This window comes from Triticum aestivum, chromosome 5D (assembly GCF_018294505.1).
Source record: "Triticum aestivum cultivar Chinese Spring chromosome 5D, IWGSC CS RefSeq v2.1, whole genome shotgun sequence".
NCBI lineage: Eukaryota > Viridiplantae > Streptophyta > Magnoliopsida > Poales > Poaceae > Triticum > Triticum aestivum.
This window is the reverse complement of record NC_057808.1, coordinates 472292882-472364560: the sequence shown is the minus strand read 5'-3', so window position 1 is coordinate 472364560 and position 71679 is coordinate 472292882. Positions and strand designations below refer to the sequence as shown.

Sequence of the window (71679 nt, the reverse complement as noted above, 5' to 3'; positions counted from 1 at the left end):
CCTGCTACTGTGAAACTAATGGTGGCTGTCCTCGTGCTCTTTTCGCATCATGGCAACGTCCTACATGATCGGTCCTCCTCGATTTGGTCATCGACGTGTTCCGAAACTGCCGCCGGAGATCCTGCCCAAGATATCTGGATGTGATAGTATTCGGTCATGCACGCCATATCAGCCTACGAGGTTCCATGACGGCGTGGCGCGAAGCTCTATTGTTTGTTGACACCACGGGACATGCCGACTTCTCGAATTCTATGGTGTAGACAGATGTGGAGAAGGTCATGGTGACTGAGATCGGAGGATCAGTTAGACGGATGGAGCCTTCGAGCCGATGAAGTCAGCCAGGTGTTTGGTAACTCTCAGGAGCAACAATATCAAGTGGGGACGGCAGCACTGGAGGAATTCATTTTTGGTGGTGCTCCTCGGGTACCGAGCCATGACTTTCAGGGTGAAAACCTAAGTTCTTGCCTTCATTGGTTGTGCCTGGTAATTGCCTTGCTGAAGGAATTGTCTTGAGAGTTTGGACTTCTCCAGGGTAAAAACTTAAGATCTTGGATCGGGCAACGATGGTGCTTTTGCACTGTTTCCTTCTTGGAGGCGTTGCTTTTGGAGACCTTTTATGTTTTCCGAGTTTTGTATTTGGTGGTGGAGAAGCCGATCGCTGTGGTAGGACCTTTGTTTTTTCCTTTCCCTTCTATTTTTTCTTTGGTTGTCTGCATCTTAGATGTCATTGCGACATCTTGTAGGTGCAGAGGTTGAGTGTAATTGATATCTGCGTGATATTAATATATACCCCTTTAAATAAAAGAATCTGATAGTGGTGCCAGTGGTATCAGGATAACAGTTGTCTCTCCAAGACACCGCCTAGCATTGAAAGCCAAAGTTTGCTTCTACCCCCTTCTTAAGCACTTCTGTAAACTAATGTCAATAAATAAGCGCTTGCCTCTTTGATGAGACTACCCATAATGGGAGTAACATAGATGACACCTAAGAAAAAAAGATGATGTGGCAGCTAATTAATAAGGTGAGAGACAAATTGAATAACATAACTAGTTACTCACACTATAAGTAACATCCCACATGTCAAGACAAGATGAGTCTACAACGTAATAAATAAAGTGTTGCGTGCATGACACCACATATATGGGTAGTCTGATGCTTATTTCGTGGGAAATTTGGTCCAAGCGCAACTCTAGGGTCTTTCTTTGAACCGCCGCCCCTTCGATGACCATTATTGCCAAGATCAAAGAGGAGATCTCCCTTTGGGGTTTGGACGGGGCCCTTTGGACGGTACCAAGCATTTGAGTGTTGTTATGCCGTGAGAGTAGACTCCTATTTACCCGCTTTGCGAGTTTTGTCTGAACTTCTCCTTAATCACTGGGATGATAAACCTTTCTCTTATTATTAAAAAATGTCATAAATAAAACCGTTTTTTTTTTCTTTTCTTGAGGCACCTGCGTTAGCAGGAGTATATATTGTACATGGCCTTAGTGAAGCCCGTATAGATGTCCAACTGGTGGTATGGTGAATTATATACTCCTATAATTTTATCGTTTTCAAACTTGTAAGAGGAATTGGCGTGGAGTAAATATATGTGCTACTGCTGAAACTATTGCTGGTACTACTACAACAACAGTAGATTACCCCCTTTGTATCTAAATAGACAGCGTATGAATTTAGTAAAAATAAGCCAATGCTCTTTAAGTTTGACCAAATTCAAAGAAGAAAATATCAATAACTAAATATTGAAAAAAAATAGATGATGGAAATATATCTAATGGTGGATATAACGATATTGCTTTGACATTGTTTATTTTTATATTTTTTGTATATATACTTGATCAAACTTAGAAAGCATTGACTTTTTTGATTGAATTTATGCGCCATCTATTAGGGACGGAGGTAGTAGTAACTAACCATAATCTAAATTCCAAGAATATTTCGCGCATCAAAGTGCACCAATATCATGATTCCATCGCAGGTGGGCAATGGCGACACTGGTAGAGGCCAGGAACATTTTCATATCTCTACTCCTATAAAAGACTCAGTTGGTGATGATGGTGTGTCTGCCATCCGTCATTTCTGACCATCAGATCTGCATCTAACGATTGTGATGTAAGCTGTGGCATTCTTGCAACAAGACCCCCAGTTCTTGCTCCAATTTGCGGAAACTCCTTAGTATCTTGAAACCAACCACATCCCTCCCCCACCTCATGAAAACAGCCACGAGAAATATATTTTGAGTGAAACCAAATACGAGTATATTTTTAGTGATATATATATACTAAAACTAGAGTGTTTTTCTTTCAAATTTATGAACATGTATTATTCTACTTCGGATCCGTTGCAACGCACGGACACATTGCTAGTTGAGTAAAATACTTTGTTGTTGGGTGCTAGTAACTTCCTCCGGCATGGATATTTACCCAGTTGGTTCGGGGATAGCATCGGCTAGCTAGCCCCCATCGATGATTGGTGCAATCCCATTGGTTGTCACATGAAATTTTACCATGCCATCCAGCAATTTTGAGTAATTCATTGAGTAAGTACTTGCTCTCTCGCTCTCTCTGTCACCGGTGGCCACCGTCAAGTCGTCTGTCACCCACCCACCAAGACGTTACCGACGGAGACCGAGACCGTGAGAAAGTTCCAAAAATCCGTTCCTTATCGACGCGTCTGCTCCGCTCCGCTCCGCACCGCACCAAAAATGACGCGCGACCCCCAGTCCTACTCTCCCCAGTTGTTACTCCCAGCCAGCAGCACCGTCCAGGGCCCGGCCGCACGCTACAACTAGAACCAACCCCAGCCCCGGTGCAGTGCACAGCCAGTGTAGCTACTCTCTCTCTCGCAGCGAGAGCAGGACGACGCAGGACGGCTAGCTAGCTTTGATCGCCGCCGGATCGGAGTACTCGTGGTGTCGGGGGCCATGGCCGGCGCCGCGGGCGACGGGCCGGAGGGGGTGGGCGGAGGCGGGGACTGGCCGCCGTTCGCTGGCGACGCCTTCGCGAAGTACTCGTCGTCGGTGTTCGCCGACCTCGGCGGCTGGCCGGACGGCCTCGGCGCGGGCGCCGGGGACCTGCCGCCGCTGGATCTGCCGGCGCCGAGCCCGTCCGCGCAGGTCCAGCTGGCGCCGTCGGACGAGATCATGCCGGCCGCGTCAGGCGAGCCCGCCGGCGCCGCGTCCTCCTGCTCCAGCGGCGACGGCGCCGCAGCGGCCGCCGAGAACGCCGACAAGCCGCAGTCCGCCGCCGACGCAGCGTGAGTCAAGCGGCCCGTCCACCTCTCATCTTTGCTTGCGCCATGGTTACGCGGATCGCGCGTCCGCGAGGGGCAATTCCGGCAGCGCGCGCGGGCCGCGACGTGTCCACGCGGATCCGCCGTGATTCGCGTGCGTACAACGTAGTAGATCGTTCCCGGTCTCACTCACTCTCACGCGGTTTCTCTTTTAATTTTTCTTCTCTCTCCACACTCTCTACTCTACACCTGCCTCTTGGGTTCCTTGTTTATTCTTCGTCCCCTTTCCTCACGTATTGGTACGCCATTCGTATACGCGTACACATGTATTACTATTACCGCGCGTGCGTACTATACATGCGCACTATACATCATCACTTCTAGATCTGATCGTTTGATCATACTACTACATGTTAATTTCGAAATATACATGTTGAGCTAAGCATGCTAGCTAGCGAGCAATTCCGGTAGTTCTTTACGGAGGGAGTACTAGCTAGCTAACCATCTTGAAGAATTCAGCCCGAAAAATCAAGCGTTGATATGTATGTGTGCGCGCAGGAGCATGAAGCCGACGGCGGCGGTGAAGAAGGGGCAGAAGCGGGCGCGGCAGCAGCGGTTCGCCTTCGTGACCAAGAGCGAAGTTGATCACCTCGAGGATGGGTACAGATGGAGGAAGTATGGGCAGAAAGCCGTCAAGAACAGCCCTTTCCCAAGGTACATGATCCACATCTATCCATCACTTCACTTGTGTTGCTTATAATGTTCTAATAGTATTTGTTATTTGCACGCATGGGCGCTTTTGGTTTCTTATTTCGGCGTTCTGCCTTTTTCTCTCAAAGAAAACTACAAGCGTTTTCTAAGAGAAAATCATGCGCAAGCAGTTTATAACGATCGACCTTGACCAAACGTATGGATCATGGTATTGCTGTTTGATCAGATGCGGTTGGCGATTAATTTGGACTTTTTGTCTCTGATCAGTTATTTATATAAGATTTTCAGTTAATTACCGTACTGGAAAGAGGTCTCTATTGGAAATGATTGCCCAACCCATGTAGCAGCTATGGAATTCTTTTTTTTTTCCCCAACTGAGCTTTACCCCATGTAGCTCTACAATCCGCAGGGCAGAGAGCTTACCCAATGTAGCTACAGAATCTGAAGAGTGGATACTTGAGATATACTCCCTCTGTTCCTAAATACTTGTCTTTCTAGGCATTTCAACAAGTGACTATATACGGAGTAAAATGAGTGAATCTACACTCTAAAATATGTCTACATACATCCGTATGTGATAGTCATTTAAAATGCCTAGAAAGACAAGTATTTAGGAACGGAGGGAGTAGAAAGCATGCAATCATTTTCATCTTGTGGAGTGAGGATATTTGAGATGAGGCATAGAAAGCATGCAATCTTCTTGTGGTGGTTCATTTTCATCTTTTCTCTTGGGGGTATATATGCATACGTTCTCACCAAACTGGCTTTCGATCTTGAGCAGGAGCTACTACCGGTGCACCAACAGCAAGTGCACTGTGAAGAAGCGGGTGGAGCGGTCGTCGGAGGACCCCTCTGTGGTGATCACCACCTACGAGGGCCAGCACTGCCACCACCAGACCTCCTTCCAGCGCGGCGGCATGCACTTCCACGGCGGCGCTACCGTCGCGCTCGCGGAGCAGATGTCGTTCGTGTCAACTCAGCAGCTGTACAACCTGCCGCCCCTGCGCCGACAACAGATGAATCCTGCATCGTCGGAGTCCGTCGTTAGCTCCGTGCCCCCGTCTTTGCAGCAGCTCAATGGCGGCGACGAACTACGAAGGTCGACTAGCTATAGCCCCATGCCGTCCGCGGCGCAGACATCATCGTCATCGTTGGTTCCTCCGGATGTTTCGTTTGACATGGGACTGCTTGGCGACATCGTGCCTCCAGGAGTAAGAAATGGATGACGATCTATAATGGTAATTATTTTAAGATAATAGGTTTATAAGCTTTGTAAATATTTGGACCATCCAAACATATTTCCCCCACCTAAAGATATAGCAATTTCAGTTTCGTTAAAATCTTGCACTTTGAGCACTGCAATTTTAGGCCAAATAATTAGTACACAATTTTACAAGACTGAGATTTAAGAAAAATCCAGGAAGCCGATAATGGATACTCCGAAATAACTTTGAAAAATGTGCAACCTTGTGAGATAGTTTATGTATATAAGCACATGTTTTGATTTATTTTTTCCATGGTGGAGGCTTTAAAATATTTATTGTCACATACTTCAGTTGAGTTAACACATGAATGATTAGTTGGCTATTTCCCTCAATTTGACTTCCTGATATGCTAATTGTTTGCCCAGATTTTGCTAGTCACTTCATCTTCATGCATGTCTTCTATTGCACAAAATTTACAGTGATGTTTCACACTGAAAACCAAATATTCCCATCCAACAGCTAAATTATGCAATAGGGCTTTGTTACGTGTCATGAATGGATATATAAAAGTAGTTGGTTGGATATAGAATTATACATTTGTTTTATATATACTAGGCTTTAATTCCTTGCGGTTGCATATATCACGAGTACTACTGTACTCCAGTATCTAGCTAGCTGGGACCAGCTATGTACATATTGTCAGATCAATATGTCATGCCATGTATTTATGGATGATACGTATATATGCATACAGCTGCAACCAATTTACACGGAGATCTTCAATATGTATAGTACATGTGAATTAATCGATTGGACGAATAAGTTCGTATAATGTCTAGTGTACTACATATATATATGCATGTACTATCCATTCCATGCACTAGGTAGTATATAGTTGTTGTACCGTGTACTAAAGCACGGCATATCCTGTCCCAAGTTTTCACCAATGTTTTTCTGGTGTTTAATTACATCCTTTTTATAGATCTGTTTGTCGACTCTCTCTCTCTCTCTCTCTCTCTCTCTCTCTCTCTCTCTCAGACATGCATATCATGCACATATGCATGTTTCTATGGTGTAATTAACCTACTCTGATTTCATTTTTACCCCCTTTTATGCAGAATTATCTCCCTACTGGCTATATCTGAACTCTGAAGTCATGACATGTCTCAGATCAGGGAAGGCGGATAACCAAGCAGCTACCCATAGCTAGGGTTTCCAGCTGATTGATCGATGCTCTCCTGCAGAATCCCTTGAGACCGAGCTGGATCTTGAGCCTATTACAGACGGGTATTGATCAAAGACGATGCATGGAGTACAACCCTTTCTCCTGATGACAGGATTTGCTATTGATTTTGCACTGCGCCTCATTATTGGACAGGCCCGTGCAATTCTCGATCTCATGGCAAAATTTTATGCCCACCTAATTAACTTCAGCCTATCTGTTTGATCTACTTGACCCTTGGCATGTAGCAATTTGATAGTAGTAGTAGTATGTGGTCTTCTCGCACAATAGTATTGGATTAACCTAAACTTTTATGACTTTCTAGCTAGCTAGCAGCCTAGCAGGGTTAATTTGTTGTGGATGTATATAGTATATGTTTGAGATTCTGCATATGCAGTGCAGTATCGGGGTGATCATACAGCTAGCTCATTCGACTCTTTGTTCTTTATTACTCCCATCAACTTCGAATCTGATTTTTTACTGGGTCTCAACATTCTAGATAAAATTTGCTAGCACTAGTATAGAACTATAGATAACTTTTTTCAGGGAAAGAACTATAGGTACCTTAATCGTGCAAGGGCAAAAGCACTAATTAATTTTACACAGGTATCGGGCCAGTCACTATGGGAGTGATGCTTATGCGCACGGCCCAGCAAAACAGGGTCGGTCCTTGTGTGATATGCCTTCATCGCACGGCTGGTCGTGGCCCATGTGAGATGCTAACAGGTTTGACCCACTTGCCGGGGTAATTGTCTACCCCTCCCCACACGGGCGCATCTTTGCTTGACACCTTACTGGACACCAACCATTCTAGAATGTTCACAGTGCACCGCCATGTCTACCAATATGCTTCATGCCAAAATTCGTGCATTGTACACTCGAAAACTTCCGCAGAGATTGCATCGCCATCCACCATCGCCGCAATTCATGAAATCGAGGTACGCCATTCTTGCAGATAAGGAATGCGCTGGGATCGCCCCAACCTTCCTTTTGTCCAACATCTATCTCTATCTCTATCTATCTATCTATCTATCTATCTATCTATCTATCTATTTATCTATCTATATCTCTACATTGCCATCCACAGCGAGTCCTTGCCGTCACCTCCATTGAAAGCGGTCGGGAGATAGTCATTTGAATCGATGAATTGATCTTCGTCTTCCCCTTTCTATCCATTGGCCGCCATCATCCAATTCCTCTTTGTTAGCATCTATTAACACCCTCCCACCCCCACCTTTCTATATAGGTTAAATGATACTTTACAAATGGGATGGGTTTGTGCCAAATTTGCATACATGCCGAAATGGGCTTGGGCGATGTCACCAGCTGTCCGTGTGCAATAACTGAAAAGAATAGTGCCATTGCTTTCCGACGGAGCAAATCAATATTCATGATTAAATTAGGTTCTTGGGATTTGACATGGGGACTTTTTTCAATTAATTGCACTGTGATGTGAGCATAATTAAATATCAACACATTTTTCCTAATTCCGATTCACTTTTCACTTTTTAATATTGAAATTGCCTTCTTTTTACCCCCAAAGTCAACATACTCCTAATATTTTTGGGGTGGTACTCCATCTTATTTGTGTTGGAGCAAATCGATACCATTCAATATCATCCATTGAATTGACAAAAATAGAAGGCCCATATTAACTTCGTGGCACCATAAAAGAGCCCTATATGTAATACTCCCTCCTTTCCATAATGTAGTGCTTATAGATTTTTCTGGGAAGTCAAACTTTGCAAACTCTAAGCAAGTTTATAGATAAAACTATTTATATCTACAATACTAAATATGTACAATACGGAAGTACGTCTTGTGATGTATCTAATGGTATGTATTTGGTATTCTAGATATATATGTTTTTCACCACAAACTTGATCAAAGTTTGTAAAGTTTGATTTTTGAAAGAAATCTATATGCACTACATTGTGGAACAGGGAGTACCATGTGCTCTTAAATTGCTTTCTACCATGTGTGCATCTGGTACAAGGAATTAGGAATGTACTGTGCTCCTTTTAGAAAAATGCTGCTAGCTTGCTAAAGTAAAATTGATGCCTGCACCACCTGCTTTCTAGTGTGCGGCTATCAACTTTTGGTTAAATTTGGTGTGGATGGAATGTTCCCTTCGGTTCGAGCATACCATATGCCTCCACATCCGATCGTTTTCAGTGTTCACATGCAGAGAGCAATGTGCACTGTGCAGGCCAGAGCCAGATCCCTTTTAATGGCGACCTGACCTACGAAGGGTTGATGTGCATGCATCTCCAATGCTCCGATCTGTGCCTGTCAGGCTCAGTTAGTTGAGAAGGACCGAACGAAGCATTTAGCCTTTCCGCGCTTTGTTCATGTCTAGCGTGTGTGAAAATGAACAAATCTAGCATATTTTCTTTAACTTTAGCATAAAATGACTAGTATCCAAGAAAGAAAACACAAAATGACCCATCTGCACAACACCCAGGGCAGGGGCGTCATGCTAGATAGCACGACGCCCTTGGTAGAGGTAGACCGGACATCATGCTATCTAGCATGGCGCCCTGACCTGGGGCTTCATGCAAATGGATTTATTTGTAATTTGCTTTTGGATCTGGTCCATTCTATGCTAAAGTTTCAAAAAAGGACTAGATTTGTACATTTACACGTCTAGCGTCGCTATCATTTTCTATTATTCTACTCTCTCTATACCAAAATATAAGACGTTTTTGTAGGCTGAACTAGCCTAAAAAAACATCTTATATTTTGATACAGAGGTGGTATATTTTATTGGGAGCTGAATCATTTCATTTAACTTTTTTATGAGAACGTTATCATGGCTTGCTTTATTGATCAACGCAAAACGGTTACAAAAACGGAGATTCAAGAATAAAAGAGGGAGAATCATCTACCCAATTACACGAAATATGACTCTCGTAACATTGTTTATCTTTCTCATGTGTGCAATTACACCATTGGCTTCCCGGGTGCAATGCTTGAAATGGGCATTGCCTATCTTCGTCGCAAGATGATGCAATGGGAAAACAATGTCGCCCCTTCGGTCGACCGTTTAGTCATTCCCCCATAAATCTCAATAACTTCAAAGTACTCAGATACACCATTGGCTTCCCGGGTGCAATGCTCGAAACAGGCATTACCTATCTTCATCGCAAGATGATGCAATGGGAAAACAATGTTGCCCCTTCGGTCGACCGTTTAGTCATTCCCCCATAAATCTCAATAACTTCAAAGTACTCGGGTTAGCAATAATTTGATGATACCCAGGGACGCCACTAGAGAAAGTCCCTTTTTTATTGCAAGTGCCTGCATCACATAAGCTTCCGATGCATAAGGAATAAAAGAGCAAGATGCAACCACTAATTTTCCATGATTATCTCGGATCATGGCACCAGCCGATCTGGTCTTTCCTCTGTGTGAAAAGAAGCATCAATATTGAAACTTCTAGACCATTTGATATTCTCCATCTGTTAGATTTCGGAACAGTCTATGCAAAGTTGGTGCACATAGCTCATATAAATAGTTTCCAGTTTCCTACTGGAGGGGTGCCATCTTCATGCGTGACCATTCTTTTAATCCACCACAGGTACCATACAGAAACAACAGTAACTTCCAATAATCTCACTAGTGACAAACTTGGATAATGACCAGACACCGAGGCCTCCAAAATAGCCGACCCCGATCTAACGAACCTCAAGGCGGTAGCATTGAGTGGTTCAAGCTCGAGGAGTTTCCGCAGTTCATGTGCCGGACTGCAACCGCAGAACAAGTGTACATATGGAACAATCGGCAGATCGAACACTGGCGTCATTATCGATTTGTTGGTTAATTAGGATGGGTTTCACTGGAACCGCGTCATGCAATGCTCTCCATACAAAGATCTTGATACGCCGGGCTGTACATAGTTGTATCTTTCTATGTTCAAAACTGGCCCTTTTTGTTTTCAATAAATTTACATTTCAATCCTTAGCAATCTATCCAGCGAATGCGTCATGTAAAAACGAGATTTACGAAAAACCAAGGGGCCGTAAGTAGAAAAATGCAACTTGCCTAATCGCGGACCTTGTTAAATATATTTTTAGCTTTGTCCCTTTTAGCAAAAAAAAAGGGTGTGATTTTGATTGATTCTTAGTGATTTGGACTACAAGGTTAGCATTGTTTTTCCTAAAAAAAGGTTAGCATGTTTTTCAATCGGTTTATCACGTTTTGCAAGTTTGTGTGCTCAAAATATTTTCACTTTGTACCCGCAAAAGAAAAACCATTTCACTTTTGTAAGTTTGTGTGTTAAAAATATTTTCGCCACACAAGTTCGTGTGTACGGCCGGTATAATTAGCTCTTTTCTTTTCACAGAAATGAGCGTGTTTACGAGTGTGAACCAGAGCTGGAGAAAGGTGTCGCGCACACAAACACGTGGTAACGTGGGTGTCGGTGGGAAAGTGGGACGAACGGCGATCCACCCACCTACGCGACGCGGTCCAGGTGAGGTCTGGTCGTCGACGCGGTCCAGGTGAGGTCTGGTCGTCGACGCGGTCCAGGCTGCAACCTGGAACTGAACGACGTGTGGAGTAGGCCGGTAGAGATGCGCGCCGACCCGGCGGCGAGATGGGCCTGCTGCAGGCTGCTCGCCCCACGCATCACCGGGCCGCGTCGATGCCGGTTGTCTCGCCATGTGTACGCCGCGTGGCCTCTCTGTCTGCTCCCTGCAACATATTCCGCGACACAAAGGAAACCGAACTCCATTCCTGGGTCCTCCGATTCAGTGACGAAGATGTGAGTACCATTACGCTACAGGCCAACAAGCTCGGAGTGAAGCAAAACACATGAGCAAATGAGGAGCAACTAGTCGAGCCAGCAGACTTGTCGAAAAAACACATTGATTCTGTAATGATTTCAGCAAAACAGGCTACAAAGTTCGTCCATGGGATACAAAGGAAAACCTCCTCAGGCAGCACAGGGGCCCGAGGATTTGACTTGATTATAAGTAAGATCTACAGACGCAAACATGTATCGGGAACTTAACAAGACATGAAGGTTTACTAAATTCTTATGGCCGAGAGAGAAAATGTGGATGCTTCTCCTGCAAAATGCAAACTATAAAGAATGAATCACGGTCAAACCACTTCTTGCTCTTCCTTCCTTGCTTCCTTCCCCTGCAGCTCCGGCCCGGCGGACCGGCCGACGAGGGAGGGAGAGGAATTAGGCCACGGCGGGCATGTCCTTGAGCCACCCGTCGAGCGGCTTGCCGATGGAGTAGACGATGAAGCCGATCTCCCTGAGCTTCTCGGCGTCGACCACGTTGCGGCCGTCGAACACGAAGGCCGGCTTCTGCATGTTGTCGAAGATCTTCTGGTAGTCGAGCTTCTTGAACTCGTCCCACTCGGTGAGGATGCACACGCCGTGGGCGCCCTTGGCGGCCTCGTACGCGTCCCACACCACGCTCACCTGCTTCACCGCCGTGGGGCTGGTCGGCTGCAGGTGCATCGGGTGGTCCCAGTCGAACTTGTTCATGGCCAGGTCCCGCTGGATCTGCTCCTCCGTCACCTGCGGGTCGTAGATGCTCACCTGGGCCTTGTCGCCCACCAGGCCCTTGCACACGTCGATCGCCGGCGTCTCCCGGGTGTCGCCCGTGTCCTTCTTGAACGCGAACCCGAGCACCGCGATCTTCTTGCCGGACACCGTGTTGAACATGGACGACACCACCCGGTTCACGAACCGGCTCTTCTGGTAGTCGTTGATCTTGATCACCTGCTTCCAGTAGTTGGCCACCTCCGGCAGGCCGTTGCACTCGCAGATGTACACCAGGTTCAGGATGTCCTTCTGGAAGCACGACCCGCCGAACCCCACGCTGGCGTTCAGGAACTTGGGCCCGATCCTCGAGTCCTTGCCGATGGCGTACGACACCTCCGACACGTTGGCGCCGGTGGCCTCGCACAGCGCCGACATGGCGTTCACCGACGAGATCCTCTGCGCCAGGAACGCGTTGGCGGCCAGCTTGGAGAGCTCCGCGGACCACAGGTTGGTGGTGATGATGTTCTCCTCGGGCACCCAGTGGGCGTACACCTCCTTGAGGGCCTGGACGGCCTTCTGGCCCCCGGGGGTCTCCCGGCCACCGATGAGCACTCTGTCGGGCTTGAAGAGGTCCTCGATGGCGGTGCCCTCGGCGAGGAACTCCGGGTTGGACAGGATCTGGTAGTTGATGCCCTTGCTGTTGTGGGTGAGGATCTTCTCAATGGCCTCGGCGGTCTTGACAGGGACGGTGGACTTCTCGACGACGATCTTGTCCGACTTGGACACGTCGGCGATCATCCGGGCGGCGCTCTCCCAGTAGGTGAGGTCGGCAGCCTTGCCGGCTCCCAGACCGCGGGTCTTGGTGGGGGTGTTCACTGAGACGAAGATGATGTCGGCCTCGGCGACATGCTTCTCAACATCAGTGCTGAAGAAGAGGTTCTTTCCCCTGCAGGCCTTGACAACGTCATCGAGGCCGGGCTCGTAGATCGGGAGGGTGTCGCTGTTCCAGGCGTCAATGCGGGGCTTGGAGATGTCGACGACCACCACCTCGATCGCCGGGCACTTGATGGCAATGACGGCCATGGTTGGGCCGCCGACGTAGCCAGCTCCGATGCAGCAGATCTTCACCATCTTGGTTGCTTACAACCTGTGATGACAGCAAAGATTAATGGTTTTCAGAGGATTGCAAAACAGGGCACGACAGCTCTTACTGCACATCTTCTTGTAAGCAGAAGCAATCGAGATTCAGATCTTAAAAACAGAGTTTTTTTGAAGCTGATCTTAAAAACAGAGTAAGTGACAGAAATGTAGAGCTGAAGCTACAGAAATGTTCTAAGAAATCTTCTACCCAATTAATCCAGCAAACAAGCATGAAAAATTCTAAGTAATCAGATGCTGGCAGCTTCGCAGCATGATCTAATTTGAGGATAAAAAAACGCTGTGCCTACTTCTGCAGGCTGCATACAAGGAGCATGACAGACTGAACGGAGATCACACCAATCATCCGATCCACCGGCAGCGGCAGCAGACAGCAGGCCAAACGAAAATTCACAGCACGGAGCACTACTATCCAAACCACTAACTAAATCAAGACAATGAATCTCAGACCAACCCTCGGCCAGATCTGAAGACGGCAAGCATCTTCAGAGAACCCGAGAAAAGAACAGCATCCACAGCATGGAAACCACTCTCCTCGCAAAGATCAGGCGCCAAACTATACATACCAAACCAAAGGAGATCAGGGAAAAGGCTCTCACCAGATCTCAGGAACTCGGAGAAGATCTGGAGAGGAGGGGCGCGCACTGCTGGAGGAAAGCAACGGAGGGGACTTCTTGGTGGATGCAGAGAAGAAGCTGCTGCCCACGGTTTGTATGCAGAGAGGAGGCTGCAACTCCTTATATACCCCTTTGCCCGAAGCCACCAGGTTGGATCTACCCCTCCCCTCCCCGCTCTGGAAAATTAACCGTGTGAAGACCGGTCAGAATTCAGAAACCGGAATAAATTGAGTAGGTGTGGGTTGGTCTTGCAAGGCAAAGTGCCGCTCTCATGCCACCCATGAGCCCACCAAACTTGCGTTGATAGAAAAGGTTTCAGATGAGTCCATGACACTCCACCAACCTCCTCACTCTAACCAATCAGAAAAAAATAGGAAAAATACCGCGCTGTTATGGAATAATTAAATAGTGTGTGATCAGATCTGAATGTTCCGGACCCTTTTTTTCCCTTCTACTTATCTCTGAAGTTCAGTGTATGCATACAAAATAAATACAGAGGAAGTGGCTGTGTACTCGTATCCCATGAACCAAGGACATGAATGGCGTGGAAGAATAATTGGGGGCAAGCACATGGACTATTTTAATCGATGGTCAACTATAACTGCAGCGAGCGAATTAATTTTGGGTCAAAACGGTACTGCAAAATAACCTAGGATGCTGAAGTTACAGTGTTCGATCGAGATGTAAGAAATGCCTTGCTGTGTCCAACCAATGGGAGCATGCAATGGAAACCTTCAAAGCCCAGACACGGTCAAAATCAGGAACCTGATGTTGATGCCGTTGCTTGCCCCAACGATACTCTACTCCCAAATCTCACCAATCACCATTAACCGCTTGCAGTTTTTTACTGATTGAAATGCAGTTGCTGAACCTTCCACAGGAAAGCTCCAGCATACATGATACTAGTACTAAGATTTGAGCTCTGAACATATATCTTATTTCAAGAGAAAAAAGAGTGCAACCACGAGAAATACAGAATTCTCTATGGTCCTACTCTTAAGTCACTGTCATTTGATTTTTCTTTTGCAACAAGTCACTGTCATCTGATTAGTGCAACTAATAGACTAAGAAAGACCCCTCATCTTTCTTCTCTGTTTAAGGCATCGTTTAGGAAAGATACTGACTGGTAGGGCACTTGTTTACACAGTCCAAGGTCATGGGTTGTCAGACGTCCTAGCTAACAAGTCAACAAAAACCAGAACTTCATTTTCCTATATGACAAATTTCTCAAGTACCATAATGCATTATTTATACACATCACATGAAAGAAACTCCCCTAAAGAAAAAACACAAACAAACCATATGCACTCTTATACCAGAAAGAAAATCATACTAGCATTATGTCAGTTTCTTCAAGATTAAGAGAGTCATAAGAAAAGCATAAGGAAACAAATCAAGCAAACCATGATTAAAAGAATATGCACTACCAACATGAGCAGGCAGCAGCAATCGCCAACAACAAAATAAAGAGAAGCTCACTCAGAGACATTTTAACAAACACCGGATCTGCATCTCAAACCACCCCCAGTCTCAACCATAATCTAAGCAGCAGATCCACCGACATCGAGTCCCCCCACCCGATTCGGTTGGAGCCGCTAGCTACGTACGGGAGCAACTAACGGGAAGAAAAAGCTGGGCCTTTGAGTGAGGCTCAAGCGAGCAATGCAAGGGAGCGCAATAAACCCCCTACTGACTTGTGTACCGCCAAAGCACCGGAAAATTAGCGATCCGAGCGTCCCGAGCACGCAAAGACGACAGCGACGAGTGCGAGCCGGAGCAGAGAGGAGGGGAGGGAGCTAGCGGTTGTCTTGCATTACCTTCAACCTCGGGCTGCTTTGCTTTGCTTGATGCGACGGAGAACGACGCTCGGTTTACCCTCGTCTCTTCTTGGATCTGGTTTGCTTGGAGGTTTTTTTTCTTCTTTTGTTTGTGATAACGAATATACCAAACGGTTACAGAATCTACCGCAGTAGTAATACGCTTTTTTTTAGGGAAGCGTGTTTAATTACGTAATGCGCTTTTATTCGTCGTTTAATTACGCGGATTCTTTCCGGGGAAGGGTATGATTTGTTGCTGAAAATGCAGTGCCGGTTATTTTCAGCCTCCGAATTTGAGGAGGTCGCAATCCGCTCTCTGGACCTGAACGCGGACCTGCGTACAGTGCGTACGCGTCCAAACTCTGAAAAATAGCAACTCGTACCGAACTGCGACTGCATCGAGAGACTCCATGCGAACTGACAATGCCTAATGTTTGACCCCCGGCTCCGACGCGATTGGGGCCGAGAATGGCTGCAGCAGGCCGGGGCCATCTCGTCAAGGTTTGGGAGACACACGCAGCTGTCGCGTGGTTTCAGCAAGTCAATCGCGCTTGGACTGGATGGACTCGTGATGGTTTGGTTCGGCAGAGTTAGGAGGGATGACGACGACGACGACGACGACTAGGCTGGAAATAACAGTTTGGTTAGGCCAGGATGCATGCCATTGCCATGGTGGATGGATGCATGCAAAGCAGAGGTGAATGGCATGCACCAACAGATTCGCTGCTCGTTCACTCATTTCTTCTCCCTCCCTTTTAGTTTATCTCGTGGGGATGATTATCCCCGACGCACCCTGTTTCAAAAATGGCCATCAGCATGGCCTGCGTCCGCTTTTGTGCACCCGACTAGTACTACGTGCGAGCATGTGGGCAGCCGTGCTCACCTAACAGTTGGGGTAGTGAGAAAATCATTGTTGGCGCCAAAAGCGTAGGTTCTTTCTTCTTCTTTTTTTTCTCCTCGTGCTCCATCGCAGCGGCAACGGCAATTAGTTGCACCGACAGAGATGTCGCCCTTCACATATTTTGCTACTAGTATTTCATCAACGTTTTCTTACACGCTTCCGCTGTGTCAGTTCGGGCATTTGTTTTGCATCAGCCCAGCTGAAGACAAAGCATTACCCAATCTTTTGTACCCACACTGCTTGTCCCGACACTGGCAGTGGTAGCGACGGCAATCAGTTGGGCGATCCGCGTACGCGTACGTGTGCGGTGCGAGACGGGTGGAACGCGATATCGGCACGAGTTTTTCGTTCGCAGCAGAGGCCGACGCACCACGTACAGACAGACGGATAGGCCAGCGCGCACCGGGAAAACTCCAGCCCACCGGTCGCCCCCGGCCAGCCAGACGTGCGTGCGTGCGCGCCCATGCGGCGCCGATGACCCGATCACACACACCGGAGGCCCCCGGCTCGATCAGGACGCGTCGACGGCGTATCTCCCCTTGTTCGTCTCTTTCTCCCGTGAGGGGAGGAGAGGCGCGCGGGGACAAAAGCGGTCGACCTGTCCGGTTGGTTCGGTTCTCCAGTGAGCTGGAGGCGATGGTGGCAGCGGTAACATGGGGCGGGGCGGGCTGCGGGAATCTTCCCGTGCCCAACGGGATTTGACTTTTTCCGACGTGCGTGCCTGCTGGGTTACCAGCGACTCCACACGTCTTCCTTGCCGTTCGGTATGTACGCGGTTGCGTTGCACCTTCCCTCACTCGCGTGGGGGGTGCGCACCGACTGGCCGACACCACCGACGACTGCGCGACCATGCGTGCCGATGCTGGAATCGGGACAGCCGCATCGCCCGGCAGCCCGGCACCATGTTTCCAATTGTTCAATCAGCTCTAGTTAGGCAGGGGGGAAGAGTGTAGACTCGAGTTGGCAAACTATATTTTTCCAATGAAAACAATTCCATTTTAACTTTTTTTCGTTTTATAAATCAGATAGCCCTTTCTTTCTTCTCTTCTTATCATTCAAAATAAACATGTCGAAATACTAGAGCATCTCTAGCCAAAGCCTTAAAAGGACTCAAGGGCATCTCCAAAGCGGGCTCTCAAACCACCCGCAATCGTTCGGACTACACGGTTCGGACGTGTTGAGCCATGCATCCAACGTGGGTCCGTATCGGTCCGCCGAGCGATTCAGATGTACATTTTTCAGCAAACACGAGACGGGGTCCGGACAGCGCCCACGTAGGACTCCGACACCCCCGGCCCACCCAAAACCCTTCCCGGACCCCGCGCGTCCATCCTCACACTTTCTCTCCTTCCGTCTTTCTTTTTGCCTTCGCCGCTACTCCACACCTCTCCTCTGGTCGCTGCGCAGGTACCATCGACTCCTACCATGCTCACCATGCCCGGCAACTGCTGAGTGAATTGCCCAAGCCAAATACTTTTGTCCCTTCTTCTTTGAAGCAATGGATTCGGATATGGAATACATATACGGGCACTATGTTGAGTTGTCTGACCGCTCCTCCGACGAGGAGGACTACACGGTGAGACGGCGATGAGGCATCCGGTCCTTTGATGACTACTTCATCTTGAAGAAAGACGTTGTGGGAAGGATTGGGTTCTCTGGTTACCAGAAGTGCACGGCCGCACTACGGGTGCTTGCATGCGGCATGATACGTCTCCAACGTATCTATAATTTTTTATTGTTCCGTGCTATTATATTATCCATCTAGGATGTTTTATATGCATTTATATGCTATTGTATATGATTTTTGGGACTAACCTATTAACCTAGAGCCCAGTGCCAGTTTCTGTTTTTTCCTTGTTTTGAGTTTTACAGAAAAGGAATACCAACCTGCCAATTTTTGTGGATTTTTTATGGACCAAAAGAAGCCCCCGGAGTAAAAGAGTTGGGCCAGAAGAGTCCCGAGCCGTCCACGAGGGTGGAGGGCGCGCCCTACCCCCCTGGGCGCGTCCCCCTATCTCGTGGACGACTCAGAGACCCCCCTGACGTGAGACCGCCGCCAAAAATTCCTATAAATACAGAAACCCCCGAAAAGAAACCTAGATCGGGAGTTCCGCCGCCGCAAGCCTCTATAGCCGCCAAAAACCAATCGGGACCCTGTTCCGGCACCCTGTCGGAGGGGGATCCATCACCGGTGGCCATCTTCATCACCCCGGCGCTCTCCATGACGAAGAGGGAGTAGTTCACCCTCGGGGCTGAGGGTATGTACCAGTAGCTATGTGTTTGATCTCTCTCTCTCTCTCGTGTTCTTGATTTGACACGATCTTGATGTACCACGAGCTTTGCTATTATAGTTGGATCTTATGATGTTTCTCCCCCTCTACTCTCTTGTAATGGATTGAGTTTTCCCTTTGAAGTTATCTTATCGGATTGAGTCTTTAAGGATTTGAGAACACTTGATGTATGTCTTGCATGTGCTTATCTGTGGTGACAATGGGATATTCACGTGATCCACTTGATGTATGTTTTGGTGATCAACTTGCGAGTTATGTGACCTTGTGAACTTATGCATTGGGGTTGGCACACGTTTTCGTCTTGACTCTCCGGTAGAAACTTTGGGGCACTCTTTAAAGTTCTTTGTGTTGGTTGAATATAAGAATCTGAGATTGTGTGATGCATATCGTATAATCATACCCGTGGATACTTGTGGTGACATTGGAGTATCTAGGTGATATTAGGGTTTTGGTTGATTTGTGTCTTAAGGTGTTATTCTAGTAAGAACTCTAGGATAGATCGAACGGAAAGAATAGCTTCGTGTTATTTTACTACGGACTCTTGAATAGATTGATCAGAAAGGATAATTTTGAGGTGGTTTCGTACCCTACAATAATCTCTTCGTTTGTTCTCCACTATTAGTGACTTTGGAGTGACTCTTTGTTGCATGTTGAGGGATAGTTATATGATCCAATTATGTTATTATTGTTGAGAGAACTTGCACTAGTGAAAGTATGAACCCTAGGCCTTGTTTCAACGCATTGCAATACCGTTTTCGCTCACTTTTATCATTAGTTACCTTGCTGTTTTTATATTTTCAGATTACAAAAACCTATATCTACCATCCATATTGCACTGGTTTCACCATCTCTTCGCCGAACTAGTGCACCTATACAATTTACCATTGTATTGGGTGTGTTGGGGACACAAGAGACTCTTTGCTATTTGGTTGCAGGGTTGTTTGAGAGAGACCATCTTCATCCTACGCCTCCCACGGATTGATAAACCTTAGGTCATCCATTTGAGGGAAATTTTCTACTGTCCTACAAACCTCTGCACTTGGAGGCCCAACAACGTCTACAAGAAGAAGGTTGTGTAGTAGACATCAAGCTCTTTTCTGGCGCCGTTGCCGGGGAGGCTAGGTAAGCGGCACTAACACCCCGTCAACTAAGCTCTTTTCTGGAGCCGTTGCCGGGGAGGTTAGTGCTTGAAGGTATATCTTTAGATCTTGCAATTGAATTTTTTTGTTTCTTTTTTATCACTAGTGTAGTCTATAAAAGAAAACTAAAAAATGGAATTGAGGGTGCCTCATATGCATCATCTTTTTAATATCTTTCGTGAAAATGATGGAAAGGAAAATTGTGCTCAAATGTTAGAAGAAGAATGCATTAAAATGTTTGGCACTAAATATTTGAATGATGAGCATGATTGCAATGTTGTTAGTATGAATTCTTTGAATATCCATGATGCTAATGATATGCAAAGCCACAAGCTTGGGGATGCTATGTTTAATGAAGATGATATTTTTAGTCCCCCAAGTTTTGATGAGCAAATTTATTATGATGATAGCATGCCTCCTTTTTATGATAATTATGTTGATGAAAGTAGTTTCGGAGAGGTCATGACTTTATTTAGTGATGATCCACTATTTCGGAAGAGGTTCCAATTGATTATGAGAACAAAGTTGTTATCTATGATGATTATTGTGATGACATGTATGCTATAACAAACAATGATAACCATGAAACTTGTCATCTTGATTTTAATTTTTAATTGGATTATGCCTCACATGATAGTTATTTTGAGTTTGCTCCCACTACTATTGATGAGAAGAAATTTGCTTATGTGGAGAGTAATAAAAATTCTATGCTTGTAGATCATGAAAAGAATGCTTTATGTGATGGTTATATTGTTGAATTCATTCATGATGCTACTGAAAATTGTTATGAGGGGGGAATATATGCTTGTAGGAATTGCAATAATATCAAGTTTCCTCTCTATGTGCTTAAAATCTTGAAGTTATGCTTGTTTTGCTTTCCTATGCTAGTTGATTCTTGTTCTCATAAATTGTTTGCTCACAAAATCCCTATGCATAGGAAGTGGGTTAGGCTTAAATGTGCTAGACATATTCTTCATGATTCTCTCTTTATGTTTCAATTCTTATCTTTTATGTGAGCATCATTGAAATCATCATGCCTAGCTAGGGGCGTTAAACGTTAGCGCTTGTTGGGAGGCAACCCAATTTTATCTTTGTTCTTTGCCTTTTGCTCCTGTTTAGTAATAAATAATCTATCTAGCCTCTGGTTAGATGTGGTTTTATATTTTAATTAGTGTTTGTGCCAAGTAGAACCTTTGGGAAGACTTGGGTGAAGTCTTTGCGATCTTACTGTAAAAAACAGAAACTTTTGCGCTCGCGAGATTAGCTGCCAATTTTTACTGGAGAGTGCTTTTAGGTTGATTCTTTTTGCATATGATTAATAGACAAATTCCTCACGTTCACCAATTTATTTCAGAAATTTTGGAGTTCCAGAAGTATTCGAACAAAACAGATTACTACAGACTGTTCTGTTTTTGACAGATTCTGTTTTCTATGTGTTGTTTGCTTATTTTGATGAATCTATGAGTAGTATCGGAGGGTATGAACCATAGAGAAGTTGGAATACAGTAGATATTACACCAATATGAATTTAGAATGAGTTCACAACAGTACCATACGTGGTGATTTATTTTCTTATACTAACGGAGCTTACGAGTTTTCTGTTGAGTTTTGTGTTGTGAAGTTTTCAAGTTTTGGGTAAAGATTCGATGGACTATGGAATAAGGAGTGGCAAGAGCCTAAGCTTGGGGATTCCCAATGCACACCAAGGTAATATTCAAGGACAACCAAGAGCCTAAGCTTGGGGATGCCCCGGAAGGCATCCCCTCTTTCGTCTTCGTTCATCGGTAACCTTACTTGGAGCTATATTTTTATTCACCACATGATATGTGTTTTGCTTGGAGCGTCATTTTGTTTTATTTTGTTTTTCTTGCTGTTTGAATAATATCCCAAGATCTAAAATTCTTAAATGTTATAAAGTCTTCACATAGTTACATAATTATTCAAATACTCATTGATCTTCACTTATATCTTTTGGAGTAGTTTGTCATTTGCTCTAGTACTTCACTCATATATTTTTAGAGCACGGCGGTAGTTTTATTTTGAAGAAATTATTGAACTCTGTGATGATCATCATTCGCATCTTGATCAACAAGAGTCTCAAGTATGGAGTGGTAGACGTCAAGAGATGTGGGGACCGGATTATCCTGGTCAAGCTGATAGTTGAGGACTTGGTTCTCAATGTTATCAGCGCGTATGCCCCGCAAGTAGGCCACAATGAGAACACCAAGAGGGAGTTTCGGGAAGGCCTGGAAGACATGGTTAGGAGTGTACCGATTGGTGAGAAGCTCTTCATAGGAGGAGACCTCAATGGCCACGTGGGTACATCTAACACAGGTTTTGAACGGGCGCATGGGGGCTTTGGCTATGCATACGGAATCAAGAAGGAGAGGATGTCTTAAGCTTTGCTCTAGCCTACAACATGATTGTAGCTAACACCCTCTTTAGAAAGAGAGAATCACATCTGGTGACTTTTAGTAGTGGCCAACACTCTAGCCAGATTGATTTCATCCTCTCGAGAAGAGAAGATAGGTGTGCGTGCCTAGACTGTAAGGTGATACCTGGAGAGAGTGTTGTACCCCAGCATAAGCGGGTGGTTGCTGACTTCCGCTTTCGGATTCGTGTCCAGCGGGATAAGCATGCCAAAGTCGCTAGAACGAAGTGGTGGAAGCTCAAGGGGGAGGTAGCTCAGGCGTTCAAGGAGAGGGTCATTAAGGAGGGCCCTTGGGAGGAAGGAGGGATGCGGACAATGTGTGGATGAAGATGGCGACTTGCATTCGTAAGGTGGCCTCGGAGGAGTTTGGAGTGTCCAGGGGAAGGAGGAGCGAAGATAAGGATACCTGGTGGTGGAATGATGATGTCCAGAAGGCGATTAAAGAGAAGAAAGATTGCTTCAGACGCCTATACCGGATAGGAGTGCAGATGACATAGAGAAGTACAAGATGGCAAAGAAGGCTGCAAAGCGAGCTGTTGGTGAAGCAAGGGGTCGGGCATATGAGGACCTCTACCAACAGTTAGGCACGAAGGAAGGCAAAAGGGACATCTATAAGATGGCCAAGATCCGAGAGAGGAAGACGAGGTACATTGGCCAAGTCAAATGCATCAAGGACGGAGCAAACCAACTCTTGGTGAAGGACGAGGAGATTAAGCATAGATGGCGGGAGTACTTCGACAAGCTGTTCAATGGGGAGAATGAGAGTTCTACCATTGAATTGGACGACTCCTTTGATGAGACCAGCATGTGTTTTGTGCGGCGAATCCAGGAGTCTGAGGTCAAGGAGGCTTTAAAAAGGATGAAAGGAGGCAAGGCGATGGGCCCTGATTGTATCCCCATTGAGGTGTGGAAAGGTCTCGGGGACATAGCGATAGTATGGCTAACCAAGCTTTTCAACCTCATTTTTCGGGCAAACAAGATGCCAGAAGAATGGAGACGGATTATATTAGTACCAATCTTCAAGAACAAGGGGGATGTTCAGAGTTGTACTAATTATCGTGGAATTAAGCTGATGAGCCATAAATGAAGCTATGGGAGAGAGTCATTGAGCACCGCTAAGAATGACAAGCGTGACCAAAAATTAGTTTGGTTTCATGCCTGGGAGGTCGACCATGGAAGCCATTTTCTTGGTACGACAACTTATGGAGAGATATAGGGAGCAAAAGATGGACTTGCATATGGTGTTCATTGACTTGGAGAAGGCCTATGATAAGATACCACAGAATGTCATGTGGTGGGACTTGGAGAAACACAAAGTCCCAGCAAAGTACATTACCCTCATCAAGGACATGTACGATAATGTTATGACAAGTGTTCGAACAAGTGATGTCGACACTGACGACTTCCCGATTAAGATAGGACTGCATCAGGGGTCAGCTTTGAGCCCTTATATTTTTGCATTGGTGATGGATGAGGTCACAAGGGATATACAAGGAGATATCCCATGGTGTATGCTCTTTGCAGATGATGTGGTGCTAGTTGACGATGGTCGGACAGGGGTAAATAGGAAGTTAGATTTATGGAGACAAACCTTGGAATCGAAAGGGTTTAGGCTTAGTAGAACTAAAACCGAGTACATGATGTGCGGTTTCAGTACTACTAGGTGTGAGGAGGAGGAGGTTAGCCTTGATGGCCAGGTGGTTCCCCAGAAGGACACCTTTCGGTATTGGGGGTCAATGCTGCATGGGGATGGGGGGATTGATGAAGATGTGAACCATCGAATCAAAGCCGGATGGATGAAGTGGCGCCAAGCTTCTGGCATTCTCTGTGACAAGAGAGTGCCACAAAAGGTAAAAGGCAAGTTCTACAGGACGGCGGTTCGACCCGCAATGTTGTATGGCGCTGAGTGTTGGCCGACTAAAAGGCGACATGTTCAACAGTTAGGTGTGGCAGAGATGCGTATGTTGAGAGGGATGTGTGGCCACACGAGGAAGGATCGACTCCGGAATGATGATATACGAGATAGAGTTGGGGTAGCACCAATTGAAGAGAAGCTTGTCCAACACCGTCTGAGATGGTTTGGGCATATTCAGCGCAGGCCTCCAGAAGCTCCAGTGCATAGCGGACGGCTAAAGCGTGCGGAGAATGTCAAGAGAGGGCGGGGTAGACCGAATTTGACATGGGAGGAGTCCGTTAAGAGAGACCTGAAGGATTGGAGTATCACCAAAGAGCTAGCTATGGACAGGGGTGCGTGGAAGCTTGCTATCCATGTGCCAGAGCCATGAGTTGGTTGCGAGATCTTATGGGTTTCACCTCTAGCCTACCCCAACTTGTTTGGGACTAAAGGCTTTGTTGTTGTTGTTGTTGTATTGAACTCTCATGCTTCACTTATATCATTTTGAGAGTCTCTAAACAGCATGGTAATTTACTTTGGTTATGAATTTAGTCCTAATATGATAGGCATCCAAGAGGGTTATAATAAAAACATTCATAATAAGTGCATTGAATACTAAGAGAAGTTTGATGCTTGATGATTGTTTTGAGACATGTGGATGGTGATATTAGAGTCATGCTAGTAGATTAATTGTGAATTTGAGAAATACTTGTGTTGAGGTTTGCAAGTCCCGTAGCATGCACGTATGGTAACCGTTGTGTAACAAATTTGAAGCATGAGGTGTTTCTTTGATTGTATTCCTTATGAGTGGCGGTCGGGGACGAGTGATGGTCTTTTCCTACCAATCTATCCCCCTAGGAGCATGCATGTAGTGCTTGGTTTTGATGACTTGTAGATTTTTGCAATAAGTATGTGAGTTCTTTATGACTAATGATGAGTCCATGGATTATTCGCACTGCTCGTTGAAATGCCATAAAGCGCGAACTAACATCCGTGATACGAAAACCAAAATAAAAATGAGGAAGAAAAAGATATCGTGATGCAAAATGCTCATGGGGGAGACTCATTTTAGGACCGCTATTTCCTGCACATCGCCTGTGCTTTTAGTGGTTTTCCGCTCATTAAACCACAGTGCCGACTCTCACCCTTCCACCATTGCTAGCCTCCCTATTATTGCGCAACTGTCGCCGGTACCATAAACCCACCATTTACCATCTTCAAAACAGCCACCATACCTACCTATTATGGCATTTTCATATCCATTCCGAGATATATTGCCATGCAACTTTTCACCGTTCCGTTTATTATGACACGCTCCATCATTGTCATATTGCCTTGCATGATCATGTAGTTGACATCGTATTTGTGGCAAAGCCACCATTCATACTTTTTCATACATGTCACTCTTGATTCATTGCACATCCCGGTACACCGCCGGAGGCAAGCATATAGAGTCATATTTTGTTCTAAGTATCGAGTTGTAATCCTTGAGTTGTAAATAAATAGAAGTATGATGATCATCATTATTAGAGCATTGTCCCGTGTGAGGAAAAAAAAGAGGCCAAAGAAGCCAATGAAAAAAAACAAGGAAGACCAAAGAAGCCAAACAAAGAGAGAGAGAGAGAGAGAAAGAGAGAAGGGACAATGCTACTATCCTTTTTCCACACTTGTGCTTCAAAGTAGCACCATGATCTTCATGATAGAGAGTCTCTTATTTTATCACTTTCATATACTAGTGGGAATTTTTCATTATAGAACTTGGCTTGTATATTCCAACGATGGGCCTCCTCAAAATGCCCTAGGTCTTCGTGAGCAAGCAAGTTGGATGCACACCCACTTAGTTTCTTTTGTTGAGCTTTCATACATTTATAGCTCTAGTGCATCTGTTGCATGTCTATCCCTACTCAATCACATTGATATCTATTGATAGGCATCTCCATCGCCCATTAATACGCCTAGTTGATGTGAGACCATCTTCCTCTTTTTTGTCTTCTCCACAACCACCATTCTATTTCACCTATAATGCTATGTCCATGGCTCGTGCTCATGTATTGCGTGAAAGTTGAAAAAGTTTGAGAATACTAAAGTATGAAACAATTGCTTGGCTTGTCATCGGGGTTGTGCATGATTTGAACATTTTGTGTGATGAAGATGGAACATAGCCAAACTATATGATTTTGTAGGGATGAACTTTCTTTGACCATGTTATTTTGAGAAGACATGATTACTTTGTTAGTATGCTTGAAGTATTATTATTTTTATGTCAATATTAAACTTTTGTCTTGAATCTTTCAGATCTGAACATTCATGCCACAATAAAGAAAATTACATTGATAATAATGTTAGGTAGCATTCCACATCAAAAATTCAGTTTTTATTATTTACCTACTCGAGGACGAGCAGGAATTAAGCTTGGGGATGCTTGATACGTCTCCAAGGTATTTATAATTTTTCATTGTTCCATGCTATTATATTATTCATCTAGGATGTTTTATATGCATTTATATGCTATTTTATATGATTTTTGGGACTAACCTATTAACCAGAGCCCAGTGCTAGTTTTTGTTTTTTTTTCTTGTTTTTGAGTTCTACAGAAAAGGAATACCAAACGGAGTCCAATTGACCTGCCAATTTTTGTGGATTGTTTATGGACCAAAAGAAGCCCCCGGAGTAAAAGAGTTGGGCCAGAAGAGTCCCGAGCCGTCCGCGAGGGTGGAGGGCGCGCCCAACCACCCTGGGCGCGTCCCCCTATCTCGTGGACGACTCGGAGACCCCCCTGACGTGAGACCGACGCCAAAAATTCCTATAAATACATAAACCCCCGAAAAGAAACCTAGATCAGGAGTTCCGCCGCCGCAAGCCTCTGTAGCCACCAAAAACCAATCAGGACCTTGTTCCGGCACCCTGCCGGAGGGGGGATCCATCACCGGTGGCCATCTTCATCATCCCGGCGCTCTCCATGACAAGGAGGGAGTAGTTCACCCTCGGGGCTGAGGGTATGTACCAGTAGCTATGTGTTTGATCTCTCTCTCTCTCTCTCTCTCTCTCTCGTGTTCTTGATTTGGCACGATCTTGATGTACCGCGAGCTTTGCTATTATAGTTGGATCTTATGATGTTTCTCCCCCTCTACTCTCTTGTAACGGATTGAGTTTTCCCTTTGAAGTTATCTTATCGGGTTGAGTCTTTAAGGATTTGAGAACACTTGATGTATGTCTTGCATGTGCTTATCTGTGGTGGCAATGGGATATTCACGTGATCCACTTGATGTATGTTTTGGTGATCAACTTGCGAGTTCTGTGACCTTGTCAAATTATGCATTGGGGTTGGCACACCTTTTCGTCTTGACTCTCCGGTAGAAACTTTGGGTAATCTTTGAAGTTCTTTGTGTTGGTTGAATAGATGAATCTGAGATTGTGTGATGCATATCGTATAATCATACCCGCGGATACTTGTGGTGACATTGGAGTATCTAGGTGACATTAGGGTTTTGTTTGATTGGTGTCTTAAGGTGTTATTCTAGTACGAACTCTAGGATATATCAAACGAAAAGAATAGCTTCGTGTTATTTTACTACGGACTCTTGAATAGATTGATCAGAAAGGATAACTTTGAGGTGGTTTCGTACCCTACAATAATCTCTTCGTTTGTTCTCCGCTATTAGTGACTTTGGAGTGACTCTTTATTGCATGTTGAGGGATAGTTATATGATCCAATTATGTTATTATTGTTGAGAGAATTTGCACTAGTGAAAGTATGAACCCTAGGCCTTGTTTCAACGCATTGCAATACCGTTTTCGCTCACTTTTATCATTAGTTACCTTGCTGTTTTTATATTTTCAAATTACAAAAACCTATATCTACCATCCATATTGCACTGGTTTCACCATCTCTTCGCCGAACTAGTGCACCTATACAATTTACCATTGTATTGGGTGTGTTGGGGACACAAGAGACTCTTTGTTATTTGGTTGCAGGGTTGTTTGAGAGAGACCATCTTCATCCTACGCCTCCCACAGATTGATAAACCTTAGGTCATCCACTTGAGGAAAATTTGCTACTGTCCTACAAACCTCTGCACTTGGAGGCCCAACAACTTCTACAAGAAGAAGGTTGTGTAGTAGACATCACGGCAAGGCTGCTAATTCATGGGATGAGTACCTACGGATGTCTGAGAGCACATGCGAAGATGCCATGGCCAGGTTTACAACCGGCGTGATCATGGTTTTTGGACCTTAGTACCTTAGAGAACCAACTATGGCAGGCAATAAGAGGCTCTTGGCAATCTCGGGAGCAAGAGGGTGTCCGGGTTTGTTCGGATCACGCTACATGCATTGGAAATGGAAGATCTGTCCAAAAACTTTACAATGGCAATATCAGGGTCATGTTAAGAAGCCCACCATCATTCTTGAAGCAGTTGCATCACAGGATCTTTGAATTTGGCACCCTTTCTTTGGCATGCCCGAGTCTCATAGTGACATCATTGTGCTGTAGCGATCACCATTGTTTGCTAGACTGACTGAAGGAAATGCTCATCCTTGCCACTATACTGTCAATGGGCATGAATACAGCATGGGCTACTATCTGGTTGACGGTATTGATTACTTCCTTTGGTGATCGGGAAATGGACCAGATTCTCGCCTATTTCCCCTGAGGTGACCTTGAGTTGTCAAACCCACGGGAGGAAGGCCCCTTTAAAGCTATGGTCTCAAGCAAGCTTTTTTAAAGAACAATTCCAGCTTTTGACCGGATCAAAATCAAGCAAACTGAAGGAGCACACTTATAATATGCGCGGACTTGCAACTACAATGGACTTTTAACTAAAACAAAACACAAATATAACAACACCTTAGGGGATATTTAAGGAGGAGAAAGGGGGATTCAGACATCAAGAGAGGGGTGGTAATCCATCTCTTGGGTGAATTCCTCCCTAAACCGACACTCTTAAAACCACTTAAAATTGTCTTTAATATTTTATTGCCAAAATGCTGGCCTATCCCAATACTAAGGACACGTGGCACACATCTATGAGGAAACTATAAACTAGAAAGTGTAATCTTACAATTTTTTGTCCATATCTTTGACATCATCACGATGATTTTAAAGTCCTGGGATCTCCATTGGAAGCCCCATCATCTTCCCTTATGCACTTGCCCAGTTGCCTTCATCTCCATGCTTGATGATGCTCCTAGTGCTTGCCCCTCTTGTCCTACCAAGTCCTTACCTCTTCAATACAAAATCATCGGATTGGGCAGGGCCAAATTCTCATGAACATTATTAGAAAGTTTTATAAATGGAAGTACCTAATAGTTGAGTTGACCCACGCCGCTACGCGAGCTCTTGTGATAGAATCTTATATTTGTAGAATTTAAACATCCATAACTACGGGGCCTAACAGTAGTCCTCATCGTAGGAATTGATTGGAGCTTACAGTTATGATATTTGGATCAATAACGTTTGTAAGCACAACACAACATGATTAATGTGACAAGTACTTTTTTCTTTCTGGATTTCACAACGATAGACACCAAAACATACTATCATGATCAGGGCTTAGGTAGTCAGAATCACGATTCTATGACTTTACAATCCAAAGTAACCACTCTGATTCTCGATTTTTGTTAGCAGAATCTTCATTTCTATGACACTGATGGTTAAGAGTCTACAATTTGCGATCCTATGATTGGAGGTTCAATCCGATGTTGACTACCTTGGTTGGGCCAATTCATATTCTACACCCGTTCCAACTAATTGCCGTGCAAACATGCACTCCCTCGTGTTTTTGAGCCGTTTGCTTGTGTTTAGTTTTATCCTTTTCTTTCATTCATCTTTCCTTTATTATTTCTCCTCTCATTTTTTAGACTAATTTCTTACATTTTGTTTTCTGTACCTTGTTTTATGGACTAATGCTTGGACATTTCCCTTTTCAAATTATATGGACACACATTCAAACATGCACAATTTTTTTCTTAAAATATATGAACACTTTTCTGAAACACACGAACATATCTTTTGCTACGTGAATATATTTTGTATGCGGAAATATTTTGAAACAATGCATGAACATTTTTTGTATATATATAATTACATATTGAGTTACACGAAATTATTATTTTTGCTATTTTTTGTATTAACATACTTAACAATTTTATTGAACTATACATATTTCCAAATATGAAAATATTGTGAAGTTATTGGGTCATGCTAGTGGCCGATCCACACGGGAAGCGTAAGGCATTTACAAGTAATTTGCCACATAAGGTGTTGATTGGGAGTATGAACATTCTTTATCTCACTTCTAGCGAGACGAACGCTTGCCTCGCGTCAAGGGAAGCTTCTGGTGGGCGGGCCCAAATATGTCTGATTTGCACTTTTTTACTTTTATAACCTTTTTACTTTCATTTATATTTCAATATATTCCGTGTAAAAATATTTAACACTTTATTTAATTTTTACAAATGTCTTCTCCATTAAAATAATGTTCATCACGTGTGAGAACTTGTTCTTGCAAAATTGAAAATTTTTCATTCAATTGAAGAAAAATGTTTGCAGATTTAAGAATATGTTAATGAGATTTTCTAAAATGTTAATGAATTTTTGAAATTTGTTCAGGCTATTTGTAAGAAAAGTTTGTACCATTTGACGGAGAAATTCCTATGGGTAGGCCCATGATGCAGCCAAAGGCCCATGCCCATGAAAATTACAGCCGAAGAGGTCACCAAATTAGGGAGTCCTTCACCGGCGGGCAAAGTAAAAAATTGTTCATGATATTGTTCTCGCGATAAAAAATATGTTCATGGCATTTTAAACAATGTTTAAACAATCTAAAATTTGTCCACGTAATTTTGAAAAAATGTTTCATACCATTCAAAAGAATAGTCGTAATATATATAAAAAATGTTCATAACACTTAAAAATGCCATCACGTTTAAAGAAAATGCTCATATTTTATGAAAATAAATGTTGAATATGTGTTTTGAAAATGTTCACTTAGAAGGAGAGAGCTTCGAGGGTGTCCGAGTTATCTAGCCTTGCAGAAAGGAGAGCAGACATGCCCAAGTTTTCACCATTGATATCTCGTGTGACCACTACAACATCACGTGTGCTACTATTCTTCGGAACTCCAACATCGCCATTAATCTTAACAAACCACATAGGTCGCTATCCATCGAGGATGTGTCATCGTCGCCCGCTGCGGGTAGTTAGGAGCCTTATAAGCCACAGTCATCTCCCAATCAACACGGAAGCGATCAACGTGGCTATTCGCTGACAATGGACTATGAATAATGTCCTCATGCATCACCTTCCTTCGATGGTGCTATATTGCTCAAAAGAAGGACTAGAACTCTAATGAGTTCATCATGTTTCAAATGGTCAAATAGAGCAAATAGCCAATCCTGAGCGTGCGGTTCCTGCGTTGAGTACAATGACACCATAACTTTATCATCGAAGAGCTCCCATACGCACTTTGACATAGTGCACTCTAAGAACGAATACCTTTACGAGTGAGAATGTCCGCATATTTTCCCCTTATTCTCCGGTGCATGTTCCTGTGCGCTAGCACACCTATAGTTGGGAGTGAGTGTGTAGCTAGACACCACAAGAACACATGGACTTTTGAAGGGACCAATATCTTCTAGTGCAAGCACGAGTTTTTCTCCACTTGTTTCATGCCAAAGCTCGTCGCCCGGCCTTGTAGACAAGCCTCCCTTTTCTCCTTTGTGGAAGGAGCATATGGTAGGCTAATTGTACTGAGAAAATGTCACGTTCGTTAAAGTACCATGCCCAGAAGTCATGTTGCCTTCTTATGGGGAGTGGGATTTTCTGAATAACCTCAACGTCCATGGGGATAAAGTGCTCTTCCAACTTTTGTTTTTCCTATGACACAGTCTTACTATTAATGAAAGAATTATCTTTAGCGGGCGGTGCATCCAAAAGCTATGGAACCGGCGATGGGAGAGATGCATGGGACGAACAATGGATACCAAGGGATGGATCTCTTACACCTATCGCTTGTCATTCTGAAGCTTCCTAAAACCGGTGCAAAATAAAAGCCTACATGGACGGGCCCATCTAATAGCCCGACCCTCCCAACGTGGGTGCTTGTTAGGAAACACCAGGCACAAATGCTTAGATTGCTTATAAGAACTGCTAACCATAACGCTCGCCCGTTGTATGCTTCCCGTGGGCCGACCGGTTACTGGTTTCCGCGAACACTCATGGAAACGGGTCGAGGCCATGGTTGGAACCTTGTTGTTGGTTGTAGGAAGGTTCCATTGATTTTTTTGTTTGCTCCATAGCTTTTTTGTTTATTCGATAGTTTTTTTGTTTATTCCTTGTTATCTACCAGTTTTCTGGTTTTCTCTTGGTTTTTCATTCTTTTTTGTTAGTTTTTTCATTTTTTTATAAAATTAATGAACATTTTATAAATTTGTGAATGATTTTCAAATACATGAATATCTTAAACATTCGTGAAATCTTTCAAATTCAAGATTTTTTCTAAAATTCATGAACACTTTTCAAATTCACGAACATTGCTTTGATTTATTGAACATTTTTTTATATTTGTGAACCTTTTCAAATTTGTGAACGTTTCTTAGATGTGTGACCACTTTTTAAATTCACGAACACTTTCTAAATGTTTGAACATTTTTTCAAACATTTTTTAAGCCGTGTATTTTCTCTACTTGAAATTTAACAGACAAGAAATAAAAGAATAATAAAACCCCAAAATTAAAATAGGCGTGAGCTTTCGTCGCTAGCTCCGACTGTGCTCGCTGGGCCAGGACCATGTAGCGCAGTGACATGACAGACACGGCTTACGTTATGAGCGATACCTAGTACTCCCTCCTTCCCAAAATATAAGGTGCGATTGACTTTGCACGGTTTTTGATGCATGACTTTGACCATTAATAGATATCAGAATACAAGGATTGGACATGTACGAATGTCATCGTCATATTTGTCTTGCAAAACAATTTTACTTCATAAGTTTCTATACTAATTTTATAGACATATAATACAAAAAAATCATAGTCAAAGTTGTGCCATGAAGACCAGAAAAGTCAATTGACTAGTATGGTAGCTCCCAACCCTAGTAACCAACAGTAGTAACTGGCGCCTCAAGCGCCAAACAGGAAAAAAAATCTTGTTTTTTGGGGAGAAAACTCTAAAATGTTTCAAAAAGCATGCATTTGGGCCGAATTTTCTTCCAGGGCTGGGCTGAAATAGTTCCACATATGAACTGGCACGAGCCTGAGACAGAGAAGAAACGGATTTCGGCCTTTCAATCCAACTCCACTGGAAAAAAAAAATCCTACTCCACTGGAGACTTGCTGAAGAAGCGTGCGTGTCCTCGTTTTCTCGGTGCACTGGCAGCGCTGGCGCGGTGCACGGGCAGCTTCCGAGCGAGTATGGCGCCATGTCTATGTGAACCTACGAGGGGATCGGAGCACTGTAATCCCGTAACTCCCGCTGGTGAGATTCTTTTGCATGCGAGTGTCAACGGATGCTTTTATTTATCGGACTGGCCGGCCGACGTCGTGCGTGCCCTGCCGCCTGCCGCGGTCGAGATCATTGTTGTCTCAGCAAGCTGACAAGCTTGAGCAAGTTCCCATGCGAGGACCCTCCCTCCCGGATGCTGCCGCACGCGACCTCCTTCCACGCCGCTGCCCTCGCCTTGACCTCCCCGTCTCCTAGAAGCCGCGCGACCTTGCTCCCGATCTCCTCCTTCGCGACGACCCCTCGCCCGTCTCGCCGGAGCCTGGCGCCGGTGCCCCACACGTTGCACACGTAGCTCTGGTTGCAGAACTGGTCCGCGAAGTAGGGCTAGCACAGGAACGGCACGCCGTGCAGCACGCCCTCCACGGTCGAGTTCCACCCGCAGTGCGACACGAAGCAGGCCACGGAGCGGTGCGAGAGCACGCGCTGCTGCGGCGCCCAGCCCACCACCAGCCCCTGCCCCTCCACGCGCCGCCTGAACGCGTCGAGGTCGAACTGATCCTGCCCTGCTCCGATGGTGAAGTCTGGCCGGACCACCCACAGGAACGGCCGGCCGGAGAGCGCGAGCCCGTCGGCGAGCTCTTGGAACTGCGTCGCGTCCAGGAAGCCGGAGCTGCCGAAGGCCACGTAGACGACCGAGCCGGGGGGCTGCGCGTCGAGCCAGGCGAGGCAGGCGAGGTCCTCGGGCAAGAAGTGCCCGGCCGGCCTCGACGTGGGCGCCACCAGCGGGCCGAGAGGCAGCGCGTTGGGGAGCAGGGCCAGAGCGTCGGGCTCCAACTCCATGGAGGTGTTGCAGATGACCACCTCGGCGAGTGGCAGCGACAGGTTGGTCTGGAGGACGTTCTGGATGTTGTTTCTGCGCCTCTCGGGAGCGCTGGTGCTGGCCAGGCTGACCCAGGGGATCTCCGACGCGTTGATGGGCGGCACCATTTGGATCTTCCCCTCCCCCTGTACATTCCCTAAATAGGCTCCATATTCTCAGCCGATCTTAACCATACCAAGAATGAAAATGTTTGATTTGCTCTTACCACTTTCATCAAGAACACCATCCTCTATCAGTTTGGGGAGGTTCATCCTCAGAGCAAACACGGCTGCAGAGTAGGTCGAGAACGAGGCAACACGGGCACCCGCCGCGGTGGCCACCTGCAGTGCCCAGCTCATGGACACATCTACGATCACCCACCTGATCTTCCTCGATCTGATCATCTCCTCGAGGCGGCCGGACATGGCGGCCGGCAGGTCCTTGACAAACTTGCCGATGTCCGCGTGGTCGTCTCCAGGGCCCAGGCCGTCTGGAACGGTGAGCATGTGGATCCCGTCAGGAATTGCTCCCTTCTCTGCCATTGCTTCCATGACGAGGTCGTGGTTGAACTCGGTGTTCACGAAGTCCACCTCGACGCCGTGCTCGGCGAGCTTGCGAGACAGCTCCATGAGCGGGATGACATGGCCCTGCGCGGGGAAGGGTAGCACCATGACACGAGTTTGAGTAGCAGCAGCAGCAGCCATGGAGGTTGTCTATCTAGAATGGTGTGTGAGCTCAAGAAGTTTGCACTAAGTTCAAAGCTTGACACTCCGTATGGAGTGAGATAACCCATCACGTGAGCGTATTTGAAAGGGCGCACAAAATTATTTGATGTTCGTCAGTGCTTGCGTCAGCAGATTCCCAGTCTGTTGACCATATGTTTATCTTTAATTAAGCAGAAGAGGTTATCTTGGAAATATTTTCCCGGAAAACCTTCCGGACTATTCATCATCATGGTAGTAAGACGACGTAACGACGACTACCAGCATTGGACAGAGAAAGAGAGAGACGCAACGATTTCTAAATCACTTCCGAGAAACCGTCCGAGAAGACTTTAGGGCTAGCTGTAAAAGTGATGAAAAAATCTTGATCTTAGAGCATCTCCAACAGCCGCGCCAAAAGACGCGCGCAGTAAAATGCCCATTTAGTTTTCGCGCGCTCCAGCGGAGGCGGGAAACAAGCGCGCGCGGTAAACGTTTGCGCGCGCGGGAGAAAGCTGTCGGTCGCACGGTAGATTTGGCGCACCGCTTCCGGCGCACCTATAAATTGCAGCGCTGCCACGCGTTCCTTCACACTGCCACGTGCGCATTTCCCCTGCCTCCTCGCCGCTTTCACTGCTTTCTCGCCGCTGCAGCGCCCCGCCACCACCGCGCCACCATGCCGCCGCGCCGCCGAGGAACTTTGGGCTACCGCGGCGTCCGCGAGCACCCCTCCGGCGCGTACTATGCCGAGATCCAGTCCGGCAACGTCCGGCTCGGCCTCGACACATTCGAGACGGCGCACGAGGCTGCCCGCGCGTACGACGCGGCGGCGTGGCGCCTAGAGAGGCCTCCGTCGCAGATGAACTTCCGCAACGTCTACACACGCGAGCAGGCGCAGGCCGTCGCCCCTCCTCCTCGTCTTATCACGGACCTGGACCGTGCGGAGCACCCTCGGCGGCAGCGCCGCCTCCTCATCGCCGAGGAGGACGAGCGAGCCATGGCGGAGTATCGCCGGCGCCACCCGGAGGACGTTGCCAACGAGCGCACCTTCTGGGCGGAGAGGACGGCAAGGCGCCGCGCGGCGCGGGCGGAAGGCACTGGCTATATCGCAGTGCGATCTCGTCAACGCCGGTGGGAAGTCGTTCTTCACGTCCGACGATGAACGTTGGAAGAACGTGTGGATCTCTACCTCGGACAACACCAGCGAGAGTGATGTTGAGGACGACTCTGAGTAGTTCTAGTTGCACCGTAGTTTATCTAGTTGCACCGTAGTTTAATGTAGTGGCACCGTAGTCCTTTTTATCTATCTATGCTATGAACTATGTAAAATATTTTTGTATCATTTTTATCTATGCTATGTAAAATATCTTTGTACCGTTTTTTCTATGTTATGAACTATGTATGGTGACAAAATATCTATGCACGCGCGCTGCATTTTTGCGCGCTGCATTTTAGCGCGGCTGTTGGAGCCAGCGCCGCCCGCCGCGCCAAATCAGGCGATGGGCGTGCTGTAAACTAGTTTTTAGCATACCGTGCATTGGGCGGCTGTTGAAGATGCTCTTATGGCCAGTAGTTAGTCATGTAGTCACTCTCTAAAAGCGATTAGAGTTAGACCAAGCAGCAACATAAAAGCTTGTCCCCTTGCGCTTTCGAGCGGCTGCGTAGAGATGTAAAATTTCACAATAGCTAATTCATCCGCTCTGTTAATTGTACAAAATTACAGGTCTGATATAGATAGCTTGTTGGGTGTGATCGACACGTGTAGTTTCATGTTCTGTTTTTTTTGACATTCCTAACCATTATAAGCAGTCACCGATTCTGAGGAGCTTCAAAATGTTGGCTCTGAGAAAGCTGAGCAGCGCCAAATCGGATGCTTTCGTTTAGTCCGCTAACCTCTCAATCGGCTTAGTGCATCCGATGACATCAAATGTCCATGGACAGCAGTCCCAGCCATGCAACCGTGGACACCAAATGGGAAGAAAATCCTACGCGACCTGGGTCACACACATCGACCGTGAAACCCTCTCCAGCATAGGGCACGTGGCAAAACTAAATCTCAAAGCACGTATGCCCTTTTCTTCTTCTGCTCGCTCGTCGCGGCAGTGCCGGCGCCGTCCCCGCTGCCTTTGCTGCTCTGCCCGGTGTTCCTCGGTGCCTCGGAAGCCCGCCCTTGAGGCGCTTCTCTGGCTCGCTCGCCGCGGCCGCGGTCGCGGCCGCCCCGGCTGCTCTCCTCCGTCGTCTACGACCGCCCTCCTCGGCGCCCCAGCATCTCGTCCTGCTTGTTGCATAGCTCCCCACCGGCGCTCAGCTCCGTCCACGGCCACCGGCCAGCTCCTCTGCTCCGTCGACGTCCTGCAGGATACATGGTGATAGACTGGTGTGACCGTGGGATGAAAGGAACGGGATTATAGAGAATTAATTGGAATTGGAGAATTAATTGACTTGCCTTGCCTGTCCTATGCTGGAGAGGGTCTCACGGTCTATGCGTGTGACCTAGGTCACATAGGATTTTCTTCACACCAAATGCCACCCCTCGGTTCTTTTTATACTGAAGCCACTGAAAATAATCAAAGAAAATGTTTCGCCACCTTGGCATGCTGCGCGGTGCAGGTCTGTTGCGCCACACTTGTAATGTGGATGATGGGATCTAAAAAAACTCTCGACGAGCTCCCACCGTCAACTTTGAAGTGCTGCCGAGGATAGTTTCGTCTTCGCAAGAGTTTCCACCTTCGCATGCATGGGATCCTCTTCAACAACGTCTACTTCTCCCTTATGTCCTTCGCGTTAAGTGGTGCTGCAGCATTCTCGATAACTTCGTATTCCCGAGAGTTTCCTTAATCTCATGCCTGGGATAGCCGGCTAACGTGTTGGCCATAGCTAGCAGAGTTAGTCCAACCACTTTTGGGCCCAGGGCGATGTAAACATAATTTTTTATATTGAACTTTTATAGTTATTTAAAACTAATTGTACCATATTATAATTTTAATTATATAATTTTCTATTACCTATTCACATAACAGTGATTCGAAATAATAGTTATATTATTTATTGTTATACAATTGTAATATATATTATTGAAAAATTTATTATGCAAAATTTAAATTGTATGATGTGCTCAACAATCTCTTTCTTGTTAAAAAATCATTTAAATTAATTTTCTAATATTGCATAAACAATATATTGTATACACATATTTGCATATCTATGTGTGTGTTCTTATATATTTTAATATTATTGAATATCATGATAGATATTTCTTAATTATATAAACACTAACAAATATATTAATAGTGGCTTCTAGCGTATATTACACAACCATATTCATAGAAACTTCTAGGGAATAGCAAATGTGGCTTGCAAGTTGGGTTCAATAATAGAATCATCGAAGAACGAAAAAATTGTTGATTGAACTTTTGCGTATGATTCGATTATATGGCGTGCTTGTCTAGATTCACCTGGTTTGATTTGGTGCAAATGATATCTCCTACCCGTTTGTCAAATGAAAAATTGTGTATTGGTTTAAATATTGAAATCTCATTATCATAAATTTCATTACGATACTAAGACATCCATCATAAAGGGAGACTAGCGTATTTAAACTCATCTTCGCTAGTCGAATTGGTTTGGCTCCGCGTGGTATAGACTATTAGTATGTAGCGAGAACTTGCGCTCCTACGAACTAAGCCTTTATTTTATGCATTTAATATTTTTTCAGATGTAATGTATAAATGTATAATGTTTCTAGTATAATTTGTAGTTCGGCCCCTCCCGTCTTGGGGCCTGGGGCGGTCACCCTTTTGCGCGGCCTATGGGCCAGCCCGGATAGCTCGGAATGTTGTTGTCGCTCATGTTGGGGCGTTAGTCATCGCCGCAGGCGCTCACATTACTCTATTCTGCAATTAGATATGTTCTACCATTAGCCCCTCTACTCGATTAGCTTTGAGTGCACCTCTGTCTGCAATTAGCTATGTTCTGCCATTAGGTACGCTCCGTGCGATCTACTTTGTAGTAAGTAATCCTAATCAATGCATTTCGTCTGGAATTAGCTATGTTCTGCCATTAGGTACCCTCTGCTCGGTCTGCTTTGTAGTGAGTACTCTTAGTTAGTGGAGTTCGTCCGCAATTAGCTATGTTCTACCATTAGGTACCCTCTACTTTGTAGTAAGTAGTCTCAGTCAGTGCAGTTTCTTATGTACTGATGTTATGTTAAGAGATGGATGGCTAATGGTACTTAAAAAACCTATATGCTTGTAAGATTTTTGATTCACTAGTAAATGTCTCGGGAAAAAACATCCCCACCCACTATTAAAATAACGCATCCATAAACTTGATTCTGAATGTTCTTATGGTGTAGCTTCATCTTGTAAGTTAGTTGTGTGCGACCAAGAATGCAAAAGTTGGAGGTTGAATCTACTGAAACAACATAAAGCTCAGCGGCTCTAGATTATACCACTGTCTCAGAGAATTTAGATAGTGCAGAGATCATTTTGTCAGGTTAATGCGATGCTACAACATTCTCTTCGCTTGCTGATGGTCAACAATCACATGGTTACAATGCATGTCTGAGCTAGGCAGTAGCAAGTACCAACTCGCTATCAACTAAAGATGATATGCCTCTTGTTACAAGAGCTTAAACACCTTGTGAGGTGGACCAAAGTGCTTAAGTAGGGGAACCTTAAGTACCACACGCTGTGAATAAAACTCATCACAGACTCACAGTTAACAAATGGATCGTACACGTCCATGAGGAGTACCAAAATGAATGTACAGTAAGTAAGGACCATCAATAGCCGAATCAAATCACACATCCTAAAATTTAGAATAAAGGTAACTGATCAATATTAAGGAACATGTTTGTTCCGAGTATTCAAGTTCCGGACGAGTCGAACCCAAGAGCTTAATGCATGAAAACAGATCACCATTAAAATAATGGCTTCGTACATATTCATGCCAAGTTAGCATTCAGCTCGCAAGCTATCTACTCCCTCCATTCTTAACTATAAGTCCTTTTAAAGATGGAATAGGTAATGCATGAAAGCAGAACACCAAAAAATTAACATCTTCGTACATAAAATGGCTTCGCACCGCCGGCCGATATATACAACAATCCAATCCGATTGTTCTATATAGTTATACCAGGCTGTGGTATAACAACATCAGCCAACAAAAGAGAGCAGGACTCATGACATTGAGTATATCACTAATGGTTGGGGCGTTATCCTATGGCGCCGCTTGAGAGAAAGTTGTACGCACTTTATTTACAAAAATACATGGGGTCCTCAGCTTCATCTATAAAAACATCTTAGAAAAAAAAATCCTCACCTCCATCTAATATTTCTTTGCATTGAACACCCTAGTATTTCTTTCTTCTTACAAACAAGGTCAATTTTCTTGCATGAAACCCCCTAAGGTTTTCATTTTCTTACAAAAAGGGCCAAAAATTTGACAAGCCGGGGTAATTTTTGCGGGAAATTTCGGTAGCATAACAAGTGGGGAGGTTTTTTATTCACACGCAAGGGAAACACTACATGCCATGACAACCACTCCTTCATTTTAATTAGCCGACAACTCAACCACCGTCATTCCTTTACAACCCAACAATCGAATGCCCCTTGTCGTAAACATACAACTTTATTGCTGCTCCTCATGATGCCTATGTCTTGACGCCGAAGACCTTTCTCTTCCCACGCCGACATAGCACATATCCGTCTTCTCTTGTCTTACAACTAAACTAGCATAGCATGCTCCCTGTCTGAAAAAAATAAAAATAATGACGAACCAAAAATAAGCGGTTAAATTACACATAAGTAGCCAAAGAAACTTAAAAAAACTATGGGTTGTTAATGACACAAAGTCAAATTATAGATATTGTTCTTCTTGTTATTTCACACAACATCTAGGTGGGGGTCAACACATTATTATCATGAAAACCTATCTAGATTGGTCTTATTCTTTTTTTCATTGTACTACTGAAATGGACTCAATTAGTCATGTGTGCTCATGGCCAGCTAAATATTGTGGAATGCAGAAAAATGCAACGATTCATAATTAACCTCAACATCCTACTGAATCATCAAAACGAATCATGATGATGTGTACTCAACAGAGGCATGTGTTGCATGCCTACACTTGTCCAATGTGCTATGCAAGAGTGCAGAAACTTGATGGAATTTTTTGTCATGCCTACACTTGTCCCCCTAAGGTTTTCATTTTCTTACAAACAAGGCCAATATTTTGACAAGCCGAGGTAATTTTTGCCAGAAATTTCGGCAGCATAACGGGTGGGGGGGTTTCTTATTCACACGCAAGGGAAACATTGCATGCCATGACAACTCCTTCAGCAAGCTTAGGAAGCACTTTCCTCATCAGCATCCAACGTCCATTATAGTGGGCAGCCCTTTGTCGTAAACATACAACTTTATTGCTCCTCCTCGTGATGCCTACGTCTTGAGCCGAAGACCTTTCTCTTCCCACGCTGACATAGCACAGGACCCTCTTCTCTTGCCTTACAACTAAACTAGCATAGCATGCTCCCCGTCTGAACAAAATAAAAATAATGACAACCAAAAATAAGAGGTTAATTTACACATAAGTAGCCAAACAGACTAAAAATAACTATGGATTATTAATGACACAAAGTCAAATTATAGACATTGTTCTTTTTGTTAGTCCGCACAACATCTAGGTTGGGGGAGGGGGGCGCAAAATCACATTATTATCTGGAAACCTATTTGTTCTTATTCTTTTTTTTTTCAGTCTACAACTAAAATGGACTCAATTAGTCATGTCTGCAACCGTGGCCAGCTAAATGCCGTGTAATGCAGAAAACACAATTGTGTCTAATTAAAATTGCACCTTCTTAGTTGCACCAAACCCTCAACATCCTACTGAATCATCAAAGCAAATCATGATGATATGTACTCAACAGAGGCATGTGTTGCATGCCTACATTTATCCAAAGTCCAATGCAAGATTGCAGAAACTTGATGGAATTTACTATCATGGCAACATGTACTACTTACTCCTATGAAACATTCTACCAGCTGATTTTGTAGTTTACACTTCAAACATTAAGTTGCATCCAAGGAGATGACGATGATACTGGTCATTTAATTAACTTTATAACGTAGACCAACAGAATAATGTACCTATGTGTAGTACAAGTGCTTTGTCAAATGCATCATCCCCTTATCTAATGTTCCCATTACATCGAAACCAAATATTGTCGTCCCAGCACTAATGACCATGATGCTACAAAAGCTACCACCCATGTATGCTCTTAATTAACGTGTACTTAATATGAAATATTTCTTTATAGTTGTCATATAAAAAATTAGTATGCTACCATGACTGTATACTAGTTACCAACACAAACTAAAAAAACCTTTTTATGGATCATGTATTCTAATCCCCAAAACCATCCTAGAATTCAAAGAATTTGCCATGCTGAAAGGGGGGCGCCTCGCCGGTGATTACAACAGGGCAGGGGCTGGCTAGAGACAGTTGGCGTGCGGTGAGCCACTCGCAAGTAGTGTTTGTAGGCTAGAGCTTGCTTCCTTGGAATGGCCGGAGGTAGGAGAGTTGGTGGTATGGAGAGGAGCTCATCGAAGCTCTCTCGTCTGGCTCGCCATCATCAAGCACCCATCGCGAGGGGGGGTAGTCGTCTTTGCCGGTTGGTGTAATGTGATTTTGTCATCCTCCTCTATCCTCCCCTGTAATCCATGCTATTCGCTCTGAGTTTCTGAACCTCTGCTCCTCTGTATGTTTTTGTCAGTAAGATTGATGCTTTTGTTCTGCGATTTTGAGTGAATTATTTCCTGCTTAGTTAGTTAAATCATTGGATTACTGGTTGCCCTTACATGATAGTAGATCTAGAGAATTAATGTTCCTATTGTAGTAGCAATCTCTGCTTCTATTTACTTCCTGTGAACCTTACCTATTGTTGTTTTACTTTTCAGTTTCGTCAAGTTCTATTTGGTTAGCTAATAACTTGCAACTACTAAGAAATACTAAAACTGAGGATGTTTCTGTTTCTCTTTCATTCAGTTTGTCAGTTTTTAGTTTTCAGTACCTTTCTATAATTTTATTTCGGTCATTGATGTTTCTTTTATTCTTTCAATTTTCATTTTTCTTCAACTTTTTTCATTTTGAGTCTAAAAACAGGACTGTCCTAATAAATTATTTATTACGTTCTCTCTATTTTCATTTTTCAGCATTAGTAGTTCTTAGTATTTCATTATTGTCACTGTGTACCAGTCATCAGTTATATGTGGTGTTAGGAGTTCAGCTTTTAGTCAATAGTTATCAGTTTTTTAGGGTTTAATTAATACTTTTTAATTTTTTCAGGTTTCAATGTATGGTTTTCAGTGATATATTCATTTTGTGTTCAGTTTAGTATAAGTCATCAGTTAGGTCTTAGTCTTTAAAGAGGGAGTGACATCATATGCATAGTGTTAAGTTAGGTGTCATTTTCTTCAGTTTCATGAGTTAGTTCCATTCTTCGTTAGTTTCTTCAGTTCTTATTATCAGTTATCAGTTCTTAGTCTTCATAGTTATTTATCAGTGCCCCTCGGAGGATCAATACTTTTCAGTTATTAGCCTTTGGTAACCCTAAGGATCGACATTTGTGTGGATTATGTTGCTGCCAGTTCTCAGTTTTTCTGTATCTGCTACGCCTATTCATAACTAGTTTCATTTTTTAACAACAGTACTAGTTTTGTTGCTCATCGGCTGACACCTTTTTCTTTTTCTCTTATTTCTGATGTACGTAACCCACGGGGCATCACAGAAATTACCATTGAAGGTAGCTCCCAGACGGCAGATCACGGGGGACAGGTCTGGCTAGAATATGCTTGGGAATATTGCCACTGTTTTGTACAAGACTCTTAAGGACGGCCGAATCAAATTTAAGGAGGGATGGAAGGAGTTTCTGATGGGGAAGGACCTTAGGGTGTGTAATGCTGTACTAATCACTTTCAGGTGCAACGCGTTTGTGGTTTCGAAATGATAATGATCATCAACAAGGGAGTTGCTCGAGTTTAGTTAGAAGGGCTAGGATGTGCTTTTTTGAAGTATAATTCGTTCGCCGCGCACAATTTTTATTTTGTTATAGTTGTTGTCAGTGGAACATTCAGTTATCTCCCTCTCTCTCTCTCTCTCTCTCTCTCTCTCTGTGTGTGTGTGTGTGTGTGTGTTTGCTTCAGTTCTGCAACCTTTTTATGAACCATCTATTTTTTGTATCTTTTTCTTCAGTCAACTTTTATGTATGTATTGTTAATCAATTGCCTAGCTATGCTCAATAACATTAGTATTTTCTCAATTTGCACTAGTATCATCTAATATTTTTTTTCAGTTTTCCTTTTCATGTATGTTTTATTGAGTATTCATTTTTCTCTCCTACACAGGAGGATGTGCCAAGCGTGTTTTTGTCCTACTGCCAAGACATTGAAGCGAACAACTCTTTACTTGGCCTATTCCTTGCATCTATCAGAGCTCCCAAAATACAGTAGATGGGGGAAGCAGTGGGTGCGTCAGCTGATGGTTGCAAGCACAGCTTCTATTAGCAGCGGGCAGGAACTAATGATTTTAGACTAATCGAAATCAAGACAGATGGCAACACATGAATGGACAGGAAAAAGCAACATGAGCCCAGATAAAAATCAGCTATCTGTTTGTTAGGCACTCCCTATAGCTTTCTACATACACATGCCAATGGCCCAACAATCACCCTCGATGGCATCATACCTCCATCCATATCTGGCCCGGCATCTGGCCGGCTTTTCGCAGTTGTCTAGCGACTTGCTGCCCACATCTCTGCCTCCACATCTAGCAGAAACATGCATCCGCATCACTGCATCACAAGATTCACAAAGAAGAAGTCACCAATCTGAGTGGTGCGATGCCAAGATTTTATCAAAAGAAGGTTAGATCGAGAAAGGAAGTGCTCTTACAGAGAAAGGGGTTTGTCCACAAGACTAGATCATGCTCATACTAAGGGCATGGACATGACACGGCTGATGGATGTTGCCGCGCACCCGGACGACCAATCTGACGGATGGCGGACCATCTCCCATTGTCGTGCTAGTCGGGCACTGCATCATCGAAACCACCTCTGATTGATGGCGGCTCGATGTGCTTGTTGTTGTGCATGATGTGAGGTGGTGTGGTGCCGGCTTGAGGAGTGAGGAGGAGCAAGAGCAATGAGTGGGGCGCGTCCATGTATAAATAGAGAGAGAGGGGGGCAGCAGCGATCGAGAGGTTATCTTGAAAATGTTTTTCCGGAAAAACTTCCGGACTATTCATCATCATGGCAGTAGAATGAACACACGAAATAATTTTTTTTACATCTAGATCCGTAGACGACATAGCGATGACTACAAGCGCTCAATTGAGTCGAAGGCATACTGCCATCGTCACCCCTGCCCCGCCGGAGCCAGGCAAATCCTTTTGTATTAGACAATTGGGAAGTGGTCGTATTAAGACCCCATAGGACGAGCGCACCAGAATAACAACTGTCGTTGATGAAGAGAAGCGTAGATCGGAAAGATCCAACCTGAAGACACATTGACGTAGACGAACAAAGACTAAATCCGAGCGGATCCACTGGACAACCACCGACTAAATCCTGCGAGATCCATCGGAGACACACCTCCACACGCCCTCCGACGATGCTAGACGCACCACCGGGATGGTGGCTAGGCAAGGAGAAACTTGTTCCATCTTCAACGAGCCGCCGCCCTCTCGTCCTCCTAAACATAACACAAACCCTAGCATAACTCAAGGAAACATATAAAAGCGGATCCCTCCCGCCGGCAAAAACCGGGATCCACCTGTTCGGCGGCACGCCGACGGGAGGCAGAAACTGTCTTGACGAGGCCCTCTTTGAAGTGGTGTGCGTGGGGTATCTTGTGTGTGCCGCTTAGCAGTTGTGATGGTTTTCGGCCGGTTTTTCATGATCAACTGGGCAATCTGGTTTTCACCTGGTTTTTCTAATTAACTGGGCAACTCTTTTCTTCTTGATGAATGCATGATAATTGTCATTTTGAAAAAAATATCAGCAACGTTAACCACATTGTTGTCTTTTTATCTGTTTAATTTGCCATTTCTAAGATGAGGCATATTCTTTTTTGAAACAACGAGCCTTCCCATTGAAAACCACCAATAAGTTTTACAGTAACTCGAAAGAAAAAGCAGGAGAGAGAGAGAGAGAGAGAGAGAGGGGGGGGGGGGGGGGGGGTAACGATTTCTAAATCACTTCCGAGAAACCCTCCGAGAAGACTTTAGGGCTAGCTGTAAAAGTGATGATGAAATCTTGATCTTACGGCCATGGTCAGTAGTTAGTCATGTAGTCACTCTCTAAAAGCAATCAGAGTTAGGCCAAGCAGCAACATAAAAGCTTGTCCCCTAGCACTTTCGAACGGCTGCCTGGAGAGGTAAAATTTCACAATAGCTAATTCATATGCTCTGTTAATTGTACAAAATCGCAGGTGTGATATAGATAGCTTGTCGGGTGTGATCTTTTTTTTTCCGGGTAAATACTTGCATTACTCAGTCAACACCCTCGTTAGTTCACTGCCTCTGGTGGTCCTGAACCAAACCACACGACAATTCTTTTTTCAGTCCTAGCAAAGTTAGCCAATTAGTCACCGACAGTGTTTTGGCTACGATTAGTACGAGTAATATAAGTACTACGAAGGGAAAGCAAATATTTTGTCTCTGCCACTAATGAAGCAAAAACCGATCTATCAACAGCATCGTCCTTTAACATGCTCACCACCTGAATTGAATCAATCTCCAACATGATAGGAAGATCAGATCGCTGAATTGATAATGAAATGCCCTCCATGCAAGCACACAGCTCAACCTCCCTAGCATCTCTGCATGAGAAGAGTTCCCTGCACGAGGAGAAAATAATACTGCGTGTGCTATCCCGAAGAATCATTCCAGCACCAGCACTTCCCTGTGATGACCATGACCCATCTGTGTTTAATTTTACCCAACCATCTGGAGGAGCAATCCACCTGCGGCTACCATTTGGTACTGTTTGTTTAACAGTCTGAAGCTGAACTGGATCATAATTAATCACTGCAGGGCCCTTGCCTTTTATTGGATCATACAGAGGATTTTGTGCAACGGCCATCAGTGTGTCCAAGTAGCTAGTTAAGAATCTTTGGGACACATCCACCGGTGGCAATGGTTGTAGTGGGTCACCTCATTCCTACTGTACCAGCATCTCCACAAAGTGAGAAGGAGCATACTTATCTGAATATCATTAAGCGGTTGTAAAGCATGAAGAATCCATTCCTTTGCATTGTTCTGCATCTCCCCCAAATTCGGCAATGACCAAACCTTCGCCATACATGTCCAGAAATCAACCGCTATCGGGCACCTACATAAAGCATGAAAGGTATTTTCAGGTTCACGGTCACAAACAGGACAATATTCAGACTTCTCAATTCCCCTTTTATGTTTATTCTGCCATGTTGGGAGTGAATTTATTGCAACACGCTAAGCGATTTTTTTTACAATAGGAGGAACAAGTGATTTCCAGATCATATCCCAACACTTTCTTCTCCCATCAGCCACCAAACATGATGAAGTTTCCGTTGCCCGAACTGATTCCTCAAACGCAAAATTGTACGCTGACCTGACGGAGAAGGCACCCATCATTCCCGGCCCCCAAGCTAGGATATCTTCGTTCTGTCTTGGAGAAGCTAGAATTTTCAGAATCTCTACTACTCCCTCCGTTCCAAAATAGGTACAAAGTTAGTACAAAGTTGGGTCATCTATTTTGAAACAGAGGAAGTATATCACAGGGCAGGAAGTACATGTCGTCGGGTGTGATCGACATGTGTAGTTTCATGTTCTGTTTTTTTGGGCATTCTTAACCATTATAAGCAGTCACCGATTCTAAGGAGCTCCAAAATGTTGGTTCTGAGAAGGCTGAGCAGCGCCAAATTGGATGGAAATGGCAATGCTTTCGTTTAGGTGTAGTCCGCTGACCTCTCAATCGGCTTAGGGCATCCGATGACACTAAATGTTCGTGGACAGCAGTCGCGGCCATGCAACCACGGACACCAAATGCCACCCCTAAGTTTTTTTTATATTCAAGCTACTGAAAATAATCAAAGATAAGCAGCTCAATTCTTCATAGATAAATATTCCAATGCAACAACAATTAAAATATAAATACTACAATTCAAACATAAAGTTTTGAAATAAAATAGTTTAAATTTGAATTCAAATTATCCAAATCGTCCTCATTATCGCCGTTTCATCGTCATCTTCATCCTCATCCGACGAAGACGAATCCATGAACTCGGCTCGCCCGAATTCATTGTGTTTCCCGCTTAAAATAGAGTTTGGCTATACGTATGACACCTGACGTACAATTTTTGTCCTGACACATTAGTTCGAACCGTTCGTTGGGCATCGTACCCAGATTGAAAAGAAACGTTGTGCATGCAGTAATTTCGCTCAAAAATGTAATAAAGATCTTCTAGAGAAAACATAAAATTTTATTTTGATATATCGAAGGACATTTTTTTTCTGATAAAGAACACTTTTATTAACTCAAAAATACCAAAACGCCATGGCCCATAGGACAGTCTTCGTGTAGTAATTCCCAACATGAAAACAAAACTCATTCTAACACGGATGCAGATCATGCCATGCTCACCACTTCACTATATTGTATAAAACTAAATCTAAGCCGTTTGAGTTTTATTTTTTGTAGTATTTGTAAACGTAAATGTTCAGAGCCGTCCGATGTCCCGGTGTCGTGATTCACGCGGTGTCGTGATGGGATCCCTGCTCTACTAGCAAATCCACAAGCTTGAGTAGGTACTCATGCGAGGACCCGCCCTCTGCAATGCTCGCACAAGCCTTGTCCTTCCACGTCGCAGCCCTCGCCTTGACCCCCTCGTCGCCGAGCAGCCGCGCCACCTTGCTCTCGATCTCCTCCTTCGCTACGACCCCTCGCTCGTCTCGGCAAAGCTTGATGCCGGTGCCCCAAACGTTGCAGATGTAGCTCTGGTTGGAGAACTGGTCGGCGAAGTACGGCCAGCAGAGGAACAGCACGCCGTGCAGCATGCCTTCCATGGTCGAGTTCCACCCGCAGTGCGACACGAAGCAGGCGACGGCCCGGTGCGAGAGCACGCGTTGCTGCGGCGCCCAGCCGACGATCAGACCCTTTCCCTCGACGTGGCGCTTGAACGCGTCGAACCAACCTTCCGTGGCTCCGGTGGTGAAGTTTGGCCGGACGACCCACAGGAACGGTCGGCCGGAGAGCGCGAGCCCGTCGGCAAGCTCTTGGAACTGCGTCGCGTCCAAGATGCCGGAGCTCCCGAAGGCGACGTAGACGACGGAGCAGGGGGCCTGCGCGTCGAGCCAGGCGAGGCAGGTGAGGTCTTCGGGTAGGAAATGTCCGGCGGGCCTCGACGTCGGCGCTACCAGCGGGCCGAGCGGCAGCGCGTTTGGGAGCAGAGCCAGAGCGTCAGGTTCCATCTCCATGAAGGTGTTGCATATGATCGTCTCAGCTAGCGGCATCAACCGGTTGGTCCTGAGGACGTTTTGGATGTTGGTTCTGCGCCTCTCAGGCGTGCTGCCAAGGCTGACCCAGGGGATCTCGGCCGCGTCAACGGGCGGCATCAGTTGGACCCTCTCGTTCCTCTTCACGTTCCCTGCGTACGTGGCGTCCATGTTCATGTCCAAAACTCCAAATACGGAGAAAAGTACAACTGTGGATATGGAAATTTTGATTTGCTCTTACCACTTTCATCAACAACGCCGTCCTCTATCAGCTTTGGGAGCTTCAACCTGAGCGCGAACACGGCTGCAGAGTACGTGGAGAACAAGGCGACACGGACGCCCGCCGTGGTGGCCAGCTCCAGGGCCCAGCTCATGGACACGTCCGCTATCATCCACTTGGTCTTCCTCGACCTGATCATCCCCTCGAGGCGGCCGGACATAGCGGCCGGTAGTCCCTTGACCAGTGCGCCGATGTCGGTGTGGTCGTCGGCCGGCCCCAGGCCGTCCGGTACGGAGAGCATGTGAATTCCTCCTGGGATTGCTCCGTCCTCTGCCAAGGCCTGGAGGACGCGGTCGTGGTTGAACTCGGTGTTCACGAAGTCGATCTCGAAGCCGTGCTCGACGAGCTTGCGCGACAGCTCCATGAGCGGGATGACGTGGCCCTGCGCAGGAAAGGGTAGCACCATGACACGAGGCTGAGCAGCAGCAGCAGCAGCCATTGTGGTTGTTCGCGCTAGAATGGAGTATGACAAATTTGCAAGAGCAAAATGTGTCACTCTCCCCGTGGACGAGGATGACAAGGACGATAGTCTGGCATATATATGCCCACACATGTGCATATAAGGTTCTGCCAGACCAATTGATCTTGCATCAGGGATTGCATCAGCACATTATAGTCAACAGACCACATGTTTGTCTCTTCCAAAGAATAGGTTATCTGGGTAATGACTCAAACGATCCTGTTGATAAATTTTTATGAAATTGTGGAGTGGAGTGTGGACCAAGTGGTTGTCTCTATCATGTTGGATATATACAGGAGCATCTCCCGTGCGGGGTGGAAACCTAGGTTTCGCCAGTGCACGAATTCACTTCGCACCAAGATCGAGCGACGAGCACTTCGCTGTGGCGTGGGACAACGATCTCATTGGTCCATTGTTAGTGACCTACAAAATAAATAAGAGATGTAACAAAAGTTTTCACCAAACAGTAAAATTGGACGGTTCCCTCAAAAAAAGAGAGTAAAATTGGACGGTTAAAATGTGATCTACCAGCCGATGAACGGACAGGAACGCCCCAATCGGGGGATCACCGTGGGAGCAAGTTGGCCAAAAAACTTAGAGCATCTCCGGCCGCGCCCCCCCCCCCCCCCCCGGCCACTTTTTCGGCGCCGGCGCAAAAAAAAAAACGCCTCAGTCGCGCCCCCAGGACGCCGAAAAGCGCCGGTTCGGCCCTTTTTTCCGCCCGACGGTCGCAGGCCGAACCCGCCGCACTGGGGGCGATTGGGGGCTCCGGCTCAAGGGAAAAGCGCGGCTGGCCCACACCATCAGGTGAAAAGTCAAGATTTTCTTCCCCGACTCGCCTCCCACCCCCCGCGCCCTCGGCCGCCACTAGCTATATCCCGGCGCCGCCCGCGGCCCTTCACCGCTAGAGAGCCAATCCCCGCCGAAAAAATAGCAGAGGTTCGCCGTGGCAGCCCCTCCAACAGCAGCTGGGCATTTCCGGCCGCCGTTTCCGGCCGCGGAGGGGCAGTTTAGCGGCGGGTACACGCCCACCGGGCGCAAGGTGTTCGGCGATTTGCCTGCCTCGGCGATGGACTCGGATGACGAGGAAGCGCTCGCCGCGCTGCTGGAGGAGGAAACCGAGGCCGACGTCCAGGAAGAAGAGCATCTCATGGTGCTCGCCGCCCTCGCCCAGCTGCTGGCGAGCAATGAAAAGCCGCGGCGAGGTGGCTCGGCGCCGGGGCGGGTGAAAGCAAAGAACCTGCATCATCTCGAAGGCTACTGCATGCTCTACTCCGACTACTTCGCCGATGCTCCACTTCACGGCGACAAAACATTTCGTCGCCGTTATCGGATGAGCCGAAAGCTCTTCCTCAGGATTGTGAATTCCATCCGGGAGTTCGACAGCTACTTCAAGTGCAAGATGGATTGCACCGGCAAACTTGGATTCACCTCGATCCAGAAGTGCACGACAGCGATGAGGATGCTTGCATACGGAGCTCCCGGTGATTCACTCGACGACTATGGGCGCATGGCTGAGTCCACCAGCATAGAGTGTTTCTACAAGTTCTGTCGGGCAGTGGTGGCATGTTTGGACCACAATACTTGAGAACACCCAATGCGGAAGGCACTGCTCGGATCCTAGCACAGAATGCAGCAAGAGGATTTCCTGGGATGCTTGGAATCGACTGCATGCATTGGAAATGGAAGAATTGCCCATTTGCTTGGCAGGGGATGTACAAAGGCGCCAAAGGCGGTTGCAGTGTGGTACTTGAGGCGGTGGCCACACAGGACCTCTGGATTTGGCACTCCTTCTTTGGTATGCCAGGAACTCACAATGACATCAATGTGCTGCAGTGCTCTCCTATCACGCCCAATATGCGACCCTTTCCGAGAGTGACTCGAAGGTCCCACCAAGGATAGACCCGCATATTGGAAACGCTTTTGCAAGGTGGATATCATTACATCATACCATTACATAATAGTTCGGGATACATACATAAGGCACAAACGCCCCAAAGAATACATCAACATCATACATGAGAGCAACATCCGACTACGGATGAAACATAAACAGAAACTCAAACAATATCCACCCTACTAGCCCAGGCTGCCGACCTGGAACCTATCCCCTGATCGAATGAGAAGCAGAAGAACTCCAAAACAGGTAAACATCGCTCTCGCGTCATGATCATCGCATAACCTGTACCTGTAAACTGGTGTTGTAGTAATCTGTGAGCCACGAGGACTCAGCAATCCCATTACCATGGGTATCAAGACTAGCAAAGCTTAATGGATAAGGAAGGGGTAAAGTGGTGAGGTTGCAGCAGCGACTAAGCATGATATGGTGGCTAACATACGCAAATAAGAGCGAGAAGAGGAGCAACGGAACGGTCGTCAACTAGTAAAGATCAAGAAGTGATCCTGAACTCCTACTTACGTCAAACATAACCCAAAAACCGTGTTCTCCTCTCGAAGAACCCCGAAAAGAGACAATCACGGTTACGCACACGGTTGGTGTATTTTAGAAGAGTTTTCTTCAAGTTTACTACAACCGGATATCAACAAATTCCCATCTGCCACATAACCGCAGGCACGGTTTTTGAAAGTTCAAAACCCTGCAGGGGTGTCCCAACTTAGCCCATGATAAGCTCTCACGGTCAACAAAGGATATTCCTTCTCCCGGGAAGACCCGATCAGTCTCGGAATCCCGGTTACAAGACATTTCGACAATGGTAAAACAAGACCAGCAAGACCGCCCGATGTGCCGACAATCCCGATAGGAGCTGCACATATCTCGTTCTCAGGGCAACACCGGATGAGACATGCTACGAGTAAAACCAGACTTCAAGTTTCCCCAAGGTGGCCCCGCAGGCGGCTCGGTTCGGACCAACACTTAGAGAAGCACTGGCCCCGGGGGGCTAAATAAAGATGACCCTCGGGTTGGCCGACCCAAGGGAAGGGGTAATAGGTTTTTAGGAAAATGTAAAACCAAGGTTGGGTCTTGCTGGAGGAGTTTTATTCAAAGTGAACTGTCAAGGGGTTCCCATAACACCCAACCGCGTTAGGGACGCGAAATCCGGGAACATAATACCGATATAACGTAAACTAGGGCGGCAAGAGTGGAACAAAACACCAGAAATAAGGCCGAGCCTTCCACCCTTTACCAAGTATATAGATGCATTAATAATATAAGAGACATTGTGATATCCCAACATAAACATAATCCAACAAGGAGCAATCTTCAACTTCACCTGCAACTAGCAACGCTATAAGAGGGGCTGGGCAAAAGCGGTAACATAGCCAAACAACAGTTTGCTAGGAAGGGTGACAAAGGTTAGAGGTTCATGGCAATTTGGGAGGCTTGATAAGCAAGTGGTAGGTAACGCGGCATAGCGATAGAACGAAGCAACTAGCATAGCAATGATAGTCGTGAGATCCAAGGTGACGGTCATCTTGCCTGAAATACCGCTAGGAAGAAGAACTTGTCCATGAAGAAGACGAAGCCAAGAAGATGAACCAAGCATAGACGAACGAATCCTCACGATCGCAACGAAACGGGAACTATCGAGAAGAAACACACAACATGGTAAACACACCACACATGAACAAGGCATGATGCTCAACCAAGTATGATGCATGACAAGGCTACATGAGGCTACGCATGGCAAGAGATGATGCATACAAGAACAACACATCAAATCAAGTTTAAATGAGGCCGGAAACAACATATAACAATTCCAGTATATCCCCATATGCAAATTTTGAAATTGGTCCAGATCTAAATAAACATTATGTTCAAGTTGTTAAACAGCAAGTTAAGATGCACCAAAACAATCTACACGAAATTCTAGTCAAGTTACATATAAAGTTCATTAGATTCGGAGCTACGCCCTAGAAGATATGAGCAAAACAAGTTAAACATGGCATTGATGCAAAATGCATTCAAACATCAAGCAAACACATTCAAAACAAAGATTCAACATAATATGATGAAACTACATGCAAAACTAAGCAAGTTTCATATAGAGCACACTCAAAACGGAGCAACGGTTCAACACATACACTCCAAACAAGATATAACAACAATCTGTCCAAAACAGCAACTAGGCATCTTGCAAGCATCAAGAAAATATGCTACATCACCTTAACATGAAAACAAAAGGCATGGACGTGATGTACAGGTAAAGCATTACAAAACATGAACACTGGGCCATCTCCAGAAATCACCAGAACATTCTCAAAAGGACATGGCAAGATTGCAAATAATAACAGTTTCACAGACTTCGCAGAAATCACTGGACATAACAGAAATAACATCAGGTTGCAAAGTTTAGAGCTATCAAACAATATGCTACAGCAGGCTATCAAGGAAAGCTAGAGCATGGCATGCTAATAATAAAGACAAAAAACAAAACTCCCTTACTGTCGTGGAATTGTCACGACAGATGTCCTCGTGCAAGGACTTAGTCGTGGAGCCATCGCAGCTAGGAAGCTTAAAGGGGTTAAACGGGACAAGGGACATGAGGATTATACTGGTTCGGCCCCTTACGGTGAAGGTAAAAGCCTACGTCCAGTTGAGGTGGTATTACTTAGGGTTTCGATGACCAGGAGCTAAACCGCTCTGCTTGGCTATCGATCTGATCTTACTTGTCCTGAACCGCCGCCGGGTCGTCCCTTTATATAAAGAGGTTGACGCCCAGCGGCTCTCAGAGTCCCAGCCGGCTTATAACAGTGTCCGGCTCGGACTCTTAACTATTCTTGCCTTACACTACAAGTCTCGCCATAACGGCGGTTTATCACTACGGGCCTTAAGCCGCCTCCGGGTCTTAAGCCCATTATTGAACCGCCATCGTCAAGCTTGGTACTGGGCTTCACGTGATGATCATTATGACGTAACCCGGCCCCTCCTGGGCGGGTGACTCTAATGGTTATATCCTCAACATTAGGCCCCAGATTGATTTGAACCGGTTCATGTCAATCTTCAATACCTTTAAGAGAAAATCTTTCAGCTTCTGCTTGTGCGAAGGTTATGACCCGCCGTGACGTCATCTTCTGGATTCTTGGTAACCCGCCATGACGTCATCTTCCATTAAATTCATTTTTTTATTCTGTCATATCCCAACGGATCTTATCTTAATGACCATCCCGAGAATCGAGGCATTTCTGCGGCAAGATCATCATGTCTTCAGCCTCCTCGTTTCTCGCACCCATTTACCAGCCGACCCTTATAAATAGGCCCGCCCCGTAAGCCTTCGTCACTCTTCTCGATCCATCGTCTTCCTCCTCTGACGCCCCAGAGCCCGAGCTCCGCTGCCGCCGCCGCGTACCTCGTCATCACCGACCAAGGCCGCTGCATCAACCTGTCTTGACCAGAAACCTGCGGCGCGCCTCCGCTGCTCATCAGCACCAGTAAGTCCTCGCCATCCCGTACCTCAGATCCGCATTAGGGCTGGCAAGTTCTCTGTGTTCTTCGTAGTTCATCATGATTTCTTCACAGTTCCGCCACCGAGGTTCCTTTTGATCCAAAACGATACAGACTCCCTGCGGTAGTAGTTTCTCACCCATTTTTATGCTAGTAGATCCCTTTTGTCCGCAAAAAGACCTCGTATAGAGCTTATGAACTTCTCTGTATCAGCTTTTTAGGTCTAGAAATTTTTCCTTTCTGGACGATCGTTTGATCCAAAATGATCCCTGCAATCTATGAAACTTGTTTATGCAACACTTAGACAAAAACTGCATCTGTTAGCCATGGCGGCTCATATCGCCGGCTTAAAAGAAGCCATGCTTTGTGAAATTTCCGGCTTACTCATAATAGAGTTAAATAACTTAAATTGCTTATAATACCCACGGCAGCTTAAATAACCTGACACAATTAGTCATATATCATTAGGCCCCTTCATAAACCGCCGTCCTGAATACTGAACTGAAATCTTTCTTCGGCTTAAATTTGACCCAGAAATTTTCCTGTGGCATAGGCTTCCATTTTCCACAATGCGGCCCAAGGCTCCCAAGGCGCCCATTACGTGCAACTGGGTGAGGTCCAACGTTACTGAAAACACCTTAGATGACTTCGTAAAAACGGGTTACCTGCCTAAAAAGGAGGTCATGTCCTACCGTGCGCCTGACCCGTCCGAAGAGAGACCTCAACCAAAAGACGGAGAGGTTGTTATATTTGCTGACCACATGAGCCGGGGCTTTGCTCCTCCTGGCTCAAAATTCTTCAGAGATGTTCTGAACTTTTTCGATCTGCGACCTCAAGACATTGGACCCAATTCAGTGTCGAACATTTGTAACTTTCAAGTGTTCTGTGAGGTATACCTTGGAGAAGAACCCAGCCTGCTACTCTTTAGGGAGTTATTTTACCTGAACCGCCAGAATGAATGCGCCAACGGGCCTAGCTTGGAACTTGGTGGAATCTCAATTCAACGACGGAGAGATTGTCTCTTTCCTTATGCTGAGCCGCCAAGCCACCCAAAGGACTGGAACCAGACATGGTTCTACTGCCAGGATACTTCTCCGGCTGATGAGAACCCTCTGCCCGGCTTTCGCGCCCTGCGTCTGGAGTCAAATCACCCCCTGCCAGACAAATTATCTCAAGCTGAGCGTCAACCACTTATCCCCACCACCAACAAAATCAAAGCTCTTCTGGGAAACGGCCTTAACGGCGTTGATCTGGTCCGGGTCTGGATTGCTTGGCGGGTGATTCCTCTAAGCCGCCGCCCCGGCTTAATGTGTGATTACACGGGCCGGAAGGATGATCCTCTTCGGCACAGCCCCAACGACTTACCTGAGGACGTCGTTGATGACATGACCAAGTCCCTTCTGAACGAGAGCTTAGCAGATTGCGGGAGGACAGGCTTAAATCCCTTCTGCAAAGCTAACCCGGCTCCGGCGATAAGCTACTGATCTGAACACCTTACTTTCCATTTTAACAATTTTCGTCTTAACTTCAAGAAACCTTTGTTGTATTTTTCAGGCTAATGATAAGTTCTGGAAGGTCAGGTATGACCATGAGGCTGCTAAAAAAGCCAGGAAGGTTAAAAAAGCCGCCAGGAGAGCCGCTCCCCGCAAGAAGGGGAGTAAGCCTAGCGCCTCAGACCTGCTTCACCTGGATGACACCTCCGAGTCAGAGGTAGCCCTTGATTCTTAGGCTCTTCTTTTGTTTTTTGTTTGTTTTTAACCACCTTATTGACACTGATTATCAGCAGGAGGATACCGGAGCGAGTAACCCGGTGATTGAAGAGGTAACTATACTTTCCTCCGACTCGGAGCCCTTGCCAAGGCTGAAAGTCCGAAGAGTAACCCGGAAAGTAAGATTTTCACATCCTTTAGCTTATCAAGATCCTCAATTTCTTTTGAAGCGACAGATTCATGAGAGCCGGAGGCAAACCCGGACCAACAAGGATGCAGACCTCTCCTCCGGCTTACCTGAAGCATCAAGGAAGCGCCGGACCGAGGTTATCTCCAACTTATATCCTTTTCATCCTTTGGCGGGCGTCACTCGTCAACCACTCAATTCTTCTGATTCAAACTATCAGGAAACTTCACCTTCCTCCGGTGACTCCATGCAATCTAACTTGCCGGCTTTCAAGACCGCACCCGGGTAATGATGATCAGCTTATTTTGTGCTTATCTTACTCATGTTTTTGCACTAACCTTTTGACTTTCAGTGCACAAGCAAAGCCCAGCAAGAGGGCAAAGAAAAGTAAACCGGTCGAAGAGCCGGTCTTGACTGAACCCAACGCCTCTGCCTCTGAGCCGCCGTCTGCACCAGCTCCAGAAACCACCACCGCCCCATCTGACGAGCAAGTTATGGAGGGTTCTGATAACCCGGAGATCCCCAGCCCGGCTCATCCGGATGACCCGGATGTGGTGATTACCCGGACCGAATTTGTTGAACCGGGAAGACCCACCGTGCTGGCTAAGTGCTCTGCTAAGGAGGAACTTCTGGAACGCCGCAGAGCCAGGCTGGACATTACTAACTATGCCAATCTGAGCATTGGAGATATTGTCGCTGGTTATATTGGTCAAGTGCACAACAGCCGGGACCTGGAAATTGACATGGTGAAGCAGATACAGCAAAAATCTGAGGTACAACTCTCTTGCTTACTCCATAGTCATCCTTACCATGCTAGCCCCCAAGTCTATTACTTATGATAGAATATGTTGTAGACTTAATGCCGGCTTACCTGGTAACACTCAAGGTCCGGGTTAAACAGCCTGGGTGAACCGGTCTTTTACCTTATGTTTTAATCAAGTAGTTGAGCAACTCTGCACATTAGCCCCCAAGTGCCGAGTACCTTTGCCTGCAAAGCGCTCGAGACTTACTTTCATGAACCGGCACTGTAGATAGAGTCTTTCAGCATACATTAGTCCCCAAGTACCAAGTGTCTTTGCTTGCAAAGTGCTTGGGACTTAATATTGCATTGTAATCACCTGAACTGTAACCCGGAATTTGTACAGGCCGCCTGTAAGAAATTTGAATCGGAAATCTCTGATTTGAAGAACCGGTTGAAGACCCAGGAAAGTGAAACCCACAAAGCCAACTCCAAATTTGAACTCAGTGTATCTGCACAAGAGAAACTGAAGAAAAAATTTGAAGCAGAAAGGAAAGCCTGGGCAGATGAAAAAGCTGCTTTGCTCAGCCGGGCCGAACAGGCGGAGGCCACTCTTACTGAGAGAACCGCCGAGCTGTCCGGCTTAAAACGCCATGTCTCTCAGATGGTCTCCGCAATCTTTGGTAAATTTCTAATCAGTTTACATCATTTAGTTCCCAGAAACATTTCAATTGCCAACAGCTCACTTGACTTTGTAATGCAGGTCCCAGGAGTTCCAACCTCAACCAGAGCGTGCTGACCAAGCTGAAGGCGGTTTACACTTTGGTGGAGCAACTTTACACCGGGTCACAACGTGCTTTAGCCGTTGTGGCTCTGTCCAATGAAGTTCCCACTCACCTGGCAGATGTACTCAGGCAGCTTGCCGTACTTCCTCAGCGCTTCCAAGAGCTGAGACGGGCTTCTGCAAGAGCCGGAGCTATAGCTGCTCTGAGCCGGGCCAAGGCGTTTCTACCGGAGCTAGAACCGACCGACATCGCTCTAGGATACCCCAGCCTGAAGGAAGACGGCACCCCCTTTGACGAGAAAGACTTCGCCGCCTGTGTGAAGAGCGTGCGCCCGGTGGCCACCTTGATTGGGAATGACACATACCTTACGAAGTATCAGCCGGGCTATGACGCGGAAAATCAGAGGATCCCAACTCCACACTATGAAGCAGTCAGCCTGATCCCTCCGACTCGTAAGCATACCTTCGCTCCAGAAGTTGACCCGGCCGGGTTAATTGATGATGAGGCTCAATTTGAAGCCTTGAGTGGCATTGACTGGAAATCATCAACCTTCCAGGTCATGGAAACATCCGGAGGAGCGGAGAGGGATGAGTCGGGAGCTTCAACCCAATAAGCACTTTGATTTCTTAGGCGGCTCATGGTTATGCCTTAAAAACAATGCCTCACCTTTTGGACTCGGGGAGTCCTGTAATAGAGTAGGACAAACACTTAATTTTGTCATGCCATCGTGCACGTGTGCAGCGCTTAACTCTGTTGAAGCTGCTCTTTCATATTCCTCCGGGTTATGTTTGATCATTTACTTTCCTTAATTGTCCTGCATAGAAAAAACAAATCACAAGTCTCTAGGCGGTTTACCGCATGGAGAGTCATATATTTTACACATAACCTGGAATATGAACCAAGGTCATAAAAGACCGGCTCTCAATTATATCTTCGAGATAACCATAATAGCATACCTGCAAGCCTTCAAGTACACCTCCGGGTTATGTAACCGAAATAATGAGGTTGAAAACTCAACTCCGGTTCACGAGAACCTATAATGCTTATTGTGTGCTATCAACATTATTAATCAAAGTTAAGCCGGTGGAGTAAGAACCACCCGTGCACACTTTTGATATGATCAAAAGAACTTGTTGCAAACCAAAAGATCAAAAACTCAGGGGCTTCTGATTCGAATACGACCAGAGAACCGTCCCAAAGGGGTTAAGCTAAGATTCGAATGCGATCATGTAGTCCCCAGTGGCTTTGGCGTTGCCGATCAAGAGGGTACCGACAGCTATGTTCTCTTTGGTTCGAATACGACCTATGTTTGAACAGGAAGCCCCCAAATGACCTTGAGAGTTGTTTAACGACGCTGATTCAAATACGATCCACGTCGGTTCCCAAAGGGGGTTGAGCTATGATTCAAATATGATCAAGAAAAACTCCCCAATGAGCTCGGCAATTTGCCAATCAAGTGGGTATCGACAGCTATGTTCTCTTTGGTTCGAATACGACCTATGTTTGAACAGGAAGCCCCCAAGTGATCATATTGTTAACGGCTAGATTCGAATACAATCATAAGCCGGATCAACCTCCAAGTGACCATGTAATGTTGTAATGGAAATAACAATAACACGTTTACCTTTGGAGGAAAAAAGGACAGAGGTCCTGCTTTATTATTTATCATAATATATACATGGCTATAGAAATATGTACATTATGAGAGCCGGTGGCTCAAGTGTAATAAGGCCGAAGCTGAGCTATGTTCCACGGCCGACGGGTTTCTTCCTCCGACTTACGTGAATCTTTGTGCTCCCGAACATCGATAAGGTAGTATGACCCGTTGTGCAAGTTCTTGCTGACCACAAAGGGCCCTTCCCAAGGCGGGGATAACTTGTGTGCATCTGTTTGATCTTGGATAAGCCGGAGCACCAGATCACCTTCCTGGAAGACCCTGGACTTAACCCGGCGGCTGTGATAGCGGCGCAGGTCTTGTTGGTAAATCGCCGAGCGAGCTGCTGCCACATCACGCTGTTCATCCAACAAGTCAAGAGTATCTTGACGCGCCTGCTCATTATCCGCCTCAACATAAGCCGCCACTCGAGGCGAGTCATGATGGATGTCGCTAGGGAGGACCGCCTCCGCTCCATAAACCATGAAGAAAGGCGTGTAACCCGTAGACCTGTTAGGAGTAGTATTGATGCTCCATAACACGGAGGGTAACTCCTCCACCCAACAACCCGACATCCGTTGCAAAGGGACCAAAAGCCGGGGCTTGAGGCCCTTCAAGATTTCCTGATTGGCTCTCTCAGCTTGACCATTGGATTGAGGGTGAGCTACTGATGAAACATCAAGCCGAATATGCTCTCGTTGACAAAACTCCTCCATGGCGCCTTTAGATAGATTGGTACCATTGTCAGTTATAATGCTGTGTGGAAAACCAAAGCAAAATATCACCCTTTTCATGAACTGAACCGCTGTGGCTGCGTCACACTTACTAACTGGCTCTGCTTCAACCCACTTTGTGAACTTGTCGGCCGCCACCAAGAGGTGGGTCTTCTTATCCTTGGACCTTTTAAAAGGCCCAACCATATCAAGCCCCCAGACCGCAAATGGCCAAGTGATTGGAATCATCCTCAACTCTTGAGCCGGCACATGAGCCCGTCGCGAGAACCTCTGACAACCGTCACATTTACTGACCAAGTCCTCTGCATCAGCATGAGCCGTCAGCCAATAAAAACCATGACGAAAAGCCTTGGCCACAAGGGATTTTGAGCCGGCATGATGGCCACAATCCCCCTCGTGGATCTCACGTAAAATTTCTTGACCTTCCTCAGGGGAAACACAACGCTGGAAAGTTCCAGTGACACTGCGATGATGCAGCTCGCCATTGATAATTATCATTGACTTAGACCGCCGGGTTATTTGTCTGGCCAAAGTTTCATCTTCAGGCAATTCTCCCCGGGTCATGTAAGCCAAGTATGGTACTGTCCAATCTGGGATAATGTGGAGAGCCGCTACCAACTGTGCTTCCGGGTCAGGAACAGCCAAGTCTTCCTCTGTAGGCAACTTGATAGAAGGATTATGCAGAATATCCAAGAAAGTATTAGGCGGCACCGGCTTCCGCTGAGAGCCTAACCGGCTTAATGCATCAGCCGCCTCGTTCTTTCTGCGATCGATGTGCTCTACCTGGTAACCCTGAAAATGTCCAGCAATGGCATCAACTTCACGGCGATAAGCCGCCATGAGGGGGTCCTTGGAATCCCACTTGCCTGATACTTGTTGGGCCACCAAATCTGAGTCACCAAAGCGTCTTACCCGGCTTAAGCTCATCTCATTAGCCATCCGAAGACCATGGAGCAAAGCCTCGTACTCAGCCGCATTGTTAGTACAGGGAAACATCAACCGTAGTACATAACAAAACTTGTCACCTCGAGGGGAAGCTAACACAACTCCAGCCCCCGAGCCCTCCAATTGCCTGGACCCGTCAAAGTGAATAGTCCAGTATGTATTATCCGGCTTCTCTTCAGGCACCTGCAGCTCTGTCCAATCGTTGATGAAATCCACCAATGCTTGAGATTTGATAGCAGTGCGTGGCACATATTTTAAACCATGAGGCCCAAGTTCTATAGCCCACTTAGCAACCCTTCCTGTGGCTTCTCTGTTTTGGATGATATCTCCTAGGGGGGCAGAACTGACCACAGTGATAGGGTGGCCCTGGAAATAATGCTTAAACTTCCGGCTATCCATGAACACACCATAAACAAGCTTCTGCCAATGTGGATACCGCTGTTTGGACTCAATGAGTACTTCGCTGACGTAGTAAACCGGCCGCTGAACCGGATACTCCTTACCCGCTTCCTTACGCTCCACCACCACAGCCACACTGACGGCTCGTGTGTTAGCGGCTACATACAGCAATAAGGGCTCCTTGTCAACGGGAGCAGCAAGGACTGGTGGCTCATCTAGCTGTCTTTTCAAATCCTCAAAAGCAGTATTAGCAGCATCATTCCAGATAAAGTCATCTGTTTTCTTCATCATCTGGTACAGTGGCATGGCCTTTTCGCCCAACCGGCTTATAAACCGGCTCAAAGCAGCGATGCGACCCGCCAGACGCTGGACGTCGTTTATGCACACCGGCTTAGCCAGAGAGGTGATTGCCTTGATCTTTTTCGGGTTAGCTTCAATGCCTCTGTGAGAAACCAGAAAACCCAAGAGCTTGCCTGCAGGAACACCAAAAACACACTTGGCCGGGTTAAGCATCATCTTGTAGACCCGGAGATTATCAAAGGTCTCTCTCAGATCATCTATCAAGGTCTCCTTCTCCCTGGATTTAACCACGATATCATCCACATAGGCATGAACATTGCGCCCAATCTGGTTATGAAGACAATTCTGCACGCAACGCTGGTAAGTCGCCTGTGCACTCTTGAGCCCAAAAGCATAGACACATAGCAGAAGGCTCCAAAGGGAGTGCTAAACGCCGTCTTCTCCTGGTCCTTAACTGCCATTTTGATCTGATGGTATCCAGAGTAAGCATCCAAAAGCTTAAACGCTCGCAACCCGCCGTAGCATCAATAATTTGATCAATACGGGGGAGAGCAAAAGGATCAGCCGGACAAGCTTTGTTTAAATCCGTATAGTCCACACACATCCGCCAGGTGCCGTTCTTCTTAAGCACGAGCACCGGGTTAGCTAACCATTCTGGATGAAAAACTTCAACAATAAACCCGGCCGCCAAGAGTCGGGCTACCTCCTCACCAATGGCTTTCCACCTCTCCTCATTAAACCACCGGAGGAATTGCCTGACCGGCTTAAATTTCGGATCAATATTGAGAGTGTGCTCAACGAGTTCTCTAGGTACACCCGGCATGTCAGAAGGTTTCCATGCAAAGATGTCCCTATTCTCACGGATGAACTCGATGAGCACGCCTTCCTAGTTCGGATCCAGATTGTCACTGATGCTGAACTGCTGAGATGAGTCACCTGGAACAAAGTCAACAAGTTTAGTCTCGTCAGCTGACTTAAATTTCATTACCGGCTCATGCTCCTTGGTTGGCTTTTTTAAAGATGTCATATCTGCCGGGTCAACATTGTCCTTGTAAAACTTCAACTCCTCTGCTGCACAAACAGATTCAGCGTAAGCCGCGTCACCTTCCTCACACTCCAAGGCTATCCTTCGGCTGCCATGAACCGTAATGGTCCCATTGTGACCCGGCATCTTGAGCTGCAGATATACGTAACACGGCCGTGCCATGAACTTGGCGTAAGCCGGCCGCCCAAATAAGGCATGGTACGGGCTTCTTATCTTAACCACCTCAAAGGTTAGTTTTTCCGCCCTGTAGTTGTACTCATCTCCAAAGGCTACTTCCAGCTCGATCTTACCGACTGGATATGCCGACTTGCCGGGCACCACGCCATGGAAAATAGTATTGGACTGGCTGAGGTTTTTATCAGTTAAACCCATACGACGGAAGGTCTCATAATAGAGGATGTTGATGCTGCTGCCTCCGTCCATGAGCACTTTAGTGAATTTATACCCCCAACCTGAGGAGCCACCACCAAGGCCAGGTGACCCGGATTATCAACCCGGGGAGGATGATCTTCCCTACTCCACACAATAGGCTGCTCAGACCATCTTAAATAGAGTGGAACCGCCGGCTCAACAGCATTCACAACCCTTTTTATGGAGCTTCTGCCCTCGCTTGCACAGACTGGTAGTAAACACATGATACTGCCCGCCATTGAGCTGCTTTGGATTGGTCTGGTATCCCCCCTGCTGCTGCTGCTGATGACCCTGGCCGGACTGCTGATTAAAACCCCCTTGAAAATTCTGAGAATTGGAATTTGAGCCGCCGCCCGGGCCATGAAAGCCGCTGGCGCCTGAGCCGCCGCCCGGGCCATTGTTGCCATTGATAGCATTGGAATTTTTAAAGGCCTTCATGATTGCGCAGTCCTTCCGTAGATGAGTGGCCGGCTTTTCCCTAGAGCCATGCCTTGGACAGGGCTCATTCAACAACTGCTCAAGCGTCGGGCCTGACCCGCCGGCTCGGGGAGGTGGTCTCCCCTTACGTCGGTGGTTGTTACCCTGTGAATTGGCGTTGGCTACAAACTCCATACTGCCATCAGCCTTACGCTTGTTACCTCCCTGGTTCGCCGGGTTATGCTGGGGGCCCTTGCCATTGCCATTCCGTTTTCCCTTCCCTGTCCTTTTCATCATCCGACGCGGGATCCTTTGTACTATCAGAGTCGGCGTACTTGACCAGAGCCGCCATCAGCGTACCCATATCATTGCAATCGCGCTTGAGCCGCCCGAGCTTCATCTTCAGGGGCGCAAAACGACAATTCTGCTCCAACATTAAGATTGCAGAGCCGGCATCCATCTTATCAGATGAATGTATTATCTCTTTGACCCGGCGAACCCAATGGGTTGTAGACTCACCCTCCTGCTGCTTGCAGTTAGTCAAATCCACAATTGACATAGATTGCCTACATGTATCTTTGAAGTTTTGGATGAACCGGGCTTTTAGCTCCGCCCACGACCCGATAGAATTAGGCGGCAGTCCTTTCAACCAAGTGCGGGCAGTTCCATCCAACATCATGGTGAAGTATTTGGCCATTGCCGCTTCGCTGACCTCCAGCAACTCCATAGCCATCTCATAGCTCTCGATCCATGCCCCGGGCTGTAAATCAGCCGTGTAATTAGGTACCTTCCTAGGTCCTTTGAAATCGTTGGGCAGACGTTCATTACGGAGAGCCGACACTAGACAGGGGACACCTCCGGTCCTCGTAGGTATACCCGCTTTGATAGAAGCCGTCGAATAAACCGGGAGGGGCTGGTAAGCCGTCAACTGAGGCACCTGCTCCGCCTCTTGCCGTGCTTTGTCTTGGTCTACCGCGTTAAAAGCTCCATTATGAACCGGGCCGTGGCCAGGAGGCAAGTCACGGCGTCGGACATTGCTTGAGCCGGTCGCTGAGACCATGTGTCTGCTATAACTCGGGCTCCGGCCTGGACGAGGGGTTGAATGAATCCTGTCCCGGCTATATGAATATGCCTCCTGTTGCACCAGAGCCGTCTGAAGGAGTTCTCTGACCCGGCGGGTTTCGACCGCCGTTGGAGAATCGCCCTCGATTGGGAGAGCCGCCAGTCGCGCCGCCGCGGCGACCATGTTTTCCAACGGGTTGGCATAATGACCCGGTGGTATCGGCACGTACTGAGGCGGGGTAGTGCTCACCCGGGGAGGCCCCATCACTTGGGGCTGAATTGGCGTTCCAGCCCCGGGCGCCGTGATCTCTGGCGGGTTACTGGGCCCTGCACCAGGCGTGTTGAAGAGGTTTCGAGGATCGTAAACCGGAGGAAGTCGAGATTGAGCCTTTTGATGCCTCCTTCTCGTGATCTCATTGGACGCATTCTGATCCATCGTGAGCCAGAAAGACTGCGCCTGAATCAGCTGAGTCTGGGCGTCGAGAGCCGCCCTCTCTGCAGCCATGCTGATCCCTTCCGCCGCTAGATCCTCCTTGGCTTTTGCTAGATCCAGCTTTAACTGTGCCACCTCCGCGTCATGCTGAGCTTGATCCGCTGGGGCGACCGTAGCGGTTAACAGGGCCGTCATCTTGTCTGTGAGATCCATCAGCACCTGAGCCGGCGAGTGCACAGGGCTTCCTGCCCCGGCGGCGGGGTTTTGAACAGGTTGTGCGCCGGCCATAAAGATTCCAACCCGGCTCGGCGGCTCAAAGGGGTCCGGAATACTGTCGCCATCGGAACAACCCCTGAGCCTGCCATCTTGAAGTTGGTACAACAAGTTGGTCTCCTCTGTGGATGACTCGCCGTCAGAGCGAGCGGCCGTCTCATCGCCAGATCCAGATCCTTCAGAGAGTCCTCCATGGACGCATCCCACGAAAGCACACTTCAAGGCAGGCAGAATCCGGGCGGGTCGTGCACGCTGAGCCGTCTCGATGAGATCGGCGCAGAGGTCCGGCTCAGGGCTCGGCTCACCAATCTTGCCAATGAAGACATGGATTCCGCCGAAGTGGACCCGGTACCCGTACTCGATTGAGCCGGCGTCGGGGCCCCAGTTTGCATCGTCGATGTAGAGCTTGCCGCGACGACTCTTGGTCATCCGGCCCACAGCGTATCCCTTGAGCCCTTCGAAGCTGCCCTTCAAGAACTCAAATCCACCGTGCGCTGGCCCCACGGTGGGCGCCAACTGTCATGGAATTGTCACGGCGGATGTCCTCGTCCAAGGACTTAGTCGTGGAGCCATCGCAGCTAGGAAGCTTAAAGGGGTTAAACGGGACAAGGGACACGAGGATTATACTGGTTCGGCCCCTTACGGTGAAGGTAAAAGCCTACGTCCAGTTGAGGTGGTATTACTTAGGGTTTCGATGACCAGGAGCTAAACCGCTCTGCTTGGCTATCGATCTGATCTTACTTGTCCTGAACCGCCGCCGGGTCGTCCCTTTATATAGAGGTTGACGCCCAGCGGCTCTCAGAGTCCCAGCCGACTTATAACAGTGTCCGGCTCGGACTCTTAACTATTCTTGCCTTACACTACAAGTCTCGCCATAACGGCGGTTTATCACTACGAGCCTTAAGCCGCCTCCGGGTCTTAAGCCCATTATTGAACCGCCATCGTCAAGCTTGGTACTGGGCTTCACGTGATGATCATTATGACGTAACCCGGCCCCTCCTGGGCGGGTGACTCTAATGGTTATATCCTCAACACTTACTGAACTTATTCCAAAGATCACCAGAAAATATGGTGGCATCCATGCAGACATGGCAAATGATATGACAGATTCAGACAGTGAAAATAACAGTACATGACAGAAACAACGATAAGTAGGCATGTTGGTGAGCTTGTACAACGCACTACAGAGCATTAAAAAACATGACAAGGTAACCAACAACAATAAGACATATTCATGAAGCTAAGCATGGCAATAGCAAGTTCATAGGGTGCATGGACCACTAGCAAAACACATGACAAAACTGAACTTAATGTTAACAGGCTGACAGCAACATTATTTAGCAAGTTGAGAGCAAGATAACAACAAGCTATAGCAGGCTATAAATACAACCAAGGGCATGGATAGATAGAGCATGACATGTATAACAAAACATCCTTAGTGAACATCTCCAGATTATGCATAGAATGACTTGTAGCAGCAGATTTACATAGCATCATGATATAACAGTTTCAGACAACAGAAATGACAGTCATAGAAATCAGCAACATCACGAAGGCTACTTTGCAAGCTTGTGCTAGTCACCACATAGATCACAAAAATACAAGACAAGCACCCCTGTAAAGATGGCATGATGTAGTTCATAACACATGTAGACTTCATGCTCAAAAGAAAATCACACAAAAAGATGTAAAAAGACAAATAAGCAAGTTATAACAGTCTCAGCAGGTTAACATCATATAGCACTCTTGCGACGATGATCTGGGCCCAGGTCGGAGGAGAGGCGAGGTGGGCCGGCGGATGGGCTCTGGACAGCAGGCCGGCCCACGCGAGTGCTGGCGGCTGGAGGCGTCATGCGCTCGCACGCGCGCACGGACGACGAAGGGCGCATCGGCGGCGGTTGTCCGGCGAGGACGACGACGGTGCGAGGCGGGGAAGGCCGCGAACGAGCGAATCCGGGCATCCTGCACCGGATCTAGGCAACGGCGGCGGCTGGTCGGAGCTCCGGTGACGGAGGAAGGTCGGGCGGAGCCCCTGCACAGAGAGAGAGAGAGAGAGAGCGAGAGGGTGAGACAGAGAGAGAGGAAGGAGAAGGTAGGGCGCGACGGGGCTCTGGCCTGGCGAGGTCGCCGGCGGCAGCGCGGGCACGCGCTCCGGCGGCGGAGGAGCGAGGCGGCGGGGTCGACGGGGCTCCGGAGCGGGAGGCGCGGGAGCTCGCGGGGCTGGAGCTCCTATGGCGAGCGGCGGCGCGACGCGGGCTCGTCCGGGCCCAGATGGGCTCTGGCGGGCCTGGGATGGGCTCTGGCGGACCTTGCGGGATGAGGACGGAGGCAGGGAAGACGTGGAGGCACGGGAGTGGAGGGCGCGGCGGTGGGTGGCGGCTCGGCCAATGGCTGAGCGCCAAGCGGCGGGGAGAGGTGGCCGGCGGCAGATCCAAGGAGGGAGGCGGCGGCTGGAAGGTTGAGGTGGCGTCTGCAGGTTGGGTGGCGCGGAAAATGAGGAGGAGGGGGTAGGGTTGCCCAAAATGGAGAGGGGGTGTCCATTTATTGCAAAGGGGCTAGGTTTGGGGGGTTTGGAGGCGTTTCGAGACCTTCGATCGCGATCCGACGGACCCGATCGAGAGGGGGGGGTAGGCAGGCCTTGGTGGGCTGTGAAGAGCGGACTTGGGCTGAGGGGAACGAAGAGAAGTGCAGCCCAACGGCAGTTTCGGAGACCAAAACGTCCGACGAATAAACCGGCAACTGCGCAGCTACGAATTACGGTTGGGCTATCAAACGGACTCCGAATGCGGCAAAACTTGGCAGGCGGTCTGTCTACACTATAACAACACCGCACGCCAAGTTTCATCTAATTCCGAGAACATTTTTATGCCACTCACGGCACGAGGTCTGAGAGGTGCAACGGGCGCGTGTGGGAGTGTCGGAACGCGAAACGGACAACGGGGAAAAAGACCGGATGCAAGTTTTGAAAATATGAGGATGCAATGCATATGATGACATGGCAAAATGCAACACGCAAGCCAAAGACATGGCAACGCCGGCGAATAACTGGAAGACACCTGACGCATCGGATCCGGGGCGTTACATCTCCTGTTTTTGCCAAGCTTGTTGAAGGTCATTCTCCTCCGGTGAACTTCGAGATCAATGGGCGGCACTACAACAAGGGGTACTACCTAGCTGATGGCATCTATCCGAGATGGTCTACATTTGTGAAGACTATCTCAAACGCTGTGCCAGGAGGCAAGAAGTCCCACTTTGCCAAGGTGAAGGAGGCTTGCCGGAAGGATGTCGAGCGAGCATTTGGTGTGCTCCAATCTCGATTTGCTGTTGTCCGGTACCCTGCTCAGACCTGGTCGAAAGATCAAATGTGGGAGATCATGACTTGCTGTGTCATCTTGCACAACATGATCATCGAGAGCGAGCAAGAAGACCCAGTGTTTGACACTGAACCATACTACATGCAGGGTCCTCTAGCCGAAGTTGATCACTAGCTAACGGCAACCTGAACTGCCTACCTCAGTATGCGTCAGGAGATCCGAGACCCACAGGTGCATCATCAGCTGCAGCATGATCTGGTGGAGCACCTATGGAGGCTCAAGGGCGACGCCGGGTGTGACGTGTGATGAAATATGAGTTTTTATTTGTTGAACTATATAATTTGTATTGAACTATTTGTTGTTGTACTATCTTGTTGAACTATTTGATTTTTCTGTGATGAACTATGTGATAAAAAATATTTATGTTCATAATTCAACGCCGAGCCACGGCGAACCACGCCGAATATGGGCCTATTCTCGCCCATATGGCCCCTTTATTCGCCGAAAGGGGGCTAAAAAGTGGGCCAATATCGACGCCTGGGGGCCGACGGCTGGGCGCAAAACCGCCACCAGCGCCGATTGTATCACCAGCTCGCCCTCAGGGGCGATTTTTATGCGTCCTGAGAGGCCAACGGCTGGAGATGCTCTTATAGGATAGAATTCTGGTAGTTAGGATTGTCCGAAATTAGATAGGAATTGTTTCCATCTTAGGTTTCTTACCCTCGAGCCTCAATACAACACACAACCCATTGCGTTGATTCTCTCATCTAATCTTCTTACAATTCGATCTCCTAATTTTGAAAAAAAAAGATTACTGTAGCTGAATTTTGTACCCGCAACCCCCGCAATTAATCACTGGAATGCAAATGATTTGTGTGTTAGCTCAAGGAGCTTTGTTGCGGTGGGCAGCCATGATTTGAGGCTGGTGGCCTTCTTCTATGACATCAGGGCCCGTATCTCCTTATTTTGGAAAGAATTGATTATTGTAGCCGAATTTCGTACCCGCAACCGCAACTAATCACTCGAATGCAAATGATTTGTGTGTTGGCTCAAGGAGCTTTGTTGCGGTGGGCAGCCATGTGTTGTGGCTGGTGGCCTTCTTCGGTGACATCTCGGCACGCAGTGTTGGGATCATGTACCCGCCACCGGCATCGACCTACGTGATGCTGGTCGCGTGCATCGCTGGCAGGCCTGTCTACAACACACTGTACTTGTCCTGCTTCGTGGCCATGATATCATGCGCCATCCAGGCGTGCAACGTCACGCTCCTCATGTGGATCCTCGGCAGCAGGAAGAGGCTGGACAAGTTGCCACCGTCCAAAGGCAAATGGTGCCGCCGGCTGCACTTGCCCAACATCGTCTTCTGCTTTTTGTCATTCGCGTGCCGCATCAACATTGTTACTCTTTCATATTTGTGAGGGTTGCTAGGTTCCCTTGCTTGCGATGGTGGCTAGGTTCTTGTCATAGCTAGGGACGT

The 71679-nt window shown here is 46.7% G+C and overlaps 4 protein-coding genes across 5 annotated transcripts; 1 reads left to right on the top strand and 3 right to left on the bottom strand.

The window, feature by feature from the left end:
- Positions 1-2697: 2697 nt before the first annotated feature.
- On the top strand, positions 2698-6820 carry LOC123122888 (probable WRKY transcription factor 57). Of its 2 annotated transcripts, none has more exons than XM_044543261.1 (4): positions 2698-3255; positions 3790-3945; positions 4724-5153; positions 6266-6820. In XM_044543261.1, exons 1-4 carry the CDS (start codon positions 2924-2926, stop codon positions 6290-6292), a joined length of 945 nt encoding a protein of 314 aa, XP_044399196.1. In that variant the 5' UTR covers positions 2698-2923; the 3' UTR covers positions 6293-6820. The 2 variants fall into 2 exon arrangements, with proteins under 2 accessions (XP_044399196.1, XP_044399197.1); XM_044543262.1 differs by having other exon boundaries at positions 4724-5180.
- A 4401-nt stretch (positions 6821-11221) lies between these two features.
- LOC123122887 (UDP-glucose 6-dehydrogenase 4) lies at positions 11222-13840 on the bottom strand. Its single transcript, XM_044543260.1, has 2 exons — positions 13630-13840; positions 11222-13019 (listed from the first exon to the last, which is right to left on the bottom strand). Exon 2 carries the CDS (start codon positions 13001-13003, stop codon positions 11561-11563), a length of 1443 nt encoding a protein of 480 aa, XP_044399195.1. The 5' UTR covers positions 13004-13019; positions 13630-13840; the 3' UTR covers positions 11222-11560.
- Positions 13841-33163: 19323 nt separating this feature from the next.
- On the bottom strand, positions 33164-35193 carry LOC123125569 (UDP-glycosyltransferase 83A1). The gene is made up of 2 exons (XM_044546045.1): positions 34648-35193; positions 33164-34578 (listed from the first exon to the last, which is right to left on the bottom strand). Exons 1-2 carry the CDS (start codon positions 35123-35125, stop codon positions 33947-33949), a joined length of 1110 nt encoding a protein of 369 aa, XP_044401980.1. The 5' UTR covers positions 35126-35193; the 3' UTR covers positions 33164-33946.
- A 13714-nt stretch (positions 35194-48907) lies between these two features.
- Positions 48908-50370, bottom strand: LOC123125568 (UDP-glycosyltransferase 83A1). The gene is made up of 2 exons (XM_044546044.1): positions 49893-50370; positions 48908-49803 (listed from the first exon to the last, which is right to left on the bottom strand). Exons 1-2 carry the CDS (start codon positions 50368-50370, stop codon positions 48908-48910), a joined length of 1374 nt encoding a protein of 457 aa, XP_044401979.1.
- Between the last annotated feature and the right edge of the window lie 21309 nt (positions 50371-71679).

Bases quoted from the DNA above. Each gene is read 5' to 3' on its own strand.
- LOC123125568 (XM_044546044.1), bottom strand. From the start codon at position 50,370: ATGGCTGCTGCTGCTGCTGCTCAGCCTCGTGTCATGGTGCTACCCTTT. The intron at 49,804-49,892 runs GTAAGAGCAAAT...CCACGTACGCAG, and splicing joins CGGCGTTGTTGATGAAAGTG to GGAACGTGAAGAGGAACGAG.
- LOC123125569 (XM_044546045.1), bottom strand. From the start codon at position 35,125: ATGGCTGCTGCTGCTGCTACTCAAACTCGTGTCATGGTGCTACCCTTC. The intron at 34,579-34,647 runs GTAAGAGCAAAT...GAGCCTATTTAG, and splicing joins TGGTGTTCTTGATGAAAGTG to GGAATGTACAGGGGGAGGGG.
- LOC123122888 (XM_044543261.1), top strand. From the start codon at position 2,924: ATGGCCGGCGCCGCGGGCGACGGGCCGGAGGGGGTGGGCGGAGGCGGG. The intron at 3,256-3,789 runs GTGAGTCAAGCG...GTGTGCGCGCAG, and splicing joins CAGTCCGCCGCCGACGCAGC to GAGCATGAAGCCGACGGCGG. The intron at 3,946-4,723 runs GTACATGATCCA...GATCTTGAGCAG, and splicing joins AAGAACAGCCCTTTCCCAAG to GAGCTACTACCGGTGCACCA.
- LOC123122887 (XM_044543260.1), bottom strand. From the start codon at position 13,003: ATGGTGAAGATCTGCTGCATCGGAGCTGGCTACGTCGGCGGCCCAACC.